Raw genomic sequence first — 66986 nt, 5'->3', positions numbered from 1 at the left:
AAGGGCTGCTGCTGTGGGGAAGAGAAATTAGATCTCTGTTGTTTGGCCTCAGAGGGCAGAAGTAGGAGCTCTGCTGAAACTTGTAGAGAGAAAGATGTCAGCTTGATGTCAAGAAAATCAAATCAGAGACGTCTAAAAGTGGACCAGTCAGCCTCGGGGGAGATAGAGGGAGAGCCCCACTGCCAAACAGTGCTGTCAGGCAGCTTGCAGATAAGACACCTGCTTCATGTAGAGGATGAATGTCCACCTCTTGGAGTCTGTGGCCACAAGTGGAGACGGGGCAGGTAGCAAGTTCTGCCTTCACGGTTCTCATGGGCAGTCTCAGCTGTATTTTGGAATCTTCTGGACGCTGACGTCACTGCTTTCCCCTGCCTGGGCCCAGAGACAACCAGCCACCATTGGGCTGGTAAAACCAATCCTGCTGTCAGCCAGTGGCTGATATCAGGCCCACGCCAGGCAGAGAGAACACAGCTGTAGGGAAGGCAAAGATGTTTTTTTTTAGCCTGTTGTGCTCACTGTGACCACTTCCACCTCATAGTCTGTCAGTCCGTCTCCTATTAGAAGGTAAGGTCATTATGAGTAGGGATTGTTTGGTTCTTACTATTTATATCCCCAGCACCTAGCACAAGGTAGGTCGATTGATTGATTCCCAGGTCAGGTATCAGCCGGTCAAAGATCTCCTGTAAGCAATCATCTGATAGACCTCCCTAAGATTGGAGGCAGCAGCACCCCTAGACAGAGGTCTAAGTTTCTGAGGGAGACTTGTGTAGCCTAGGGGCTGGGGAACTGAGGACTGTGGTGCCTGTGTAGTTGGAGTGAGTTTCCCCAACACCATAGCTACCATCCCTGTGGGTGGATCATGGGCCTATCCAAATAGCAGAAGGGTTGATTTCCCAGCTGAGGAGTGAGTTCTTTATAGAGTCCCAGAATCTCAGAGCTAGAGGAGTCCTCAGAGGACCTCCAAAGTCCCCCGTCCATCTGAAGGAGAGTCCTATCTATAACCTACCCTACAGCATCATCCTGCCTTTGCTCGGAGACCTCTGGTGTGGGAGGACCCACGACCCGCAGATGCAATCCTGATCCATTTGTGGGTAATTCCACTTAGAGGGAACATCTTTCTTACATCAAGCCCAAATCTGCTTCTCAGCGATTTCTACCCATTCTTCCCTGTTCTGCCCCTGGGGCGAGGCAGAACAAATCTTACCTGTTTGTATGTGATAGTTTTTCAAATACTTGAAGACAGCTCTCATGTCCTCCCTAAATCTCCTCCAGACTACACACCTTGGGTTCCTTCAGCTGACCCCTGTATGGCATGATCTCAGGGTCCTTTACCATCCTGCTCGTCATCCACTGGATGTTCTCCAACTTGTTAATGTCCTTCCTGAGATGTGACGTCCAGAAGTGAATGAACACAGTGCCGTCCTGTAGATGGGGTCTGACCTGGGCACAGCACAGAAGGACTCTCCTTTTCCTAGACATCTTTAGCGTTAATGATCACAATAGCACACATGTATAAAGTGCTTTAAGGGTTACAAAGTATTTCACATACATTATCTCCTTTGAACCTCTCAGTAATCCTATATATTATGTACAGTGTAAGTAATTTTATTATCCCCATTTTAGAGATCATATCATGATAAAGAACCTTAATGATCGTCTCATCTGACTCCTTTAATTCACTAAGGAAGACACCAAGGCCCGGAGGGTTTAAGTGACTTGTCTAAGGTCACATGAGGTAATAGATTGTCAGGTAGGGCTCAAAACTAGATCTTTTGAGGCTGTTAGGTGGCATAGTGGCTAGAATGCTGGATATAGAGTCGGGAAAGCCTGAGTTCAGATTGTACCTCAGATACTTACTATCTGTGTGACCCTGAACAAGCCATGTAGCCTCTCTGTGCCTCAGTTTCCTGACCTGCAAAAGGAAGGCGGACTCAACCTCTGAAGTGCCAACTCTAGATCTGAGCCCTTATCATCTAAGTCCAGTGCTTTCTCCTCTACAGTGCACTGACTTGTTAAGAAACTGAGGTTCAAAAGAGGTGACATGATGTGTCAGACCCAGGTTCAACTTCACTCGAGGACACAGGCTGGAGCCTCTCTGTGCCCTGTGCAACTCTCTAAGTTGCAGACCAGGTGCCAGCCTGCCTTGGTGGAAGGGATTTCCTCACTAGGGATTCTGTATCTCAAGGAGCTTAGGATTCAGTTGATGAGACAAGACTGATAATCATGGTTAAAAAGAGTGAACAAGAAAGTTTAGATGGATATAGATAGATGTCTATATCACAGGTTGTGGTTTGTCCTTCATTCTCGAAGAAGACCATGACATCAGGAAGGTGATGCCATGACTTCCAAGTGAATTGGATTTCAGGGAGGCAGGGCTGTGCAGAGTCACCAGCCTCACTCTCTCTTCCAGAGGCATCTGGGTCCAGTGGCCAGATATCAATCAGGCCAACTGGAGGTGGCCCAGGATGCAGTGGGAGACCTTGGCCTTTTTAATCTAAGGTCTTTCTGAGTTCTCACTTTGACTGAGGCAACACCCATTCAGTGATCAGGGTTGTTGAAGAAGTGAGCCAAGGGACGGCCCCTTTAATCCCACCCCCCAATTAAAAAATCAACCTGGGTGGGTTTCTCTTTTTTTTATATCTGTCTATAGATAGAGCTCTATCTAGATAGCTATCGATATCTACATCAATAGATGTAAATCTATCTACCTATAAACTTTCTTGTTCGCTATTTTTTTCATGGTTCTCAGTCTTGCCTCATCAATTAGATCCTAAGCTCCTTGAGGGCAGGGAGTCAGATCCTCAGCACCTCAAAGCTGGAAGAGACCTTTAAAGTTACTTAACCTCTTCTTGCCAGGCCAAGTGTACAAGTATAGATGGATATAGTGGTTTTTAGTCTCATAAATAGCTCTTACAGCTTAATCATTAGCTACCCACAGTTCCCCCACTTCTCCTCTGTCTCCATCTCTGTGTCTCTCTCTCTCTCTGACTTTCTGAGCTCCACTATTGTGTGCAAAGCCCTGTATTGGATATTGGGGGAGGGACAAAGCTTAGCTAAAACATGGTCCCTGCCTTTGTGGAGTTTACAGTCAAATACTGTGCCCTTCTGCCTGGCCAAAAAAGGCAGAATCAGGGTGTTCTGTTGAAGAAAGTTGAAGAAAACCCTACTTTAATTCAGTGGAAGGAAAAAAGTTCCAACATTTAAGTGTGGAACAGGTGGCCACAGGAGATACAAGAGGTACAGTAGGAAAAGTACAGGATTTGGAGTCAGGAGACCAGGTTCAGATCTCAGCTGTGCCATTGACTATCTGTGTATGGCTTTGGCCTTTGGTTTCCTCATCTTCCCCAGCTCTAAATTTATGATTTTAGTATTGCATGATTCTCTGATTTCATCATGGTGGGTAGTCTCTCTACTTAATCATACATCACACATGGCCTCTTCGTTAGTAGATGGTTATTCGTGAGTGGCAGTGACCAAAAATGAATTGTCCCATGATGAGGTGCTTGGTGGTGAGCCTTTACAAACTTAGGCAGGCTAGTTCTCAGATGACATACTCAGTAAGTCTGTTGCTGGGCTTACACCTGAAACCTTTCTTAGCCAGTTGGATCCGCCTAGAGCTTTTGCTCCACTGTCATAGCCTTGTAGAAGCCAAGGTCATTTCCAGGCTGCAGGTGTGTAGATATCAGAGAACAGTCATGGAAGAGGCCTTTGTTCCTGACAGAAGAAAGTGCTAAGTTATGCAAGAGGCACAAAGTGCAAGACACATTGGAGAAGGAAGAACTGAAGTCACTGTGGAAGGCCTCACCATGGATTTGGAACCTGAGCTTGGCCTTGAAGGGAGGATATGATTTAAAGAGGGAAAATGGGCATTTCAGGTTGGGGTTTGGGGTAAATAGGGTTTATGAGTAAGTGCAGGGAAGGAGAATTGAGCCTGTCATAGTTGGGGAACGCTGAGAAAACTGGGCCGCCTAGAGTGAAGGGTCTTTCCGGAGGGCACAGAGAAATAAATATAAGTCTAGACCAGGGGTTCTTAGCCATATTTTCATGCCATAAACCCTTGGACAGTCTGATTAAGCTTATGAACCCCTTCTTAGAATGTTTTAAAATACAAGAAATAAGTAGGATTATGAAGAAAACCAAATGTGTTGAAATTGTTCTCAAAGTGCTTAAAAACAACTTACTAGCTGTGTGATTCGGGGCAAGTCACTTAACCCCATTGCCTAGCCAAAAAAACAAACCAAAAAAATGCTTAAAAACATTTCACAGACCTGAGGTTAAGAACCTCCGACTGCAATTAAAAGTAGGTTTTTTTGTTTTGTTTTTCACAATAGTTGGGAGTTGAAGGGCCCTTTAGGGATTACCTAGCCCAACCCCATAATTTTACATGAGGAAACAGGCCCAAGGCCACATGGATTTAAGGAGCAGGGTCGGGATTCAAACCTCTGCTTCTAAATCTGATGTTCTTCATCAACATGCTGTGTCCGAGGAGCTTGGCAAGGTAGTGTGTTATTGGGGAACATACCAGATTGGGGACCTGGTTTTTGTCTGCCTCACAGGGCTGTGGGAAAGAAAGTGCTTTGTAAAGTTTAAACAAAGTTGGGAGGAGTTTGTCACCGTTTCATGGGAGATTTGTTCTTGGGTCTTCAGGTGAGGTGGGCCAGGCCGTCCTGGGAGAGTGCTTCTCAGTTCCCAGGTCAAGGGATATTTGGCATCTTCCTCAGATGGCAGGCTCTTTTGGGAGCAGGGCAAGGAGGAAGAGAAAGAGAGCTGAGGAGGTGCCAGAGCTGCCTGCCTTGTTCTATACACCAGGACAGCCTCTGGAGGCTTGACACCAAGGACAAAATTAGGGCATTTGGTGGTAGCAGGGCTACAGTTTGGGTCCAAATGAGAGTTTTGGGTGCAGGCCAACCATAAGATAGGGCTCTTGGCAAAATGAACTACTGGACTCAATTTCCCTTGGTGTTGCATGGGATACTGGTCACGCTTCTGGGCATCCTCTTATTTTCTGCTTTGTTTCAGTTCTCAATTCAGTTAAAAATATTAGCCAGCTACTACATGCCCTAACCCTTCATTTCCCAACTGCAAGTTTTCTGAATTCTTGCATCTCTCAGTCCCCCCTCACCTCTTTGTTGCCTCTCTAGCTCTCTCATTGTCTTTTCTCTCTTTATCTTTCTGTCTCTGTCGCCCGGATTCCTTTTTCTTTTGGGGGGGGGTGGTGGTGGAGGTGGACTTCTCTTTTGTAGATCCCTATTCTGTAGCCTGACCTTGTGTTTCTCCCTTAGGGCCTGGGCTCAACAACTCTCTGCTTCAATGAACATTTTCCAAATCTTCCCAAGGCCATTATGGAAAGGAACCAAACCAAATGCCTTCTGCACCTGATGAGGAGGAAATGGAATCAATTTTCTTCTGCCTCCAACTTTGAACGTTGAAAAGCAAACGCAGAAGGCAGATCCGACAGGGGTCTGACTGTGTGAGAAGCTCAACAGTGTTGTATTTCAGGAGCTTCTGCTGAGATGGAATTGCTTCGTAATTTTAAATTCTTACAAGGTGCAGATAAATGCATCTGTTGTGAGCTGAGGGGCTGACCTGTTATGCCCTGTGGAGAGAATCAGTGTGTGCAAAGAGGAAGTAGGAGAGTCTTCATTGCTCCCTCTGCCTCCTGCTCTTGGAGCTATGGGGCATGCCATTGGAAGGCTCTGAATGTTAATGGCTAAGGAGGCTGCCTTAGAGCTCCAGGGTTCCAGGGTTCTTTCCTTTCAACATCGTCACTGGTATTAGAGAACCCACTCTGTTGGCCCTGCTTTAAATACAACCAATACCTTATTCTGGGAGCTGAAAAAAATAAATAAATAAACCAAACCCCAAACACACGTGCTCTGAGGGCACTGAGCTGTTGAAAGGGGAGGTTGATTTATTAGGGAAAGTGGTTTATCCACTGTCAGAATGGTGCCTGTTAAACAGGTTGGGTTTTTTTTCTTTCCTGTCGAATGCATTTTCTTACGTTTTCCCCGGGCCTTCTGTTGCTAGCAGATCAATACCCTGCAGACTGCTCAAATGAATTTCTGTCTCCATCCACTCATGCTTCTCTGTTGTGCTTGTTGGAGCATCCAGACCTGACATCCAGTGCTTCGCAGCCTATGGTTTGTGGTGGGTCGAAAGTACAGCCTCCTCCTGTCTGCTAGAGTCTCATTACTGGGAGAGCACCTCTCAGCTGTCCACATCTTTATCCGCATGGCCTGTTTCCTGTTTTAAACACACACATACACACACTTGTTGAGTTGAAATTCCGCTCTGGCCCTGGAGTCAGGAAGACCTGAGTTCAAATCCGATCTCACACCAGGTACTTGATACTAGCTAGCTGTGTGACCCGCGGCAAGTCACTTAATCTTAATTGCCTCACTCCCCCCAAAAAAAATTAAAAATGAAATTCTGCCTATCATAAGTGCTGCCTCCTTCATGACCCTTTCCACGATTTTCTTTTCATACCCCACCTGCCACAGCACTCGCATTGCATGTTGTACCTCTCACACCCTTCACATCCTACACTGTCCTGCATTACATAGCAGTCTGGTGAGATCTCCATCACTAGGAGGAATACCCTTACTCAGGAGATCAAAGGTGCACTGGTATGTTGGAGAATATATTTATTTTATGCCCTTCTTATAGCCAACACTTATGTCACAATTTCCATCCATTTATCTCATCCGATCCTCCTAACAACCCTGTGAAGCTAGTAATATAGGTATTATTATCTTGACTTTATCGATGAGGAAGCTGGCTAAGAGGTGATGTGACTTGCTCAAGGTCACACATCTAGGAAAGGGCAGAATTGGGATTTGATGCCTCTCTGGACTCCCAGTCCAGTACTCTTTGCATTATGTCATGCTGTGGTGTAGAGGTGAGTAGATTTTCTAAAAGGCTGTGTCATTAGTCCTGGAGGCGATTGACAGCCACTGAGGACTTTGGAGCCAGGGAGTGGCTTCATGAAAGTGGTGTTTAAGAATATTAATCTGGCTCTTTGCCAGTAGAATTCTCCTCTGATTCCTCTGGTGTGGAGGTGACCCTGGGTTCTTGAAGATGCTGCCAAGACTCTGCTTTGGCAGATCTTACCGGGCTGAAAAGGCTTCTAAGATAAGAACTGGTAATAAACTGGGCAACATTTTTCTTCCTCCTCTATACATTTGTGCAGGCTGTCCTCCGTGCCTGAAATAACCCGTCTCTGGAGAAATCCTTTTCCTTGAAGGCTCAGCTAAGGTTCTGTCTCCACCATGAAGCCTACCCTGAATCTACCACCATACCACCAAGCTGAAAATCCTCTCTCCCTCCTCTCATTTTCCAGGAACATTCTGTCTGAGTTCCTCCTTTGCCCTAGTTGAGCTCTGTTTACCCTTGTTCGGGTCACGTCCCTGAAAGCTCTGCAAGGTCAGAGGCTGTCATTTTTCATCCTTACATCCCCAGAGTGCTAACACAAGGTCAGTACACCTATAGGCACCTAAACCTGGCTGTTGACCAGCCTCATCACTAAAAGGTTGGCTATCCAAGTTTATTTTTGCCACAGCATCTAATGAAAGATGTTTGCTAAGGGGCAGACAGACTGGGAGCTGGCCTGGTGGATGGAGTCCTGTACGGATGAAATTGTGCGCTTTGGAAGTACTTTAGTAAATAAAAAATTGTAAACTCACATTTTTCTAGCAATTTCCAAAGTGCCGCTGTGTTTTGTGTGTAATCTTGTACACCTCTGAGAGGGCAGGGACTTTTCCTTGATTATTTCTGTATGACCCTGAGTGCCTAGTGCGGTCATTTATCCATGGGGGATGCTTTAATAGCTGCTGGTCGGTCAGTGAATGGCTCCCGGCACCTGCCCCTGCCCCTGCCCCAGTGACCCTCCATCCTATCTCACTTTGACAAGCTGCTTTCTATTTGAAAGCCTGACCTTTCTTCAGGCAGGATGCTTTGGGACTCAGCGTTCTTAATGAGCAGCACTACCAAGTCTGGTATTGAAGATGCAATAAAGTTGTTTTTTTGTTTTGTTTTGTTTTGCTTAAAGAACGAATTGTCTCCGTGGCCATTTCTGCAGAGCAATGCAGGCTGAGAATCTGGCCGTCGATAGCAACATCTTTTCTCACAGAGAAATCAATAGCAGCAAGGAGGTGGTGGAGTCCACTGAGATGGGTGACCTGTCAAGATGTCTCATGACATCCCATCACCACAAACAGTGTATTTGTCTCCCTGGATTGGTGGTGTTGGCCTCGATGCTTTCCCCATAAGGGTTCTCGGCCATACTTTTAGCACATTTTTAACTGCCCTGAACTTGGGTAAGTTCCCTTGACATGTCCAAGTCATCTCAGTAGACCCCACCAGCGAGGTGGGACTGAGTATAAGGCTAATGTACAGAGAACGGAAAGGTCCCAAATGTAATGGCAGGAGCGTTTGGAATTTAGATCTTGGGCTTAGAATCACAGGGCCTGGATTCAAATCTTCACGTCACAATTTACAACCTGTGTGACTTTCCCTCAGCCTCAGTTTCTCCATCAGTAAACCCAGGCATCGGATTAGAACAATGATTCTCAACTTAAGAACCAGAAAGTTTGGATCTCTATCTGCCTATCTCTGATTTGTGATTTCATCAATGTGGGGAATGCCCTAGTGTGGAATGTAGATCATTTGCAGCTAATTTATATAATATTATATAATATTATAATTTGCAGAATTTATAGAGTTCGCTGGAGCTTGAATGACCTGGCCATGCAACCACAGCTGAGGGAGCAATTCCATGTATGCCAAATGAATGTTTCAACCACATGATGGTTTATCATCATTTTTCAAATGTATGTAGGTGGTGGTGTGATTAACAAAGCATACTTTCACTTACTGCATTGATGTATTCATAATAGCATTTTGTTGTCATCTAATGCCTGTTCTGGCTATCCATCCCAAGATGCTATGATCTGGGTACTCCAGGCAAACCTGGTTGGATGTTATGTGGGTTCCACAGACAGATACTTTGCAGAAGTGAGCCTGGTCACGCTGCTGCCCCTTATTAACCTTGCTAAATACATCTGGCAGTCTAGAGCAGAGATTCTTCATCCCCTCCACTACAGCGGTCTGGTGAATGCATAAAATAAAAAATCTAGGGTTATAAAGGAATTATATTGAAATAGTTATCAAAATATGAAAAAAAAACCAAACCAAGTTTGCAGATTCAGAATAAGAACTGGTCCAGAGCCACCTCCTACTATATAACCACATTCTGCCCAGCTTAAGTTTTAATGACTCAGAGAGCATCTATACTGGTAGAGATGACAGAAGGGCCTGGATTCACCAGGTATCTGGGTCTTGGTGAGGTTGCTCCCAGGCTAGCTCCGAAAAGTAGATGTGAGGCAGCTGGCTGGATAGCATGGGCCTGAAGTCAGGAAGATTTGAGTTCAAATCTCGTACTAGCTGTGTGATCCTGGGCAAGTCACTTAACCTTTGCCTCAGTTTCCTCAACTGTAAAATGGGGATAACAACAGCACCCACCTCGCATGGTTGTTGTGAGGATCAAATGAGATAATATTTGTAAAGCGCTCAGCACAATACCTGGCACATAGATGGTACTATAGAAAAACTTGTTCCCTTCCCATTCCCTGCACAGGGTGGGTGCAGTGGAAGACACCATGATGTGAATTCCTCAAAGGCAAATTGCATCCCCAGCACCAGTCTCAGGACCCTGCACTTAGTAGATATTTTATAATACATATTTACTGAATTGAATGACTGTGTCAGCCTTTTCTTATCCTACTCTCCTTCAGATAAACTGGATGATCCTATGAAATCAGATGGTTCTCCAAGAGGACTTTGTACACAATAACAGCCACGTTATGCAATGACTAAGATTGTTAAACTGAACCCTTCTCAGCGTTACAAGAATCTAAGACATCTCCAGAGGCCTCAGGATGGAAAATGCTGTCCACATCCAAAGGAAGAACTATGGAAGTCGAATCGCTATCACCTATTTTTACCTTCTGTTGAGTTTTGTTTCATCTTTCTGATGGTTCCTCCTATTGGTTTTAATTTTTACTTACAACTTCACTGATGTGAAAATATGTTTAATGGGTATGTAAATGTAAAGCCTATATCAGATTGTGTGCCGTCTTGGGGAGGGTGGGGGGGAAGAAGGGGGAGAAAAATTTTCAACTCAAAAGCATATGGAAGTGATTGTTGATAAATCAAAATGAATTAATAAAAAAAAGAAAAAGAAAAAGAAATCAGATGGTTCTCCATCCCTTGTTCTTATCCTGCCCTCTTTCCTAGAAAAGACTTCACTATTTTACTCCAGCCCTTCATCATTAACTGAAATCCTTTCCCTTGTGGCCTAGCTCAAGTGGCTGCCTGACTCCAGCTGAAAACAACTGCATGTCTCAAAATTCATTTTATTCTCCCTGTACCATAGATATCTGTGCAGGTGTCATGTTCTTCCTATTAGATTGTAAGTTTCCAAAGGACAAAGTCTGTATCGTATCTCGTATGCCCTGCTTGTACACAAGAAATGCCTAATAAATGGGTTTTTTGGCTTCCATTGAACTTTGAGTTTCTTTTCTGTGCCCTGCTAATGCTTCCTCATGATGACAAAATACTGTAGAACATCAAGACTGAAAGAGTCCTCAGAGGTCGTCTTCATTTTACTGATGCGGAATCATGCCCAAGAGAGGTGAATTGGCCTGGATACGGAGTGATGGAATGTGCTGTTCAGTATTTTTATCCATTTTGTATATCTAAAGGTATAACTTATAAAATTTATGGGCAGTTAGGTGGTGTAGCTCTGGGCTTGGAATCAGGAAGATTCATTTTCATAAGTCATAATCCAACCTCAGACAGTTCTAGATGTGTGACCCTAGGCAAGTCACTTAACCCTGTTTGCCTCAGTTTCCTCATCTGTAAAATGAGCTGGAGAAGGAAGTGGCAAGCCACTCCAGTATCTTTGCCAAGAAAACCCCAAATGGGGTCACACAGAGTTGGACATGACTGAAAAGACTGAACAACAAGAGAAAATTGGTAGATGACGTTTATCTGCAAGAGATAGCTAACACAGTTGGTTGACAAGAATCAAAAAGATCTCAAGAAGCTAAAACAAAGGGCCAGCTCTACTGTGATATCGTGTGATAATAAGTGTTGGGTTCAAACAGTAAACTTGACCAATGTGCAATGGGGAAAGGATGTCTAGATGGCAGTTTGTATGAAAAAAATGTAGGAGTTTTAGAAGACAGCAAGTTCAGCAAGAAAATGAAGTGATACCTAAAACTGTGATCTATGTTGCATTAAAAAGTACAACCAGAAGGAAGGCAGAGATAGAGTTCCACTGTATTCTGCCCTAGTCAGACCATATGTAATGTATTCATTCCTAGGAGTCACATTTGAGGAAGGACATTGACCAGGTAGTGGGCATCGTAGGAGGCTGATTTGAATAGTGAAGAACCCTGTGTCATGAGAAGCTCTTTTGTTTTTTGAAAATTTACAGAAGCTCATTTAATTGTGAAACATCAGATTCATTTCAAAAGTTGGCTTCACATTGCATACCATTTAAAAAAAATATTTCCCTCAGTTATACGTAGAAAACGTTTTTAGCATTCATTTAAAATTTTTTGAGTTTCAAATTTTCTCTCTCCTTCCCTCACCTCCCCGATAAGCAATTTGATATAGGATATACATATTCAATCATGCAAAACATATTTCCATATTAGCCATGTTGTGAAAGAAGACACAGACCCAAAGGGGGAAAAGCTAAAAAAAAAATACAGAAAGTGAAAAATATGCTTTGATCTTCATTCAGATTCCATCAGTTCTTTCTCTGGAGGTGGATAGCATTTTTCATTATGATTCCTTTGGAATTATCTTGGATCATTGTATTGCTGAGAATAGCTAAGTCATTCACAGTTGATCATCATAACACTGTTGCTGTTGCTGTGGACAGTGTTCTTCTGGTTCTGCTCACTTCACTTTGTATCAGTTCAGATGAGTCTTCCCAGGTTTTTATAAGAGGTTCATTTGAAGAAACAACCTGATGAAGAAAAGGTTCAAGGTGGATAGAATCACTGTCTTCAAGTACTTGAAGATCATATGGAAGATGTCTTCTCCTTGGGTCTCTAAGTGAATATAACAATAGTTAATATTCATAAGGAGAGTGCAGCTAAGCAGCACAGTAGATTGAGTGCCAGGTCTGGAGTCAGGAGTCTGGCCTCAGACACTAGCTGTGTGACCATGGGCAAGTCACTCAACCCTGTTTGTCTCAGTTCCTCATCGGTAAAATGAGCTGGAGAAGGAAATGACAAACCACTTCAGTATCTCCACCAAGAAAACTCCAAAATGGAGTCACAGAGAGTCAGACACGACTGAACAACACAACTTTTATAGATCGATTTAAGGTTTGCAAAGCACTTTACAAATATTTTGTCCCCCAAACCCTGGGAGGTAGATGCTATTATTATCCTCAGTTTACAAATGAGGAAACTAAGGTAGATTAAACAACTTGCCCCAAGTTCCACAGTTAGTAAGAGTATGAGGTCAAATCTGAACTGAGGTCTTCCTGACTTCAGGTCCAGTACCTCTAAAGAAGCAGATTTATAAAACTTACTAACAATTTAAGAACTATCAAAGAACAGCATTCGAGGTCTGGGAGGTAAATTCCCTTCACCAGAAGTGTTCAAACAGAGACACTAGATGACCATTTGTCAAGTGTGTAGTAGAGGCACCTAGGTAGCGTAATGGATGGTTTGCGGACTGGGACTTGGGGAAATGACCTGAATTCAAATCTTGTTTCAGATTTTAGCTGCATGACCCTGGGTAAGACCCTTAACTCCTTGTTTCCCCATCTGTAAAACGGGGACAATCCTATCACCTACCCCAAAGGGTCGTTGTGCTGGTCAAATAAAGTGATATATGTATGTGTGTGTGTGTATGCAAACTATAAAAGTGCTATGTAAATGTTATCTATTATTGGAGATCCCTTTGTGAAGTGACCTTGCAAAGCAAAGATTCTGGTATGTGAGCTGAAGGGACTTAGATCTGGTCCCATTCCTTCATTTTACGAAGTAAGGGAAGAGACTTGGTTGGGGTCACATAGGTGGTAAGCAGCAGTCAGGACTGGAACCTTAATCTGATTGCGAATCTGGAGCACTTGATTCCAAATTCAGTTAGGCATTTTGTAATCCTTAAAGCTCTATAGGATTGAGAATCCTTTCTGTTGGCATTATTTTTTTTTCAATTACACCTCCTTATCAAAAGTATTAAATTTTGGCAGAGGCAGAAGCCTCTGGCTCCTGCTTTGCTAAGTTCCTCCTCCTCCTCCTCTTGTCCCGCTTTGCTGAGGACCGTCCTCCCTTCTTTTCCCCCACCCCACAGGTGACTCCTCTCTTTCTGTACCCCCCAGGTGGCTCCTCCCCATTTTATCTTTCCCCAGTTCCACAGATTGTTCCTCCCCTACTTGTCCCCCCCAACCCAAAAGGTGATTTTCCCCAATACTGTCCCCCTCTATCAAATCCTTAGCCCTTAACCCTATAAACTCCCTTATCCCCAGCTGTCACCGCTCAGCCCCACGCTGCCCCCCGTTCCCAGCTTGCCCGGGGCTCCAGTTCACGTGCTTCCTGACTCCCCTCGGGTCTGGGGAGGGGGCTGCACAGCTAGGGAAGGGAGGGGCGGTTCCTCGAAGGCACGAGGGGAGGGAGAGGGGAGGGGGCGGGGCTGCAGAGAGTCCGTTGGGCGCTGGCCGAAGGAGAGGTGCGGTAAGGGATCGCTCCGCAAGTAAGGGGCACGGCAGGGGATCCTGGTGCTTGGGTGGGGTCGGCGCTGGTGGGTCCTCGCTCCTGCAGAGAGGGTGTGGCTGGTCAGTGACTCCGAGGAGAGAAGGTGGGGCTGATGAGCGGAGAGAGCGTGTGGCTAGTCAGTTACTTAGCGAGAGAAGATGTGACTGTTCTGCAGAAGAAGGTGTGATTGATCAGCAGGAAGAGGGCGTGACTGGTCAGCAGAGGGAAGGTGTGACTGACTGGTCAGTTACTTAAAGAGGGTATGGGTGACTGATCACTTAGCAAAGAGAGGGTATAATTGGTCAGTCAGCAGTGAAAAAACGTGACCGATCAGTTATCAGATGATGTGACTGGGGTGGTTAGCTTGTGGGTTTGCCAGGTAAGGGACTTGGTTCTTACTGATCCACTGGGCCCCCTAGTGGAGAGAGGCTGGTACTGGGCAGCCCAAGGTTGGTTTTCTAGGGTAGACAGTGCCATCAGAAGAGGTCAGCACCGGGTCCTTTCAGGGGAGAGGGACATCACTGGCTAGTGCTGAGCATGCCTGGGCCAGGATTGTTGGAGGAAAGAGATAGACATATTACTGGTTGGGTTATGGTTCCATATGGGGCCTGATAATGTCACATCTAGTGTTGGGATGTAGCAATGTAAAAAGTCTGGCTCCAGAATCAGTCACAGAGGTGACATGCACAGTATGCAGTTCATGGATGGTTCTGGATTTGGGAGTCAAGAAGATGGACCATAAGCAAGTCATTTCATCTCGGTGTGCCTCATTTTCCTTCTCTGTAAAATAAGGGAGTTGGACTCAATGCCCTCTGAGGGCACTTCCAGTTCTAGCTCTGGGGTCCTGGGATCCTGTGTCTATGTCGGTATACAGTAGCAGTCCCTCAGTAGGGACCTCAGAGATCTAGGTTTTTCCCAGGAAATTCTTTCTAGGACTGGTTTGGTGCCATTAAGTTGATAATATCTCTCTTTATCTCCCTTGGCAGCTCTCCCTTCATGTTCATGGTCTCCCTGGATCCTGGCTGACTGGCCGACAGGCATGTCAAGAGATGGAGAAGGAGAAGATGCCTTTTTTCCCAAGGATGTCCTCCTCTATTCCCCTGACAGTGGTCCTTTTATGGAGGAGACAGAGGTGGGCAGCTCCGTGCTGAGTTGGACTTGGGAACAGAGGACAGCCTCCTCTCAGTGGAGCCTGGAGTCTGAAGCCAGCAGGAGTGCTCCCCTTGCGATGGCCTGTCAGGATGACAGCAACCTGGCTGGGAAAGCCCTTCAAGATTCACAGACAGTGCGTGGGGGTACAGGTCCTGAGGCCTGTGTTCCGGGCCCAGACCGACAGGCTCAGGAGGAAGGCAAGGATGCCCTGCTGTTCCCAGATCTTCATGTCCAGCCTCCTCTTGCGCCAATGGAGAGGAAAGCACAGTTCTTAAAAAAGCTTCACGTGGCTTTACATGACATCTTAGCAGAAAACTGGGGTAAGAAACTCAGCCAAGTGGCCCAAAGCAGCGGGCCCACAGGAAAGGGAGAGAGATTGCTGGGAGTTGAGAGCTGTCCTGCCCTCCAGGAGATCCCTGGAGAGGGACTGCCTGGGGAGAGGGGTCCTCCAGGAGCTGACCAAAGACACCCCAACAACCATGTGGAGAACTCCTCTGAAATGAAATGGCTCACCCCGCTGGCCTTTCCTGAGTGCCTCTCTGAGGTGTGCGAACAGGGCATCTTCTCTCGCTTGGCCCTAGGACAGGAGAACTGTGTGGACTGTCCTCTGGATGCTTGTGAGGTGGCAGAAGAAGGAGAACAGGTGAAGAGACAACAGCCTGATGCCTCCCCTCTTTCCCCTAGCTGGGTCCTGGAGAGGGCAAACAAGAACAACAGGCTGTGGACCAACTTCAGAGAGGTGAGGAAGAGGAGGAAGCCCAGGAAAAAGAATCCTGGAGGAGAGACGAAAGAGGCCGAGACTACCGGGGCCCTGCACAGAGCGCAGGTAGGGCAGACCCAAAGACTCCAGGAAACCCCTTTCTGAACAGCAGTCGGGAGGCTTGTGGAGAAATGGGAGGTGTTGCTGGGACCTCCCTAATGGCTAAAACAGAGCCTAAGCTAATGGGGAAGACCCAGCAACGGACCTGCCAGCAGAAAGCCCTCCCCACATATCCTGCCTCCTCTTCTCTATGTGGCCCCACCGATCCTCTCTTGCTCAAGAGGACTGGAAGCAGGAAGGCTTCTGGCTGTGCCCCCACTGGGTGTCAGAGAGGCACAGTGACTGCTACTTCAGCTGCGGAGGCCTTGGGTCCTCCTGGGAGGCCAGCCATACCCAGTGTAATGCCAGTCTCTAAGACTTCCTGGAAAAGTCCTGACCAGTGCCCCCCAGCTGCCCCCTGCGATCCCCTGACTTTGACTTCGTTCTCTAGATTATCAGGAGAAATCTCTACAGAACACGAAGATCTTGGTTTTGCTATGGTGCCCAAGGCCGTCACTGAGGATGATGGTACTTACCTCTCAGACAGTGCTGAGGAACTGGAATCTGCTGTTGGCAAAGGTGTTGTGGGTGCCTCTGATGCCAACAGGCAAGTGATGCTAGGATTGCCTGCGAGGCCCCAAGGGTTCTGTACCACGAGTCAACCCCGTGGTCAGGCTGGCCTGGGTTTCCCATTAGCCAAGTCTTCCTCAAAGGGACTTGTGGCCAGTGGAACCAGTCGGGACCCTGAAGTAGCTGAGACATCTAGGAGACCCTCTAGACATCGTCAGAATAGATCCAGAGCTGGAGAGAAGCCAAGGAGAGGGGCATTATCCTCTGCCCAGCAACGGGGCAGGAATGGAGGATCCAGAACAAGGAATGTGGGAGATCGGGAACCAGCCAGAGGAAGCAGAAGCAGAGAGGTATGTTTGCTCTTAGCATCTATGAGCCATTACAAATGGCATAGACCCAGCCTAGGTGAGGATGATGATAAAAATCATCGTAGCTTATGTTTCTGTTATGTTTTAAGACTGATAAAACACTTGTCTCCCCAAAGCCCTACGAGGCAGATATTGTGGGGATGCTTCTGCTCATATGACAGATGAGGAATGGGCTCAGAGGTGCAGTCACCTGCCTGCGGTCATACAGCTGAGAGATGAACCTGGCTCCTGGGGCCCCCGTTGCTACCGCATGAGGCTGGGTAGAATGCTGTTCTCCCCAGACATTTGGAGAGCACTTGATGGTTGCAAAGTATCAGAGTCAGGATTCAAAGCTGGGTCTACTCCCTTCAGATCCAGGGTCCACTCCATGACAGGGCCCGGGCCTCGTGCTCTTCCTCCTCTCCTGTGCCAGACCTCCATTTTCACTTTCTGTTCTTTGTCAGGCTTTTCCTTTTCTCTGGAAGGAGAGAATCCTGACCAGGACACTTCCCACATGCTCTCCTGAGTTAGATGGAACCCTTGGAGTGCCCCACCCTACCTCCACCCACTGGGGACCAGAGGGCCATGCCAGGATTTAGAGTCCACAGGTCTTGGGTTAAACCCTGGCTCTTCTGCTTGGCTACCTGGTTGACCTTGGCCAAGTCAATTATCCCCTCTGTAAAACTAAGGGCTTGGATTTGACCTTGACTGTCCTTGTCTCCCTTCTTTTCCTGGGGGAGCTTTTTGTTGCTGGCCTGCCAGCGATTTGGCAGACAGGATACCCGGGGTGCTCGCCTGTGGCTGCTCGATCCTCCCTCCCCAACACGCACCTCGACAGCCACAGCCACCTCCCAAACTACAGAGATCCAGCTCCCCCGGAGCGGCTGGCCTGAGGCGGGACGTGTTGTCGGGGGAGGGAGATAGAAGTCTTCTGAGGAAGCTGTGCAAAGGCCAAAGTTGAGTGTCTGGCAGGTTTAACCAGGAGGCCCAGCTGTTTTGGGGTCTCTACCACGGAGAGGATGGTGGGTGGTCACAGTCCACACCATTGGAGTGAGGGTGGGGTGAGGAGCAGGCCTGACTCGGAATAGGCGGAGGAATTGGCCTGGGGGCCTGAGGGTGCAGTGGGCGTGTGGGCGGTTCTGAGTGCAGCCTTAGCTGAGGGGCAGGGCCCGCAGAGGGGCCCTGAAGATCAGTGCTCCCTGTCACAGAACTGGGTAAGAAATAGCCCCCCGGCTCCTCAGGCTGCAGAGCTCTCTCTGTGGCTGTGTACAGAGGAGGAAGGAGAGGCAGCAGGGGGAGCAGAGGGCTGTTCTGCCCGTCTGGGCTTAGAGTGTGGCCTCCTGGCTCTGTAAAAAGCTCTGGACTTGTAGTTAGGAGGGAACTGGGCTCAAATCCTGACTTACTTCTTATTAGCTTTGTGACCTGGGCAAGTGATTTTCCCACTCGGAGCCTCAACACCCCAACAAAGTATATTTCAAGAGGCATAGGGCATGCCTGAGGCAGGGCTCCCACTCCTGGTCATTCTGCGGATTGAGCCTTGGTCAGAATAAACAACAGCTGGCCTCAGGGCTCCGCATGACCTCTTCTCCACATCTTATAAGTCAGAGCTACAGTATGCCCTCTGTCACCATTATGGGGGGGGGGGCAGGAGAGGCTTCACTGCAGCGTGGAGAGAGCCCTGGGCTTCAAGTTAGGAAGAACCTGAGTTCAAATTCCGACTGCAGCACTAATAGCTGTGTGAACTTGGCCAAGTGGCTTTGTTGCTGCAGACCTCAGTTTTCCCTTCTGTAAAATGAGGGCAAATAATGTTTGCACTGCCTACCTCCCTGAATGGTTGTGAGGCATGTGCCTTGTGCCTCTTAAAGTGCCGGAGGGGTGGCAGACGTGACTTGTTTTTATCTGCCTTTATTGGACTGTGAACAAACATGGTGCCTGCTCCTGCCAGACATGGGAGTGGGGAGGGGGAGTGGCCCAGGAGCTTCAGCATCAGCTGAAATCTGCCAGCAGCCAGCTCTGTCCTTGACAACAGAAAAGCAGGATGGCTTCTCCCAAACAATCCGTTCCCATGGCAGCGGAGGCTTGGGGCCCCTGCATGAAACTGAAGCAGGGCCTGGGGCACGATGGATGAGTGGGAGCACATCATCCTGGGGGTAGCAGCACAAGAGGCCAGGCCTGGTTGGGGGGGGGGTTAATGAGGGTAAACACCACTTCTGAGTTCACATCAGAAATTCCTCCCAAGCCTTAGCCAAGCTCTGCTTGCTGGGGCTTTAGCTCCCATTCAGTAGTAGGTGGGAGACACTGGGAGCAGGCCTTTTGGGGGTGGCCTTCCCTCCCTGCTGGCCTCTCCACCCATCACTGTTGTACAGATCCTTATCCATCATACACTCCAGGTCCTAGGGACAAAGGCCCATGCGATGTGTGGGGGCTCCAATAGAAAAAGTCTGAGGAAGGACCCTGCTCTGTCTGGGATAAGGGGTACATTCTATACCTGACAGATGTGGAGAGAAGGGGAGCCCCAGGCCAGTGTTGGTGGAGGAAGGCTGTCTCCAGCGTGGGGGGCCAGCCATTTCTATACTCCAGCTTGGTGTATGGGGGAAAAACTGCTCGTCCTAATGGGATCAGCCATGTCCCTATACTTCCCAAGTTGTGGTGGGAAAGGGTTTTAGGCTAGGAGAGGCACAGTCAACACCATGCTGATTGGGTTCACATGGCTGCTCAGAGCCCAGCTTCTCCATTTGGGAAAAACTTATTGTTCTGACCTGCTTAATTGTTGGACTCTCCTTTGGCGTTTGCTAACATGCTGGTTACCCCTTTCCTGCACTTGTGTGCCCCTGCCTCAGTTTCCCAAATCTCTTCTTTCCTTTTCAGTTCCCTCCCATCTCTTTCCCCTTACTGCTGTCATCTGCTGCACAAGGGAGGGAAAACAGCCCCAGGCTAGCTAGCACTCAGAGGGGCAGAATTTTCAATGGGCTCTGCTTTGAAACAGGGGATAGCCAGGGGACCTTCAGCAAGGCCATTAGAACACGACCATCAAAGGTAGCACCCTTCATCAGGCCAGTGGTTTAAGCAGGCCATGATTCTGTCTTAGAAACCACAAAAGGCATTGTGGGACAGTGTGCCTGTTTCCTATGATCTCAGAGGCAGAGGAGCGCATGCCACATATCTCTGGTTTCCCTTAAAACTCCTCAGTGCATGGACCATTGCTACATCTCCTAATTGAGCTTCTTGCTTCCAAGCTTCTCTGACTTCAATTCATTTGCAAATTTCCTGAATAATCTTCTCAATGCCATTCTAGTCATGTCACCTCCCCTCCAAATAAAACCTGCATTGGCTTCTTTTTGCCTACTGAATAAAGTATCAATACGTCTTTCTGGTGTTTCACAATCTGGCTTGAGCCTGACACCTCTCTGCTGCCATGAAACAAGTCTTTACCATCCCTTGTTCTGTTCGTCCATATCCAGGTGTTTGTTCTCATCCCCATCCCCTCCTCCCATGCCTGGAATGTTCTCCCTTCTTTGCCCGCTGAAGACCTTTCCCTCAAGGCCCCCTCCCATGACCCCTCCTCCATGGAGTCTTCTCTGCCCATTGGATGAAAGGGATCTTTTCCTTTTCACATTTTTCATAGCATCATCACATATGTATATACATGTCAGAGTCACCCACATGATTGGAAGTTTTTTGATATCAGGATCTATGAAATAGCCATCTTGATATCCCCAGCACAGAGCAAAGGATCCTTCTGGCATTGTGGTAGGCATTTAATAAATGTGTTGAATTGAATCGTGGTTCTGCCCTCGTGAGGTTATGTGAACCCTCTTTAGATGGCTTTAGACTCAAGGGTTCCAAGGATCCCTTCTAACCTGAAGAGTCTCTGAGCCTGTGATTGATTTTTAACTTGTACTTGGTAGAGGTTATCTGCCCTGGACATACATATAAGAGTAGTCCTGTCTATTTACTATCTTCTGTGTGAAGGTAGATCTTCATTTGGAGGGAAAAAAAACATTTGCGTGAAAATCAGTGCAGGGAGAAACAGACGTGATTTTGTCATGGGAATACATTATAGGCCCCCTGGACAGGAGGTGGAGTTAGATACATTTGGCAGACAAACCTGGAAGCAGGGGAAAGAGGGAATATGGTGGTGATGGTAGACTTCAGATTTCTTGGTTTTTGCGTGAAGGACTTTCTCTGCCCACAACAGAGAAGTTAGTGCATTCCTGGCTTGTTGTCTTGATAAGTTCATCCTTTAAAAGCTGCAGGAAATGCCAAGAGAAGCTGAAAATTGGAATCTGATTCTAAGCATAATGTATATTGCTGATCCACAAGAAAGACTGGTTGCTGAAGTTAAAATGATAGGAACTATGAGGAGACGTGAGAGAGGAAAGGAGAAGCAAGGATGGGCTTGCTTTGGGGAGAACAGCTTTCAGAGGCTTCAGAGGAAGGAACAGAGCCCACAACTTGTCCTTTTACAGAGGAAGGCAGCCCAGTAGGGCTGGGAAATACTCAAGAATGACATTCTGGAGCTACAAACTGAAATAATTTTAAAGAGGAAAATGGCCAAAGAGGCCAACTTGGATGTGCAGGGAGCTCATTGGGTAACTTGAATTCTAAAAAAAATCTTTTTAAAAAGTGTCTGGTAGATGTAAAAAGGGCAGCTGACTGACTAAAGGTGAATACCAAGGTGTTAGGCAATTTCATACCAGGAATGAGCTGAGACTGCCGATGCAAGCTGAGGACAGCCCACAAAAAGGGCTTTTTAGCTATGCTGGGGAAAAGAGGGGATCCCAAAACAGAAAAGCTCCCTATTCAGGATGGATGGGATGGTAGCAATGGGCAGTAGAGAGAAGGAAGGACCACTCAACTCTTGCTTCTGTTTCCGCTGCCAAGAGGAATTATCACCGGATTGGAAAGGAAAGAACAGACTATCGAGGTGGGGAACCTGAGCCTCAAGGCCACATATAGCAGGTTCCCCATCCCTGGGTTAGGAGATAAAGAACACCAAGCTCCTCTTGGTGAGGTCAAGTCACCTAGCAAATAGACTAAATCCCAACATACTAAGAGAACTGCCAGACATGATGATTGAATCATTGGTGGAGATCTTGGAAAGACTGGAGAACAGGACAATTCCTACAGGATTGGAGAAGCACAAATGTCCCAATTTTCACTATAGGGGAAGTGAGTGGGCTTTTCCAGCTGCAGGGAAGTGAGTTTGACTTTGATTCCTGGATAAGTTCTAGAATATGTGATTAAAAGGATGGTTTGTGAACATTTTGAATGAACACTAATAGTCAGCATGGTTCCATGAAGAGTAGGTCATGCAGGACTAACCCCATTACCCAGAAAGCTACAGACTTCAGTTTACCTAGATTACCTTAAAGCATTTTTCAGAATCTCTCATGCTATCCTAGTGGAAAAGATATGACAATGTGGCTAGCACACTTGGCTGGGTTCAGAACTGCTTGAAGTACTAGGCCCAAAGAGTTGTCATTAATGGTTCCATGTCAGTTTGAAAGGAGTTCTCCAATAGGACCTGGGCTTGGCTCTGTGCCATTCACCATTTTTATCAATGACTTAGATGAAGCCATAGATAGCATGCTTGTCAAATGTGTAGATGACACAGAATTGGAAAGGACGCCCAAGATATTAAGTAATAAAGTTGGGATCCATAAGAATCTTGGCAGGCTGGATTGAATAGGATGAAATGTAATAGGGATAAATGTAAAGTCTTGGGTGTGGATTCAAAAAATCAATTTCATAAGCACAAGATTGGGCAAATGTGGCCAGATGGTAGCATTAGAAAGATTTAGGTCTGGGGAACTTTACTAGACCTCAACCTCAAAAGCAGAACATGGTGCAAAAGTGTAATCTTTGGCCGGGTTAAGTGAAGGATGGCTTCCAGAACAGGAAATGGTCACTATGTGTTCTTTGCTCAGATCACATCTGTAGCGTCGTATTTACTTTGGAGTGCCACCGTTTTAGGAATCGACCAATTGGAGGGCAACCAGAGGAAGACGGGGGAGTTGACAGGTGTACATGAAATAATTAGAAAGTCTACAAGCCAACCTAAAATGAACTATTATACTGTATCAGGATTAGCGTTGGAATTAGGGTTAGGGGGAGGGAAACCGAACTGCAGCCTCAACTAAGAACTCCCATTTCTATAGTGCTTTAAGGCTTGCAGAACTTTCCTTACTATTATCCCTTGGAGGTTGGAAGTGCAGGCTTTTTAAAATCTCCATTTTATAAATGAGAAGCCAAGACTTAAATTACCCAAGGTCACACAGCTAATAAGGGTCAGAGAAGGGATCTAGACCCAGGTCTTCCTTGATCTCCAAATCTGTTCCTTTCTTCTCTCTTTAAAAAAAAAGTCTGGATGTGTTTACAATACACTCATTTTTTATCTACATGCTTCCTCCCTAATAACCCCCCCACCCCAAAAAAAATCTTCTTTTGGAACAAAAAGATGTTGAGCTAAAGCAACTGTGTCTATCTGCTCTATGTCTCTCTGCATGGATCACGTTCAGCATCCATAGCTGCCTGGCCCTTGGATTCAGGATCGGTCATTGCATTCGTTTCAAGTTCAGTTACATTTTCAGATTGTTTCCATTTGTACCTTATGCATGTTGCTCTTTTAGAGTTGCTTCTCATCAAACTCTCATCAGTTTATGTGAGTTTTCCCAAGCTTCTCTGCATTCCTCATAGTCACCATTTCTTATGGTACAATAATAGTCCACTATGTTTATGCACCGTGACTTTTTCAACCATTCCCCAACTGACGGCTGCCGACTTTGTTTGTAGTTATTCTCAATGACAAAAGTTGCCCCCTCTTCCCAATCCAAGCCCCAGGCAGAGGTTCCAGAGGGATTCTAGTGTTCTTTCCACCATTCTGTACCTTCATGGATGACATGGGACTTAAATAATCAGTCCATCAACCAGCATTCCCTTAGTGCCCGCAGGTCGTCGAGGTTTGGCTGGGGAAAGCATTCCAGCCTGAGGAACAGTGTAGCCCTATACTACTGGGCACAGAGGCGGGTAGTAAGCAGAGGTGGTTTTGTTGGCCAGGGAGATGTGAATAGATGGAATGTGTGAATGTCCTGGGCCCCTTTGGTAGTCTAGTGAAGCCTATGGACCTCTTCGCAGAAAAACGTCTCTAAATGCAGAAAATAAAATAGAAAAAAGGAAATTAATCATATTGCAATACAATTATCAAAATTTTTTTGAAAGTTCATAGGCTTCACATTAAGAAGTCTGGAGTAGGTAGTGAGGAGTCTGTCCTTTTTTTTAAGATTAATTAATTTATTTTTAGTTTTCAACATTCACTTTTATAAGATTTTGAGTTCTAAAGTTTTCCCCTCCCTCACCCCACCTCCCCAAGATGGCATGCAATTTGATATGAGGAGTCTGTCTTGGTGGGAATGGAAGATTGTGTGTGTGTGTGTGTGTGTAGTGACAAGTAGAGTCCAGTAAGTATGGTACAGTGGAAAGAGTGCTTGCACTGATGTAATAATAATAATAAATAATAATAATATTTATACAGTGCCTACTATGTGCCAGGGACTCTGCTAAGTGCTTTACAATTATCTGCTTTGATCCTTGCAAACCCTTGGGAGGTGGGTGCTATTATAGGGCCTGGGTTCAGATCTTACCTCTGATACTTATTCCACGTGTGCCTTTGGGCAAGACACTTAACTTCTCTGAACCTCAGTTTCTTCATCTTTAAAATGGGAATAATAATCTTTGCCCTTCCTACTTTGCCTCTCCTGCAGAATTGTGGAGAAGGTACTGAGTAAAACTGAAGTACTGTAGAAACAGTAGCTCCACGATCTCATTCTCATCAAGCCCTCTCCCATAGCGCTGTCCTTGGATACCTTACTGGGTATGGAGGTGGCACCTTGGCCTCTGGAAGGTCGTACCAGCAGAACAGACGTCATGGTGTCCCTAAGAAGCTAGGGAAAGGCCCTGGCCCAGCCACTGCCTGTCTGCCTTCTGAGGGCTAAGCTGGCTGAATTAGAAAAGACCCGTGGCCTGGCTGAATTTTCCAGCCCCAGCCACGCTCAGCTCAATCTGTAAGCTTTTGCAGATGCTTCCCATGTGCCAGGGTCAAAGCCAAGGGCTGAAGATACAAAGAAAGACAAAAATAGCGTCTGCCCTAAGGAAATAACATTTTGGTGGGGGAGACACCGTGTCCATAACCAGGTACAAGATAATATACAGTAGATGGAGGTAATCTGAGAGGGGGAGGCATGAGTTGTTGGGGATACTAGGAAGGACCCCCCCATAGAAGGTGGCTTTTGAGCTGAGTCTTGCAGGAAGGCAGAGAGAAGGAGGGAGCAAGTTCTAGGCTTGCTTGGGGGTGATAGCCGGCGTGAGGGCATGTCCCACGCTTGGAAGGGGCTGTGATCTGCACTGGCGTGCCCCCATACCAAGGGAACCACAGACTTTCACAGTATTCTGAGCTCCTCCTCTGGTCTGGAATAATCTGAGATGGAAACAGAAAGAAAAGAGAGAGTAGAGGCCAGGCTCTTCCTCTTCCTCTTCCTCTGATGGGAGAAAAGCAATGTAAACTGGTCATCAAAGGCAGCTGGTCTCTCAACCCTGGCATTCAGATGCAGGGACTTAGAGGGGGAGGCTTAAAGGCCTTGAGTTGTGGGTTAGAGGTCGTCGAATCCTGAGTGGTGGAAGTCCTCCAGCCCAAAGCAGAGATAGGGCCAGGGCTGCCGGTGGCTGACAGGTCTCGGCCTGGCTCTCTCCCACTGCAGGTCAGGGAATGCGGTCAGGAAGTCAAGCTACAAGAAGCGGGGGGGGGGGGGGGGGGGGGGGGGAAGGGGAAAGGAATTCTAGCTTGAAAGAATAACCCGTGCGAGTGAAGGCACAGACACAGTGGTATCTGGCTGATGAGGAAGCAGACTATATAGGAGTCGGGGATTAACGAGATAGGAGATTGCCTAGGGCCGGGATGGTGAGGAGAGAGGGGAGTCCTTGATGGAGGGCCGTGAATGTCAGACTAAGGAATTTAGGTTTGTTGTGATTGGTAGGAGGAGGCCAGGGGAGGTTTTTAAATGGTGGCAGATTATGATGAACGTGAAATAGGAGAAAGATTATTTGGGCAGCAGTGATCAGGATTGACTAGAGCGAGAGAGGTTAGACACAGGGAGACCATTCATCTATGAGGTTTCTCATCAGCAGGCTCTGATAAGAGCAGCTGGCACTCTCCTCTCCATTGTCCTCCCTTCCCTGGGCCGGTCCTCCCTGGCCCCCTACCCTCGCCCCGCGCACCTAGAGCTTGGGAGAGCTCTTGACCTGCCCTCAGTCTCATCTTCCTTAGGGCCTGTGGGCGGAAGCATGGGGGAGTAGAAAAGACCGCTGGCCTGGGAGTCCAAAGACGGTTCTGGTGCCGGGCCTGTTTCCAACGTGTTCTGTGGCTTTGATTAGTCATACTCCTTCTGAGATTCAATTTTTCCTTTGTGAAATGACAGGATGAGGCTAGCTGATCTCTCATGTTCCTTGTAACTCTGACATTCGGTGTTGCAGGTCCCTTCCAGCTGCGACGTTTAGTGTTCCAATGCCCTCCCACCTCTGACATTCTGTGTTCCATCTCTGACATTTTGTGTTCTAATGCCCTCCTATCTCTGACATTCTGTGTCCAGCTGTGATATTCCATGTTCTAATGCCCTCTCATCACTGATATTCTATGTTCCAGCTGTGATATTCCATGTTCTAATGCCCTCCCATCTCTGACATTGTGTGTTCCAGCTGTGATATTCCATGTTCTAATGCCCTCTCATCACTGATATTCTATGTTCCAGCTGTGATATTCCATGTTCTAATGCCCTCCCATCTCTGACATTGTGTGTTCCAGCTGTGATATTCCATGTTCTAATGCCCTCCCATCTCTGACATTCTATGTTCTAATGTCTTCCCACCTCTGAAATTCTTGTGTTCTGGCTCTGACATTTCATGTTCTAATGCCCCCCCATCCCTGACATTTAATGTTCTCAGGTCTCTTCCAGCTTTGATGTTCCAATGTTCTGTTTCCTTCTTGTGGACCGGACCTGTGGTTTCATAGGCCTAGAGACCTCTAAGTGAGGAAGCCCCTCCCTCACTGCCCTGCATCTGCTTGTCTGGGTTGTGACTTGCCCACTGTCATCGGGCCCTGGCTGGGTCAGAGATTGGACTCCGTGGCTCTTGGGCAGCTTTCTGTCCAATCCTGTCTGCTGCCTCTTCACAGGACATTTTCCCGTTCTAATATTCTGTGTGCTAATATTCAGTGTTGTGTGCTCTGACAGTTTATGTTAGGTTGGCTCTCCTAGAGCTAACATTTTGCCAGTTTGTGAGCAGTCGTGAATTCAGGCAGCAGGAAGGGCAGGGGACTAGGATGAGATTAGCCTGTCTTGTGGCTTTTTCCCTCACCAGAGGCTGATACATTTTTTGGTATGGAATGAACAACGTTCATACATCTTTCTAAGCTGATTTATCTGTGAGAGGTCTTCTTATCAATGGCAAGATCCTTGTCATCCCTACAGAGGAAAGCTGTTTGCTGCCACAAAGGAGTGATGGGGTGTTTGGCGGGCAGCATGGACGGCAGGAAGAAGTCACTTAAGTTGGGGAGCGTTGGCGAGCCCCTCCGTGGGAGCTGCTGCGGGGAAGGCGCCGCACATCCTCTGTCCTCTGCCAGGCGGCAGAGCTGAGCTTGGGACTGGGCATTCTCTGGGAGGGTGGGGGGTAGGTGCCAGGCCGAGGCGGGCGCAGAGCCACTCTCTTTGCCCTGGGCGTCAGTGGGTAGGGAGGACTTATGCATTCAGGAGGAGCCCTGCTTGTTTGTCCTCACATTTTAGCAGCAACAACAGATGCAGTAACACACTCGATGAGATGATGAGGAAACTGCCTGAAAAGTGGAGAAATTTGGCTTGTAACAGCTCATTACAAAATTTTCTCCTCCCACAAGCTCCTTCAGTGGATTCTGAAGGAAGATAAATGGGCTTGGAGGGAAAGAAAAATGCAGTCACTTGTCGGTTCTCTCTTGGTGGATTATCCTCTTTAGCTGCTGGAGCTGTTAAGATTCTCCTGCACCACCCGCCCCCCCCCCAAATTTAGAGTCGGAACCTGGGTTTGGATCCTGGCTCCATTTTATTCCCTGTATCACTTTGGTCAAGTCATTTAACCTCTCTGGGCCTCAGTTTCCTCCTCTGTAAAGTCTCTAAATCCCGTAACGCTGTATATGTGTCACTTATCACACTTGTCTGTCGGGATTTTCCTTGTTCCCGGGCTTTCTTCCCACTGTGCCCCAGCACACAGTGGCATCTCCCTTGGTGCTAGCCACTGATGCCCAGTGCTGCATCAACTTTTAGGAGTGACCCTGGGCTCCCACAGGCTGAGGGCCCCCAGGGGTCATGTGAGCTTTAGAAAGTCCTGCCCTATTAGAAAGATCTCAGATATGGGCCTGATGCCGCCACACAGTCTGTCATCTGAGAACCACAGGGCAGAAGGGGAGAGGACAAAGGAGGAAGGGCCGAAGGAGGAGGAAGAGGAGAAGGAAGCTGGCCAAGCCACAAGGAGCTCTTCAGGGCAACACCAGCAAGAGTGACCAAGGGCAGAAGATCTGGAGGGCAGGAGGAGACATCCTATGACCTGGGAAGAGTGCCGTGTTTGTATTTCTGCCAGAGCTAGGTGAGCCTGGCTCTCCTTTAAGTTCAGGCCGGCCTCCCTGCTTGGGGCTCAAGGAACATATCACCATACCCTAAGTTCTCAAGGAGAATGAAGCATTCTTTGAAAAATGGGTTTCCATAACACAATAAGGAATAAAAGCAGTCTGAAAAGGCAGAGAAGTCTCGGAGTGGAAGAGTGTAGCAGAGAAAGACAAGACAAGAAGCCTCAGATAAAACTCATCAGCTGGGTCGTAGAGGGGATTCTGGGTCAGGGAGGGCTTGGACTAGATCAGCAACAGCAAGCATGTATTAATCACCGGCTGCATGCCAGACACTGGGCTAAGCCCAGGGGATACAGAGACAAAACTGAGAATCTCTCCTTTTAAGGAACTGATGTTCTTCTAGGAGAGACAGTCTGTACAGAGATGTCTACGGAGGACAAATACATGCAGAATCAATACGAGATGGGTTGGGAAGAAAGCCCAGACTCGCGACTGGGAGGACCAGCTTCCTGTAGAAGTTGTAGCATGAATCGGATCTTGAAAGAAGTGTGGGGACAACAAAGCACATTCTGGACGTGAGGGATGGCTAGTGCAAAGGCCCAGAGATGGGAGAGGAGGAGGGTGTGCCTGAAGCTGTAGAAGGCAGGAGGCTGGAAAGTGAGGCTACCTGTGGCACCTAGATTTGATCCTGGAGGCCCTAGGAGTCACCAGAATTTATTGATTAGGGGAATGACATGTCAGATCTGCACTAAAGGAAAATCACGGGGATGATTGTGTGGAGGATGGATTGGAGGGGCCAGAGCTTGAGGCAGGGAGACCTATTAGGAGCAGTCTGTAGCCTGGGAGAGAGGTGATGAGGACCTGCCTCTCTGAGGGGAGAGAAGACAGAGGCAAGTGATGTGGAGGGAGAAGAGTAAAGACAAACATTGTTAGGAACCTGGGAGTCCAGAAGAATGGTGATGCCCTTGATGGAAACAGGGAAGGGCAAGACGGGGTTGGACTTTGGGGGAAAGATCTGTCTTGGATGTGTTAAGCTTGAGATGTGTGGGAACATCCAGTTAGAAAGGTCAAATAGAGAGTTGGTGATTCAGGACTGGAGCTCAGGGGAGCTACTGGCACCAGTCCATAGACCGGTGAGTCGTCTCCCTGGAGATGATCATTAAAGGCCTGGGAGCTGGTGGGGTCGTGGAGGGAGTGTAGAGAGAAGAGGTCCTAGCGCAGAGTGCTGGGGAGCACCCTCCACTAGTGCATATGACCCGGAAGAGCACCCAGCCAATGAGGCAGAGAAGGACAGCCTCGACTGGGAGACCGGGAGACAGTGGTGCAGGGCGACACTGGGAGATGTCTAGCAACTGGTTCTCTTAAAAAAAAGAGAGTGTGAATGACACACTTTTAAATTTAATCCGCTTAAATCTAGGCAATCAACAAAACGGTAAATCAAGCCCTGATTCGATTCGTAGCATTTGCTAATTTCTAAGGGCTCACCCTGAAAATTGAACCATTGGCCCCGGGCAATGGGCCCTGGCTCCAGCTTGGCCCTGGAGGAGAGTCACAGAGAAAGCAAGGGAGGAGAAAGTGCCCAGAGAGCTCGAGAAGCAGACTGGAAAGACCAGTGGATCACTGCGACCTTTGGGCCTCAGGGGGCCTCAGAGGCCCCTTCCAGTTTGGGAGAGGCTCGCACAGTGAGTAGAGGGGCCCCCCAGTTTGGCCACCAGGTAAATTAGGGTTTTGGCTGCGACTCATGAAACTGTCGACCAGGACGTGGAGAGGGGATCCGTGGGGCCTGTGGGGCCTCAGGAGTATTTTATTGACCCCACAAGGACCTGAGAGTTTATCTACTCCATCCTCCCCCATATTTTCCAAATGAGGAAATTGATCCCCAGAGACATAGAGTGATTTTCGCCAGGTTGCGCAGAGAGCAAAGCAGGGGCTTTAGGATTTGATCTCAGGACCTCTGGCTCCAGATCTGGTGCCTCTGATCTGCCCGAGGATGTGCCCACACTTCTGACATCACAGACATTGTGAAGCATTGAAATGTCAGTATCAACCGAGTGTGTGTGTGTGTGTGTGTGCACGCGCGCGTGCGCGCGCGCATGGACGCATGCATTTATATGCCTATATGTGTATGCATGGATGTGGTTGTGGAGAATCATATAGTATGTTAAACCGGATAGAGACGATGCTTGGCTCGTTTGCTGCTTGGGCATTATCTCCTCTGTTAGTACAGGAAATAAGAGAACAGGCTGTTTGTGAAAAGCTTTGAAATGAACATCCTGAAAGCCCAGGGACCTCAGGTAGTGGGGCACTGTGTTGGTAGTCAGGTCTAAACAAGGGATCAGAGCAGAGGAAAGCAGAGGCCCGAGGACCCTGGAGCACAGACACTGCAGAGGAGTGAGAAGGGACGTGGGTGACCCTGTTGAGCCACTCAACCTTTCTGAGCCTCACTTTTCTCTCCTGTGAAATGGGGATGATTGTTGTGCTGGCTACCTCACTGGTCTGTTTGGAAACCATTTTGTCAAAGACTATAGAAATGTGAATAATTTGAATGTTCTTAAATCCCCTTTAAAGTCCAACTTGTGTTGCTTCCCACAGCCTCCTCTGACCACCTCCCCCTTCCCATTTTTTCTCCTGTCCCCTTTACTTCTTCTTTCCTGCCCCTCACCTCTTCTCCCCTCCTCCCTCTCCCATGAGCCTTTCCTCAAAGCACCGTTTGTCTGTCTCTGAGGTCTGTTTCATGTACGGGTATATCATCGTCTGATACGTATCTGTACTGGGACCCACCCTCCTGCTGGACTCTGAACTCCAGGAGGGCATGGACCGTGTCTTTGGAATTTTGTGCGATCTCCAGTGCCAAGGACTGGGCCCTGCACTCCTTTGCATAATGGGATAGGGAGCTAACAGAGACCTTTAGCTGGATCTTAGTTAGAAGGAAACTGAGTCCCAGAGATGGACAATGACTAGCCATGGACAAAGGGCCGACAGAACTGGGATGCCCCAGGGCCTCTGACTCTGAATCTAGGGCTCTGTGCACCCATCCCCCCTCGCCCTCCATCCCCCCACTCCCAGCTGCCTCTTCACAGAGTAGTTGAATGTCTCAGCTGAAGTGAATAGATTTCTCATCCAACAGTGCTCGGAAAATTGGAGTCATTGCCATGTGCCATGCTTTGAGGTGAAGAAGGACTCTCTGAAGTGTAGGAAGATGAATACCACCCCTTCCTGATCAGGAATTCTTGGGTTATTGAGCAAGGGAAGGCTGAGCAGGCCAAGGGGCAGGGGGAGGGGTAGTGGTGGTGGGGTCCGGCCCCCAGCTCCCAATCCTCCTCACGTTCCCCTCCCTTGGAAATGGAAAATCTGGCTTCTGCTCTGCCACTCGCAGAGGCAGACTCAATGATTATGGTCAGAATACCAGTAGACCTTTATCACCTGGGACTGTGGGAAAAGGAATTGTTCTATAGACATGAATTTTCTAGAAACTGTGCTGTAAAGAATGGAGCTGTCTTGGAAATTTGAGGGTGAGTTGGGTGTGGGGCGCAGTGACTCTGATTGTTCTACCTCCTGGTATGTCTGCTTTGTTACATGGTGGGGACACATGCAGTTAGATCCCTTGTTAGACCTGAAGCCCTGGGGTTGGAGCAGTGCAAGCCCACCAGGGATCAGAGCCTGCTAATTGGCTGAGCATGAGTCTGGGCTCAGTGGAATGCAGGGGTGAATTAGAACTGGGTCCATTGTACCACCAGGCCCACTATGGACATCCTTTAGATAAATTACATGTAGTGGCTTGCTAGAAACTCTACAGTTTGACCGTAAGGATCCTTTAAGGAAAAGTGGATCTGGCCCAGGGTCTCCTTGTCTGGACAAGGAAGAGAGATGGAAGAAATGGGGAGAGAGTCCTGGACTGAAGTGAGAATCCTTGCTCTGCCATGTGTTCCCTGTGTGACCTTAGCTAAGTCACTTTGTGTCTCTGTGCCTCACTTTCCCCCTGTGTAACATGAGGGGGATGCATCAGATATTTCTGAGGTCCTTTCCAGCCCCTTCCAGACCCCAGGATCCAAAGGTAAGGCTCCTTGTGCTGGTTTCAAGCAGATGAGAGGGAGCCCAGGAAGCTAACTGTGGGATAGTGAGGCTTGAAGACTCTGGCCTGGATCCAGGCATCCTTCAAGCACCAAGTATTCTTTTTAATTTTAATCATGTTTGATGGAAATCTTTCTAATTGAATGTTATATACGCCTCTGCCCTCTTAGCTAAATAGGGTACCAAATGCTTTCTTGTGCTGTTCTCTAATTGTTTCCTGTGTCTGAGCCTAGCCTCAGCAAGGCTGGAACAGGTAGCAGAAAGAGCACTTCCTTTGAGCCCCTGCTCTGGTGCCCAGGTGACCTTGGGCACATTACTTCAGTTTCCTCCTGTGTGAATAGAGATACTACTGCTTGTACTCCCTCTCAAAGCTGTTGTAGGAATAGTTCTGAGGCAGACCATGAGGGACCTCGGGCATGGGAGAAATGTCATGTGCATCCTCCCCACCCCAGCAACATCTGACGTGGGGCATATTGTAGGAAAGGGATAAATACCCGTTAATTGATTGATTGAATATAAAATCAGGCTCAGAAAAAAATCTGAGTCTGTATATAGAAGCAAAAATCTGTCAAACAGATTGAACAGTGACAGCATGGGTGAAAGCTAAGCAGCTTACACTGGGAAGGAAGATAGATTGTTCAGTGAGACTGATGGGCTTCCTGTGACTGGGGATGGGCTAGGGATGGTGGTTGTCTCTAAAACCAATAATGAGATAATAGCAGATTCATCCAAGCTGGCACAGACTTTGGCTCCTCAGTGAGTCTGTGATCTCCTTGGGGGTCCCCCTGCCACCAGGGCAGATCACGTGCCTTCTCATCCTGCTGGATGCTCGTCCCTGGCTTCCTACCAGTTCTCCATGAAGGAGGATTTGTCCTATAGGTGGATGCTCTCCTCTGGTTCTTTGAATATTTCATGGCTTCTGCGCAGCCCTCGGGATGTCCATCTATCCTCCCTCACTGGTAGTAAATGACTCTCCCACCTCCCCATTTGGCCATGCATGTTCTTGAAGGTGTCTTCTGTTCATTTTCGCATACAAGTAGTTTTGGTAACATGTTACATATGAGACTCATTGCCTGAAGTCCTCTGTCATGCCCACTTCCAATTCTAGTTAGAGCTAAGGTAGATTTATTTAAGTACCTACTATATAGAAGGTATATCAGATATCTCCTTTTGGCCTTATACCTTTTTGTGAAAAATAGGGATTCATATTGGACTAAGGACTCCCCTATTCAACAAAAACCGCTGTAAAAACTGGATAGCAGTCTGGCAGAAACTAGGTTTAGAGTGGTATCTCACATCTTATACCGCGTCAAGCTCCCAGTGGAGACATGACCTAAATATAAAAGATCATATCATAAACAATTAGAGGAGAAGGGAAGGAGATGACTGTCACAACTATGATGGGGTGAGGGTTCTTGAACAACCAAAGAATGAAAAGACATACAGGTAAAGATAAGGAAAACTGAGCCAGAGGGGGTAATGATCTTCCCAGGTTCAAACAGCACCACAAAGACTCCCAAACATGAAGTGAAGGAGGAGAGGGAATCTGATTCCCCCAAAGCAGAAGCAGTGTGGTAAGAGCCCCGGCTCATATTCAAACCTAAGTGGCTTTGGGAAAATCCTTTCCCTTCACTTCACCTCCTTGGGCCTCAATTTGCTTATCTGTAGAAAGGGCTCTTTCCAACTATTTTAACCTAATGACTGCTTTTTCCAAAGTAGGAAAACCAATTCCAATTTCTGTGATGATTTTAAGCTTATAAAGTGATTTCTTCATGACCATTTTGTGGGGGAGGTAGTGTGAGCATTATTGTCCCCATTTTATGGATGAGAAAATTGGGTCTAAAGGATATGAAGTAACCTGTCTTTGGTCACCCAGCTAGTTAGGCCTGGAGCTGGAGGCTGACTCCCTGAGACGATGTGGTAGCTTCTTCTCTCTCTCCTGTATTGAAGCGGGTGCAGCCGACAGCTCTCCCCTAGGGTTCTGCCGTGCTGGCCAGCCTGTTCCCCGGTGGCCGCTGCATTAGGCTCTAGCAAGGGCTGTGTCCTGTCCAGGAAGGCCATCGGACTGCTTTGTAATCTCTGTGTTTGTTCTCTTTCTCTCCAAGGAGGAAGAGCGGATATTGCCTCGCCTGCCACGTGGCGTGAAACTTGTGTGTTACGTAGGTTTCCCGTTTTCATCGATTTCCCACTTTGGTCCATTCTCCGAGCACTGTCTGCAGTCTGGGGCACAGCGGCTAGGGCTCCTGGGGAACCTGGCTTGTTTGGCTGCATGCCTTCTTAGATCTTCCTGGGTCTTGTCCCCTGGTTGGCACCCGATACCTTTGGGACTCCGAACCTTTTTATCTTCCCCTTCCCTCTGCCTGAGCTCTGCTTTTCTCTTCTCCATCCTCTACCCCAAGAATGGCTGCCTTCCTAAGCCCTTCCTCTCTCTCTCCAGCTCCTCTTTCATCCCACCATCCCCTCTACCCTCCCAGCACTTACTTCTGCCCCCAAACTAATGGAAGATTTTTGTTGGGTCATTGCCAGGCCTCAGGTTGGGAAACCAGAGGTAAGAACCCTTGGCCACCCCTGTGGAGGGTGTGCTGAAATGCCTCCTCAAGTTTGCCCACTGGGGAGGAGGGCGGGGAGAGGTAGGGAGCAGCAGCTGGGTTTGCTTTGTGCCCTGGTGAGCTAGGAGGGTTCTGCACCCTGCTGGAAGCTGGCCTGGCTCTGGGGGCTGGCTCTTCATCCCCCGCCCTCTTCAGGCTGGGCTTGGGTGGGCCCAGGAGATAGCACCTCGCAGCTCATGCGGGGTAGTGTGGAGGCGGAGAGAGCAGAAATACAGGAGTCAGAAGTGGGTGCTTTATTCTGGGGCCACGTCACTTAAAAAATGCCAACTCTGCTTGCCCCAGATTTCCCCAAATACTCCATACAGACACAGCTCAAACAAAGTCTGAAGGTTCTCTGGGAGGCCCTTCAGAAAGCTGTCAGGGACTGCAGGAAATGTAGTACAGCAGAAACAACAGCCAGCCGGAGTGACAGGCTCCGGAGCTGGAGGAAAGCCAGACAGGCTCGTCTTTGTATGTTATAGATGAGGACACCACCCTCCTGAGAGAAGGGATCTGTCCAGTCACCCCGCTTATTCGTGGCAGGACCGGGATCTGAACCCCTGGCTCCCGGCTCCAGATCCAGTGCTTTGCCAGAGGCCCAGGGTTCAGATGCCAGCTCTGCTGTTTCCAGACTGTGTGACCTTAGCCAAGTCCCTTTACCTTGCTGGGTCTTAGTTTCACCATCTGTAAAATGTAGGGGTTGGATTGGGTGGCCTCCAAGGTCTAAATCCTGGTGGTTCTGTCACTGGAATCTGATTTGTGCTAATCAGGAAAGACTGAGGGTTCCTCCCTCAGTAAGACTGACCCAGCATGGGTCCTGTAGGTGGGACAGGACTGGTTTGACTGAGGGAGTCTGAAGGCCCCAGAGAAGCCCAGCCTCAGGCTAGTTTCAGGGTTTAGCAATAGGACACACACTGCAGTTCAGTAATCCAATCCATCAGATCCACAATAAGGAACAGAGAAGTCTTTGTTCTGAAGGGGCTCCGAGCCTGATGAAGGGTAGAGAAGTCAGCCTAAGAGAATTACAAGGATTTTCTCAGGGCCAGGGGCCATGGCCTTTGATGCCTGCGGCTAAGTAGGTTAAGGAACCTGCCTGTGATCACACAGCCAGTAGGGGTCAAAGGAAAGGTCTGAGCCCAGATCTTCCTGACCCTGGTGCTGGCTCTCTCTCCCCTGTGCCAGGGAAGAACAGGCCACGGTTTGATAGTGTGGATGGAGAAGAGTGAATGGGACTGTCTGACAGCTTAGGGGAGACCTCTCAGTATTTGGGTTTAGTGGCTTTCCTTTGCCCTCCCCAAGTTCGTGGTTGGTGTGTGTGGTAATACCTAGAGCTTTTGATTGCTTTTAATTCTTCAGTGTTTGGTATTTGGTAGTAATCTAGCAAAGGGGAGAAGAGAGGAGACTGAGATTTGGGCTGGTGCGACCCAAGACCCCTCTCCCCTGGAAAGGGGCAGATCCTTGGAAGTCTGTCTTCCCCACATATCTTTTTCTTCTTTCAGTTAGGATCTGGGTCATCAGTCAGACTCCTGGGGGCTGTCAGCCAAGCATGGGAAGCCACCAAGCCACCACAATTGGAAGAACTGGAGGACCTCTCAGAAGCCGGCTCAGAGGCACCTTCCCAGAGATCCCAGCTTCCCTCCTGTTGGGCCAAGGGTCCACAACAGGCAAGAGGGGTAAGGTAGCCCTGCTTCAGTGTGCATGGAGGGGGCTTGTCCCTCACAGTGTTTAGGGCTCAGGGAGAAGCAGTTCCGATAGGATCCACTACACTTAGTGTCAGTTGGCTGGCTTCTCCTGTGATCTAATATCAAGTCCTTTCTTCCTCCCACTCACAGTTCAGTTCGATTCAAGAAACATTTAGTAAATGCCTATTGTGTACAGAGCACTATGCTAGATTCTGTGGGAGAGGCAAAGTTCAGATGAGGCACAGTCCTTATTCCCAGAGTGCTCACAGTCTAGTAAGGGGTTAAGAAATACACAGAGATAACTAGAATGCATAATATCACATATATAATATCATGTGATACATACTACGTAACATTACATGATAAGACAAAGGGATATTTGAGGTCTGGGAGGGAAGGTTAGAACTGCCTGGAGGGAATCTGGAAAGGCATCCTGGAGGAGGTGTCATTTGAGCTAGTCTTTTAAGGAATGGCCTGAGCAAAGGGGACTGAGGCAGGAATATGGGGTGGGGAGGTGGGGGTGGTTGGGGAAATCGGTAGCCGCTTGTTACACTTAGCTCTAGACCACAGAAGTGCGTAACACCAGACAAGACTGGAGAGGAAGGTGGGCACTAGATTATTTGGGGTCTTGAATGCCAGGAAATTCTAAGAATTTCAATTTTTGTTGAGTTTTAAAGTTCCCAGAGCACGTGCCTCCCCACAACCTTGTGAGAACAAGCCCTTTCCCATTTGTTTGCTCATCTGTTTATCCTAGAACAGACTGCTACAGGTTATAGTCACTGTGGGTTTTGTGTGTGTACCTTTCCTTTTTTCTTTATCAATAGCTGAAGACATTTGCCTTATTAATTGCTTTCTTGGCTAATGAATATTGCTAACATAATTGCTTTCCTGGCTAATGAATGTGACCAGGGTTGTAATTAATATGGAGCAACAGGTTTCAAGGTCCTTTTCCTCTCCTCCAAATTGACGGTTTCTGCCAATGGGCTGGGCCTGCTTCTCCGAGGCAGAGCCAGGGGGAGGGAGCGGCTCCACCTTCAGGCCCAGGCTCCATGATAGGCAGGACTCTCCCTCCGGGAACATCATGGGGTGGGCAGCCAAAGGGACTTGGGAGCTACAGTTGGCAACACTTGAGTTCAAATCTCAACACTGCAGTTTACCAGCTTTGTGGCTTGGGGCAAGGCCTTAACTTCTCTGGACCTCAGTGTCCTCAATGTCCTATCTCTCTGTGAGATTATCTTGAAGGTTCCTACTAGTTCTGAATCCTGCGGTCCACTTTAGGATAGAGGGAAGAGTATTGGATTTGGAATCAAAGGACCTGGGTTCAGATCCTGACTATCTCTGTGACCTTGGCCAAGTCACTTACCCTTCTGGGCCTCAGTGTTATCATCTGTACAAGTGAGGAGTCTGGACCAGATGCCCTCTGTGGGCTCTTCTAGCTCTAAATCTAGGCTGCTACGTCCCTGCCCTCCCTCTTTCCCTTTGAGTGGGAGTACCAGAGAATTGCTGTCCTCCCCAGGCCCCGCACTTTGGATCCAGCTGGCTCCCTGTCTGACCCCTACCAAGTCATTTTGGGGCGTGAGGAGCAGCAGCCAGCCATGGTCTGAGCCCAGGCTCCTGCCTTCCCTCACTCGGGCCCGGCCTCCAGCTAACAAATGCCTCCTCGTGACCTCGCCAGGGTGGACCCCCTCCCCCGCCAATACTTGATTTGTGGTAACTACCTGGCGTTGTTGCTCATCAGGAGCTGTCTGCCCTTTTCTCCAGAACAGCTCTCCTGGGCTCTTTGTTATCCTCACAAATATTGCTTTGGGCATCTGTCATATCCTCGTGTCTGTTTCCTCTTGTGTTGGAGGAGGGGGATGCAGTGGGGAGGGAGGCAGGCATGGAGGGAGGAGGCGGCGCAGAGCAGAGGGAGGGATGGAGGGATGGATGAAGGGAGGGAGGAGACTACAGCAGCCATTCAGTGGGATAAAGAGCTTAGAAGAATCAAAATCACGGAACCCCGGGCGCCTCTCATCCCAATAAGACCTGACTGGGGAGTGTACGTTGGATTGGGTTTTTTCTGTTTTGTTTTTGTTTATTGTTTTCGGCTGTCCATCCATGTGGGATCATAGGATTCAGAGACAGAAAGGACCTTAATGATTACGTTGTACAGCCCCCTTGTCCTCTGGGAAAACTGAGGCTCAGAGAGGGGAAGGGTCTTGCTCAAGGTCACGTGGCTTATAAGTTAGGCTTGTAAGCCGTGCTCTCGCTATGGGGCCACACTGCCACCCGTGCATTGGTTCATCAGCAAGACATTCAGCTGCTTCTAGCTCCCGGAGCAGGGCATCTGTCGGGCAGAGAAAGGCCAGGGCTAGGTGCCCGTGGCCTGCTGTCCATCTATAAAGCTGCGTGAAACAGCCATAAGTAGATCTTGCTATTATACTGAACCTTTGCTTTCCCCCCTTTCCCAAAGATATGGCTTGCATGTCCTTCTTCCTCCTCGCCCTCCTATGCTGTTTGTCTCAGGGAAGCACCAGGCTCTGGACTGCCAGAGCAGCCTTCTCAGCACCCACTGATGGGCTTGCCCTTTGACCCAACTGGGCCAACTAGCCCCCAAGCTCCCCAGGCCCCAGCCCTGCCCACTGCCTTGAAATGCCAGGGAGGGAGTCAGTCCCATGCAATGCTTCAACACAGGGGCAATTCTTCTGAGTCTCACCTCATCCCCCACCCCCTTTTTTTTAAAAAAAAGATCGGACTGAACTGCCTGGCGTCTGATGGCTGATAATGGCTCTTTGACCCTGTGCCCCCAAGGCTTGGGATGCTCCTGGTTCTTGGCAGGAAGGGGCTATAGCAGCTCACCTGACTGACATACTCTAAGTCTTCTTCCCTCCTTCCCTTCCCCCCTTCCCCTGTTTATCCCTTTTCCTTTCTCTTTCTCCCTCTCTTCTTTCTTCTTTCTCCCTTCCCATATTTATCAAGTAACGACTGTATAGCCCTGTGCAAGGAAATATATAAAACTTAGAAAAGGCATGGGCCCTGCCCTCATGGAGCTCCCAACCTGTTAGGGAAATGAGCCAAACGCACCTGACTAAAATGAGATCTGATAGAATGATCCCGGTGGGGGCTCAGGACAAGCTTTAGGAAGAGGCGGTATTTCTGCTGGACTTTAGAGAGTGGGTAGACATTCAATAGGCAAAGGAAGGTGGGAGGAAAGGAGGAACCTCGCTAGCCAGGCTCTTTCTTTGGCTCAGTAGGTAGAAGCCTCCCTTGTCTGACAAAGAGAGGCATTAATGATAGGCCGGCCTGCCACACACCTCCTGGCTCCTGGCCCCATTGGGAGACTGAGGAAGGCAAGCCTTTGAGGTGGAGCCCGGCAGAGGGAGGAACAGGGGTGGAGAATCCTGCCACTAGAAAGTTAACTTCAGCCTCTCAGATCTGGAACCATGCAAGGAGGAGGTCTGCCCAGCGGAGTTAGGAGATGGCCTTGCTGGACAGGGGCAGGATTGAGCTTAATAAGCAGCAACAACAGACACATCAGAGGTGGTTTCCCCTCTTGGGGAAACTGAGAGAAGGAAAAACCCTCCAGAACAGCACATTTGATAACAACTGCTCACAGCAGCCCTGGGAGGTGGCCATTCCAAATATTGCCATCCCAGGGAAAGTGACTCATCCAAGGCCACAGAGCTGATAAGGGACAGAGCAAGGTTCCCCACTACATCTCACTGCAGTTACAGGAGGATGCTGTCCCCTGAACTGCTGGCAACATCTATCCCTACACGGCCAGGTGGCGGAGCAGGCGCATGGGGATGAAGGCTGCTCCAGGCAGCTTGTTCTTGGGGAAGGCCAGACTGCCGGGTAGGGAACAGTGGGGAGGCAGAGAAAGCACCTACTATGTGCCAGTCAGCTGTACAGATATCTTAGTTGTTCCCAGGTTCTGTGGAGCCACTGCTTTTTTTGGAAATGTCCCTCAGGCTTTGTGGAACTTTGCCTGGGGTCAGTACTTTACACTAGAACCAGAACAAAAATGTCTCCACCTGGGGCATAAACATTTGGGGGAAATAGTAGCACAGAGCAGAGGGAGCAGGAAAGGGGGCCACCCTTATGGGGATGGGGGAAAGGTCGGCTCCAGGAGAAGGGGACCACAGCGGCAGAACCTGATAGGGAGGTTGGACTACAGAGTAGAGAGGAAGAACCCTCTCCCCCATTTTGGTCCCTTAGGGCAAAGCCCCACCTTTCCCACCCTTGTTAATGACCTGCCTTACACAGAGACAGCAATAAATGTTTATTGAATTGAACTGGGAAGAGAGGATTTAACTGAGCCCAAGCCCCTTAGTCTTCCCTCTGCCCATTTGGTCCCTGGAGGTTTCTGTTCTGGGTCAGGTGGCAGGGTTCAAGGTGCATTCCTTGGAGGTAGCTGCAAGGTACCGGTTGTGGACATGTCCAGAGCCAGAGATCAGTTTACTTGTATCTGTGATGCCCAGGAGGCCAGTGGTTTTCTCCATCAGGGGAGCTGGGAAGGAGACTCTGGGTTCAGCTCTCACTGAGCTGCAGGGGCATGCCTGACTGATCAGCAAGCCAATTTCAAGTCTGTCTACTGGCCCGCATCAGGGACGGATTTGCAGTTGCCAGAGCCTCCCATTGGAGCTGCCCCCAAGGATGGCCTTTCCCTCTGCTTTGACTTGTCAAGTCATGGAAGGTAGACAGTGAGGCATCAGGGACCCAAGACCACTGGAGGGGAGCAAGGGAGGCAGAAAGCCTAGCACAATCCTTGCTTAGCTCAGAATTGTATTGCTTTCGACCTAGCGCCAGATAAGGTCTCCATAGTGCAAGGCATGTGATAAATGCTGGTTGATTGATCTGATGCTTGAATACTTTTTCTTGGGCTCATTCATTCATTCATTCATTCATTCATTCATTCATTCATTCTCTCATTCACAGAACAAAGCTAACCACAATGAGATCTTTTTAAAAATTTTAATGTATTTTTTTCAGTGAACAAAAATTTACTTCTCCCATTCACCTCCCCCCTTAAATTTTCTTTTGACAATGAGATCTTTAAAATAAATTATGCAAATAACAACAGAACAAAATTAGAATGAGTGTCTGAGTGGAAGAAGAGGTCATATTTTGGGGCTGATTTCACAGAAAGGAGTCATCAGATGAGCACAGGGAAAGGGCAGCACAGGCTGGTGACAAGAGCTCTCAGAAGAGCTGGGAGACAGAGGCTCCACTCCCACCTCTCACACACAGTTGCTGTATGACCCTGGGCAAGTTACCAGACTTCTCTGAGTCCTGGTCTTCCCATAGAGTCCCATGGGGGAGAGAGCCAGCTGGCTTTGGAGTCAGGAGGCTCTGCGTTCAAGTCCTGACCCTTGGCAAGTCCCTTAGCTTCTCAGCGCCTCAGGCAGGTCTCCCTAACTCTTACTTGGCAGCACTGGTGCTGATCTATGTTGGTAGAGACAGGCCTCCTAGGTTGCTCCCTGGGCTGATAGAATCATTGGTCCAGTAAGAGAACGTTTGCTTGTCTGTAAAATGGAAATGATGAGACTTGGGATGCCTCTGCTATTAGTGAGGTGAACACAGGCTCCAGTGAGGCTGGCAGCCTGGGTAGGCTTTCAACATTTGTGTGTATGTGTGACCTGTTGACCATCCAGGAAACAAGTGAGATAAGATATGGTGGAGAGGAGGGTGGGAGGGGAGTGTTGGGCTACTGAGGCAGCGAGAGGGAGCCTTCATTGCTGAAGTAAGTGCCCATCCCAGAGGTGGTTGTGGTGAAAGTGTGTTGTAAACTGTGCAGCATCCTTGAAAGGGGAGTTATTTACAGCATCTCTGACTTAGAAGGGACTCAGTGGCCATCCCCCAAGTTCACCTAGTACCTTGGCAAGCTTGAAGACCTGCACGCAATGAGAGATGGACCACCGTGCTCTCCAGGAGCCCATCCCACTTTGGGAGACTTCCAGTCATCAGAAGTGTTTCTTGACATCAGTATGCCTCTTTGTAAATAGAGTGTAAGTTCTTTGAGGGAAAAGACGTTCCCATTTTTGTCTCTAATCGAGGCATGTGGCACAGTGGATGGAGCACTGGGCCTGGAGTCAGGAAGACTCATCTTCCTGAGTTCAAATCCAGCCTCAGGCACTAGCTGCGAGATCCCAGGCAAGTGACTTAACCCTGTTTGCCTCAGTTTCCTCATCTATAAAACAAGCTGCAGAAGGAAATGGCAAACCGCTCTAGGATCTTTGCCAAGAAAACCCCAAATGGAGTCAGGAAGGGTTGGACACAACTGAAAAAAACGACCAAACAACAAGAAGTGTCTGGCACCATGCCTGCCGCGTAGACGCAATGGTGACTTGGGAGGGCTCTGATTCAGTTAATGGTTCACAGGGAGGAGTCCTCTTGAGCTCTGCCCTGGACAGACAGTGTCTGGAGAATTAGGTTAGTCTCTGAACTCCATGTTCTAGGAAGGATAGTGACAAAGGAGAGACATTCAAAAGAAGGTAGCCAAGATGACGACCATGCCACATGGAGGGAGCTGGAGTAATGGGTAGAGTCTTGGACCTGGAGTGAGGAAGACTTGAGGTCAAATCCAGCCTTAGGGACTTAGCAACTGTATGACTTTGGCCAAGTCACTTAACCTCTGTCTGCATCACTTTCTTCATCTGTAACATGGGGATAATAATGGCACCCACCTCCCAGGGTGGGTGTGAGGCTCAAGTGAGATAATATTTGTAAAGCACTAGCCCGGTGCCTGGCACATAGTAGGTCCCATATCCAGATGAGGAGAAAAGGCTCAGAAGGGATAGAACCACAGTATTTTAAGTGTCTAAAAGTTCTCATGTGGAAGGAAGATTAGGTGTGTTCTCCTTGGCCCAGAAGGCAGAACCAGGAGCAGTAAGGTGAAGAGGCCGAGAGGCACCTTTTGGCTTCGTGGGAGGGAAGGTTTCCTAGCTATTGGGGTCTGTCCAAGAGTAAAATTGGGTTCTGTGGAAGATAGTGAGCCTCCTGTCCCAGGAGATGTCAGGAATTTTGTGGAAGAGTGGTTCCTGGTCAGGCACATTGGATTCAATGGTCTCCGAGGTGCCTTTCCACTCAGACTCTTTAAAAAAAAGGATATGCATATTTTCAGTTTTCAACATTCACTTCCATAAGATTTTGAGTTCTAAATTGTCTCTGCCTCCCTCCCCTCCCCCTCCCCAAGACAGTGTGCAATCTGATATAGGCTCTACATACATTCACACTGAACCTATTTTCACATTAGTTATGTTGTGAAGAAGAATTAGAACTAATAAGAGGAACCATGAGAAAGAAGAAACAACAAAAAAGAGAGCAAATAGTATGCTCCATCTGCATTCCGACTCCAGAGTCCTTTCTCTGGCTGGGGAGAGCATTTTCCATCATGTGACTTTTGGAGATGTCTTAGATCCTTGCATTGCTGAGAAGGGCTAAGTCTATCAGGGTCAGTCATCGCACAGCGTGGCTGTTACTGTGTATGGTGTTCTCCTGGTTCTGCTCATTTCACTCAGCATCAGTTAGTGTCTTTCTAGCTTTTTCTGAAGTCAGCCTGCTCATCATTTTTTATAGAACATATACCACAGCTTATTCAACCAGTTCCCAATTGCTGGGCATCCCCTCAATTTCCAGTTCTCAGCCACCACAAAAAGAGCTGCTGTGAATATTTTTGTACGTGGAGGTCCTTTTCCCATTTTTCTGACCTCTTTGGGATACAGCCCTCGAAGTAGTATTGCGGATCAAAGGGTATGCAGAGTTTTATAGCCCAAATTGCTCTCCAGAATGGTCGGATCAGTTCACAAGTCCACCAACAATGCATTCTATCAGACTTTCTGTGCGCGATCAATCAGCAAGCATTTATCAAAGGCCTATAGTGGCAAGCAGCGTGCTAGGCACTAGACGTCAAAAGAGTCCCTACTCTCAAGGAGCTTACATTCTACTAGAGGGATGCAGCCTGTTCACAGATAATTAAACGTAGGATTGGCACAAAATAAATGCATTTCAGAGTGATTGGGGGATGAGGAGACAAGGAGAAAAGAAGCCTTGACAAGTGGTGATGTCAGGAAAGTAGGAGGCAACCTTGGAAGTGAGCCTTGAAGGGAGCTGGGGCTTCTGAGGGGCAAAGGGAAGGAAGGAGGGCTTTCCAGGGAGGTGGACAGCTGGTGCAAAGGCTGTGTGCAGGAAGCGCTGAGCTGGCCAATTTGGCTCTTGCTTTGGAATGCCTGAGGGGGAGAAATGTGCACTCAGCCTCGGGAGGTGGGCAGGAGCCAGATTGTGAAGGACTTTACATAAGAAACTCGGCAGCCTGTATTTGATCCTAAAGGCAATGGGAAGCTTGGGAAGCTTCTGAAAGTGGGAGTGACTCAGAACTGTGCTGGAGGGACAGCGCTTTGGGGGAGAGGTCCAATGTTATTGCGATAGACCAGCAGAAACGGAGCTCCTCTAGGCCTCCCCGCCAGCACTACCCCCAGCTAATCCTGTCTGTCTGTCCTCTCCCCCACTAGCCTGGGAGCTTCGTCCTTTCTTTGCATCCCCAGCACCTAGCACAGGGCCTGGCATGGAGGGTAACGACTGCTCGCTGATTGGCTAATCGGTAGAGGGTGGTTGTCCTCCAAGTAGCGAGGACGGGATGGATGTGAAAGACGTTTTAAAGAGAGAATCAGGGGGTGTTGGAGAAGAGGGAAATGTCAAGGACAATTCCAAGGTTATGACCCTGCGTGACTAGAACAGCAGGACTCTTGTCAGGAGCAGAGGGAAGGCTGTGAGTTCTGCTTCAGATGAAGGTTGTGAGACAGATGGCTCATCTGAGTGGAGATGTCCAGTAGGAGGTTGGAGACACAGGACTGGAACTTGGATGAGGCCTGGATACGTCGATCTGGGAGGCAGTTACCTCGAGGTGGCAGTTAAATCAGTGGGAGCTAGTGAGATTCCCAAGAGGGAGGGCAGAGTGAGAGAAGAGAACAGAGCCTTGCAGGTACACCTACACATCGGGGGCAGGAAATGTTTGATGAACCTATAAAGAAGACTGAGAGAGTCCAGTGTCCTTGGGGGGTTGAGGAGGAAGAGAATCAGGACAGCACGGTGTCATGAGACCCCCAGAGGCGGTGTCCATGTTGCCAAAAGTTCAAGAAGGGCATGGGTTGAGAAAAGGCCATTGCATTTATCAGCAAAGAGATCCTTGGTGGCCTTGGAGATGACAGTTTCAGTCCAATGGTGGGGAAGGAAGACAGATTGCAAGGGGCTAACAAGGGAGTAGGAGGTAAGAAAGTAGACGTAATGAGTGTAGACAGTCTTTTTTTAGGAGTTGGGCTTGTGAAATGGAGGCGAGGATAGAGCAGTAGCTTCAGGGGGTAGTGAGGGCAAGTGCAGGGTTTTACAGGAAGAGTGGTCAGGACAAGGAGAAGTGTCAAGTTAGGTCAGGAGAGAAGACTCAATGGGCCATGCCCCCAGAAGAGATGGCGGAGGATGGTTTCAAGGGTACAAGTAGGGGGATTGGCCTGGGCAAGGAAGAAGGCATCATTCTGTGAGACTGGAGCAAAGGAGGGGAAGGTATGCGATGGTACATACTGAAAGCAGAAAGCAGAGGGAGCTTTCCAAGTTGACCATGCCTCCATTCACTGAGGGAAGCCTGAGGGAGAGGAGTGGGGAGGTAATGGTGTAGTCGGCTGGAGCAGACGCTGTATGGGGAATGCCGTGGTGTCAGTCAGGGTAGGAGAAAAGGGCTGGGGTGAAGCAGCAAGGGCCCGGGTGAAGTCTGCAGTGGAGCGGCTCGGCTCTGATTCTTTTGTCTTCGGCAAGAGGGAAGATGGTGGTTGGTGGGAGAGCTGGCAGGACTGAGGTGGGGAAGGAGATGAGCAGCCCTGACCTCACCAGCATCCAGCTGAGGCCTCTTCCAGGGCAATAGAAAAACTCTCCTCAATTGTGTGGCCTTGGTGTGCTCCCGCTCCTGGGTGGCTACAGGGCTTTACAATGCAGGGTGTGCTGGAGTCACCAGCAAAGAGCTGTGCCCAGAAAGGCAGGAGGACAGGTCGGAGCCCTGGCATGACCACTGAGTCTCCGGGTGGCGTGGGCGAGTCTAAAAGGTGGAAGCTGAACTAGGGAGTTTTTAAGGGTGCTTCTTGGGAATCTCTCCTGCCTCCCACTGTGACTGACAGGACCTGGAACTGTGGGAGGCGACCAAGAGAAAGAAGGATCCAAGAGTCTAGAGGGGCTGAAAGGGCTAGGAGAAAGAAGGGCGCAGAAGGCAAAGCTGGGCGTGGCTCTGACGCTGATACTTGAGCTCCGTTATCCTCGTGCTCTTTCTTGCAATATGCTTTCAAGCTAGGCCCCCTTCTACGGCACAGGAGAGTTACCACTGAGCTCCCCTAGTCAGGGCTCGAGGGGCTTCCCTATGACCTTTAAGGGTTCTGCATCCCTCCTGTACCAGTCATCAGACAGAAGTCCGCGGGTAGTATTTGGTGAGGTGGGAGGAGTCTTGCCTTTGGAGTCAGACCACTTGCCACTTTCATATTGTTGGGGAGGAGGCTGAGCAGTAGGTGGCAGCTGAAAGCACTTTGGAAACTAAGGAAAGGACAGTGGAATGTTGTAGGGATAAATGCAAAGTCCTACACTTGGATTCACAAAGTCAACTGCACAAGAACAGGATGGACAAAAAAAAAGGATATGCAGTCCATGTGAAAAAGATCTGGGGCTCTAAGTGGACCACATGTTCCCTAGTGTGACCTGGCAGTCTAAAATCTCATTAGCTTTTTGTATTAGAAGCAGGTAATTCAGAAGAGGGAGGTGATGAGTGTCACTCCATACAGGTCTGGTCAAATCTGGAACATCTTCTCCAGTTCTGGGACTCTATTTTTAAAAGGGCATTGATAAAAAGGAGGAAACCCAAAGGAGAATGTTCAGGGGACTACAGGCTATGCTTCAGAAGAATAAGTTGAGGAAAGCGGGAATGTTTTAGCATAGAGAAGACTCAGGAGAAGGATAGAATAACTTTTTTCCAAGTATTTAAGGGGTTATCATTTGAAAAAGGGATTAAGCACCTGTTCTGCTTGGCCCTGGGGGCAGTGGGTGGAAATATGAAGAGAAGTTACAAAGGTTCTGTGTAAGGAGATATTTCCTAACAATTGTGGGAAGTGGAATGGGCTGCCTCAGGGAGGAGTGGGGGTACTTCTTAGGTCCTCGGAGGAGATGCCTGCCCAGGTAAGGCTTGGGTAGACGGCCTCTTCTAGCTCTTTGGCTCTGTGCTTCCGTGAGTGGATGGACTGCAGCCTTCTGGAGGGTGCATGAGCTTTGTGAGGGCGGGGATGAGATTTTTGCTAAACTAACTGTCTCTCTCCAGTGCCTGCACACAGTAGGCATTTGATAAGTGTTCATTGAGTGAGTGGATGAATGTGAGGAAGGAGAATGGAGTCGTTTGGGGTAACAGGCAGTGAAGCCCCTTCCCCTGGCCTCAGCCCCTTTTCTTTGGCTTCCTCGCGTTCTCTCCGGGATGTGTCTATGCTCACTGAATCCTTCTCCCTTTTCCACTCATCTCTGCTCTGATGGCTGGCTCTAAGGCAAGGAAAGATGTCTTCAGTGAAGGGGAGAAGAAGCCGCTCTCCCAGCTGGGCAGAGCCTCTGTGCCCATGCCCGCAGAGAAGCCACTGAACCCAGGTGAGCATGTGTGCCCAGGCCCTGACACTGGGGAATGGCCTGCCTGAAGGAAAGAGGGGGAGCAGTAGCGTGGTGCAAAGAACCCAGGGGTGGTAGGGAGAAGTCTGGGATTCAGATCTACCACCTGCTGGCAATGAGACCTTGGACAAATCACTTCGTAGGGTTAGAACTGGAGAGAGACTATCTGACTGGCTAGGTATCGCAGTAGACAGAGCGCTCAAATCCTGCCTCAGACACTGACTAGCTGTGTGACTCTGGGCAAAGCACTCAACCTCTCTCAGCCTCAATTTCCTTATCTGTAAAGTGGGGATAATAATAGCACCTCTCTCACAGGGTGGTTGTGACAATCAAATGCGATCATATTTGTAAAGTGCTTTGCAAACCTTAAAGTGCTAAGTAAATGCACGCTGTTATCATTGGTCTAAGCCTCTTCATTTTTCAGATGAGGAGACTGACATCAGAGTGGATGAATGATTTCCTTACAGTCTCACAGCAGCAGCAGCAGCAGAACTCTTGTTCCAAATGTAGCACCCTATAGTAACCCACTATGCCATGTGGTTTCCCTCTCTTCTCCTTTCAGGGCCTCAGTTTCCCCATCTGTAAAATGAACAGGTTGGGCTAGATGGTCCCTTCTGGCTGGCACAGTCTGTGTGGTGGGGAGGGGGCAGGCCTCCCTGCCATGCTTGGTCCAAGCTCTGCTGTCCAGACTCAAGGAGTGAGGAGGGAAGGACTGTTAATGCTGTCACCCACCCCCTCCTTCGGGCAGTGTCCACTGGGAAGCTGAGCATTCTGCACTCAGGGAGGCTGGAGGAACAGGCCTCTCATCCCTCCCGGATTTGCTGAGCAGGTAGCAGAGAGGAGGCTCCCAGCCCCTCCCTCCTTCCCCGAGAGCAGGGGCAGAGTAGTGGGCCACGCCTCCGAATATGGAAGACCTAATCAGGTGTGTTGAAAGCCAGTGGGCCTCTCCTGTGCCAGCAGCCACTGAAGCCCTGCCGTGGGGGGTGAGGACTCCCAGCAGAGTGGCACCAGATGCCAAAGCACGAGTAATAGTAACTCCTGTTTGAAAGAGGCAAGGTGAGGCAGTAGCAAGAGCCCAGCATCTGGAATCAGAAGATCTGGGTTCAAATTGTGACTATTAGTCATATGAGCTTGAGCAAGTCACTTATCTTCTCCCAGACTCAGTTTACACATCTGTAAAATATGTAGATTGGACTAATTTCCAAGGTCCCTTTCAGCACTCAGTCCTACATGGTGCTTTAACTTTTGCAAAGCACTTTTGTCGCAGCTCTGTGCAGGATATAGTACAAATACAAACACACCCATTTTAGAGAGGAAGAAACTGAGGACCCAAGACTTGTTTAAGGTGACCCAGCCGGGATGGGAGATAGTGAGCCTAGGTCCTCTGATGTGCAGTCAGGGCTCTTACGCACTTCATCAAGTGTGGTCTTCGTTGGTTCTCCATAGAGCCTGTGCCCCTGGCCCTCCCCTGAATGCCCACGGCCAGGAGTTCACTCAGGCCCAAGGGCTGAGCCCTTCTCTTCAACTTTCAGCCGAGCCCAAGGTGAGGGAGCAAAAGAGACGTCTGCCCAAGGAGAAGCCGCCGTCTGCACCGGGCCCTTCCCTGCAGCTCTCGGGGGAGCAGGTGCGAAGTGCTGTGGCAGAGTCCCTGAGGGAGGTGCTCTTAAAACGGTGAGGCCCCTTTGGATCTCCCTGGGAGACCCCAACAATCTGAGGTGGCCTCAGTTTCCCTGCTAGCCTGGCTGCATGTTCTGGTTAGAGGCCTATGGAACCTTAGAGATCATCTCGTCCAATCCCTCACTTTAGAGAGGGGGAACCAGGGACCTTCCTGGGCATTTATGAAATGATGAAGTGGGGGCAGACAAGCCCGGTGCTTTGGTGACTCGCTGGGTGAGAAGGGGGCCACAGGCACACATGAACAAGGCACTTAATAAGAGAGTACAGAGACAAGCAGCTAAGGGCATATGGAGGCAGATGGTATAATGAAGGGACCCAGGGGATGGGATGGCGGAGGGGGCAGAGGAGGGGAAGGGGGAGACGCAGAGACCATCGCTCTGGTGACCGTGGGTTAGAGCTGGGAGCACAGGGCTGCATGGATGCAATGGAGAAGGAAGAGGGCTCCGGAGACAGCAGCTTGGGACCTCATTTTCATAGGGTTTTTTTTGGGGAGGGGAAACAGACCAACTCCTAGGTGTGCCACCTTGGAGTTACTTCATTGACATGCCCAAATTGTCTCAGAGTTATCTGTAAAATTTCAAAGTTAACGTGTCCACATCATCTCAAAATTATCAGTAACATTTGGTATTCTTCCAGTCCCACTGCAAAGGTCTGCAACTTGTCCACATTTTTTAAATGACTGGGATTATCCCGTCTTGGGGAACATCTGCTGTTTCAGAACCCATTAGTAAAGACACTGGGCAAAGGTACAGCTTTGGCTTGGGGCTTGGTGTTTGAAGTGAGCTCTGACAGTGCGTGCCCTGCACGCCGGGCTCCTCTCTACAGGGGCCAGAAGGCCTGGCAGAGAGAGGGCTCAGTTCTCCTACTCACTGTCTGTGTGACCTTGGGCAAAGCACTCCCTTCCCCAGACCTCAGTCTCCCCATTTATAAAATGAGGGGCTTGGACTGGGTGGTCTCTAGCATCTAGTTCAGGAAGGATTCCCTGAGCCTGGGGTCGGGGAGCCAAACAAAATCAAAACTGAAAAAAAAATTGATAAAATATGATAAAATACCAGCCCACTCCCCAAACACTGGGCAATTGGCAACCAGAGGCCTATGACACCCCCTCCCCCAAGTGCTGGGGACCTGCCCTGGTCCCTTCCCACCTGTGGCTTCCTCCTCTCCCAGGCTGCAGGAGCCTGCCGACCTGGCTGTGGGCGAGGAGGCTGTGAGGGGCATCGCTGCCAACATCGAGGCTGCCATCTTTGAACTTATGCAGTGCACTGACTACCGCTACAAGACCAAATACCGAAGCCTGGTGTTCAACCTGAGAGATCCCAGGAACAAGGTGAGCCGGGGCGGGAGGGAAGGAGGCGGGGAGGAGGAGCTGAAGAAAGTACTCCCCTCCAAGTATCCAGCCCCAGCCTTCCCCGTCTGAAGTTTTGTGATTCTTCGGGGCGGGGGGGGGGGGGAGAATACTGTGCTGAGAGGACAGTGGGTGCCTGGGGGCAGGTAAGCCCATTGCACACGTTGGTGCTGCAGGACCTGTTCCTTCAGGTGATCCGTGGAGACATCACCCCACAGGGCCTGGTTCGCATGAGTGCCACAGAGCTGGCTTCCCAGGAGCTGGCGGAGTGGCGGGACCGGGAGGTGAAGCATGTGAGTGACTGGGCTGGCCCCACAGGTGGGGGCAGGGAGAGGGAGGCAGCAGGGGATAGAGGAGGGATGAAGTGATGGAGAGCTGGGTGGCTGAGGGCTGAGAAAGGTATCACGCTCTTTGTTTCGGCCTGTATCTGGGGGAGGAGCCCAGACACAGTGGGTGGGAGCAGCATCTTCCTACCTTTGAGTGGAGAGTTATCAGGCTCTGCAGTCACAAGGGCCCTAGAGGCCCTGGCGGCATTTGAGTGAGCCCAAAATAAATTAGGCTGTAGGCAAAGAAACTGGGAGACAGAGAACCACAGGGAGAGCATGCAGCCCCCATGTCCTTGGCCCTGGCCCTGCTCTGGCTCTGTGCCTGCCAGCCCTGCTCCACTGGGGAATGGGGGGAAACCGAGGGGTCAAATCTGGCCCCACTCTGACATCTACTTTGGGGGGAAGGCTCTTTATAAATCTTCAAGTGCTACGGAAATGCCGGTGGTTATTGTAATCGGGCAATTAATTTGATTCCTGGAACCAGGGGCCGAAGCCAGGGTCCCACTCCTAAGAGGCCCAGTCCTCACATCTAGGCTTGTCCCTGTGCATGCCCCCAGGGCCTCCCAAGTACTGGACACCTAATGGTTGACTGTTGTCGGAGCAAAATGACATCACTATGCTAGAGCAAGGTTTCAGTGTGTCCGACTGCGGCTTATCAGACTAATAGGAGCTTGGGATGTTCTACCACGCGTCGGACATGAGTAGTTCACGTGAACTTTTGGGGTGGATTCTCTGAGCACGTGTCTCGAGTTTCCTTTGAGCTACTTCAATTCTGCTTTGCTCACAGAGCACAGCACCTTCTCTGATGAGGGCATGCCATGCTGGGTGGTCCTGTACCAGTGTCTCCCATGTCACACAATCAGTTCCAAAGGTCTTCAGAGAGACCTTGCATTGTTGATAAAGGTCATCATCACTGAGCTTTGAGATCTCCCTGGAGAGGACAGGCAGCCAGAGAGCACCTACCTGAATCGATACAATGGCTTCCCCCAGGGAGACCGGTCAGCTAGGTCACTAAGATTGTTAAGATATTTATTCATTTATAAAATCCTAGAATCTGACTTGGAAAAGATCCAGTCTATACCTGAGCGGGACTCCCTTGTGCAACATTTCCAGTGAATGGTCATTTAACACTTTCTTGGACACCTCTGGTGACAGGGAACTCACTCCCTCAAAAAACAATCCATTCCATTTTTAGACAGTACTAGTTGTTAGGAAGTCGTTCCTTCCATCAAGGTGGCGTCCTGCTCTCTGGGGCCAAGCGGGACAAGTCTCATCCTATTGCCTCACAGCAGCCCTTCAGATACTTGAAGACTTTGAGCTCTTTGGGACCCCTCCCCCCAAGTCTTCATTCCTCTCCCGCTGATCCTTGCTTGGCGTGCTGTCCGGCCCCCTCCCCATCATGGCTCTGGCAGAATACTGAGTGCCTACACTCTACTATCTCCTGCCAGCCCCCCGCCCACTCTTGCTTTGGATAGATTGAATTGGAGCTTTGCTGCCCACACTTCAAATTCAATATGTTTAAAACTGAATTCGTCATCGTCCCCCCCAAACCTACCCCCATTCCTTAGTTCCCCGTGTTTGTTGGTGGTACCATTTCCCTCCCACTCCCCCAGATCTGAGAGCTCAGTTGTTCAGTCCTCCCCCCTCTCCTCCACATCCCCGCCCAGCCCCAGCCAGGTGCCAATTTTCCCACACTCCAAAACGTGTCTCAAATGTATTCCCTCCTCTCCAATTCCCCTGCCCCCAGCCTAGCCCAGCCCCCTACCCCATCTCTTCTCAGGAGGCCAACCCCCTCATTTTATAGTTGAGGAAACTGAGGCCGATAGAGGTAAGTGACTTGTTCAGGGTCACACAGCAGCTCAGTGTCTGAGGCAGGATTTAAACTCGGGTGTTCTGAGCCCAGGTTCAGCACCCTCTGCATTGAGCCGCCTGGCTGTTCTCATCTCCCTGAATCCGTCCTTGACACTACAGTGTGCTTCCATAATCTCTCTTTGGCTCAGCTTTGATCATGTCCCTCTTCTGCATGGCACCTTTCATTGCCTACTGAAAGAAGTGGCATTCTCATAGGGTGGCATTCAAGGCCCACTTTCCAGCCTTTGGCCCCCACCCACCTTTTCCAGTTAGCAGTGTGTACATCTGTCCAGCCTTGTGCCTCTTTTCTCCCTGCCCCCCATCCCACCACCAAGAATCCGTGTTGAAATGCTTTGCTTCCAAGGCCTAACTCAGGTTCCCCCTCCTCCATGAAGCTTTCCCTGCCCACTGCCCAGTGGTTCTTCCCTCCTTCCACCTTGATTCTCTCTGACCTTTGCTGTGGGAGTGGGTGATTTTCCACCTTGTTTTCTATTAACAAGCTGTGCCAGCCTGTGAGCTGCCTGTGTCGTACGTCCAGGCCCATGGGTCAGGCTTCTCTCTAGATACAGAAGGGACAGAAGGCCCAGACGAGGGCCCGGTTACCTGAGCCAGGTCCCCTCTCTGGTGCTCAGACCTGTTCAGGCGGCTCCTCCTCTTTGTGGGGATAGTAGCCCTCCTCTTCCTCCTCATCACCCTCTTCTGAGAAGATGGTCTTCCTGGGCTCATGTGGCTGAGAAACCTCGTCCCCTAGAGACACCCCAACTCTGGAGATCTGCCTTTGTAGGCGGGAGGTGTCAGGAGCCCCGCTGTCCATCACTGGGCCTCTGAGCCTTGTCAGCTTGTCAGGAGCTTGGGTTCTCACAAATGGCTTTGAGCACATCAGGGTCACTCTGGTACCCCCATGTAGCAGCTGGGTGGGGGGGACTGGTACATGGAGGGCTGGCAGCGATGGCACCCCCCATTTCTGTAGTCCTTTGAGGCTTAGGAAGCATTTCCCTCTGATGGTCCCATTTAATAGATGAGGAATGTGAAATGGTTCTAGGAGAAATGGTCCCCCTGAAGTCAGACAGCTAGGCTGCCTAAGAAATGGGAGTACAGGGCTCTTCCTATTATGCCCTGCTGCCTCCTCCTCCTTTCCCCAGTCGTCAGGTCCTACTGAGTCCATCAGTCCACAGCTCTGTAGCAAGTGCTTAGCTGATGTGCCTGGTACAGGGTGAGATGCTGCATAGAGAGAGGAGGAGTTGTATGTGGCAGACAGTATCAGAGAAGCGATGAGACACCCACAGCTGAGACCAGCAGAGGCTGACATCTGATAGACTGAATGAGGGCCACAGGCAGTCAGAGTGAGGAAAGCAGCCTATGTAGAGGGAAAGGTCAAGGAGTCTTTCTGGAGGAGTGGAGCATAAGCTGGGCTTCCATAGGCTAAGAGGAGGCATGAGTGCCTGCCATCCTAGCGGGAGAGGGGGAGCAGAGGTGTAGCCATGGAGCTGATACCAGGGAGGTAGAGGAGGCCAGCAGGCTGGTCCCTCCAGCAAGACCTCCTCAGGCCTGGGCCTTCTCTCCTGCTCCAGGGCTTGGAGATCATTGAGAAGCAGCAGCGAGAGGCTCCACGCTGTCGGGTCACCAAAGTGACCCACAAAGGGGAGATTGAAATACATCCAGATGTGGACCAGACTCTCACATTGGAGGACTTGACTGTGAGTGGGCCGTGCCCCCCATACCACTCTTGCCCTCCAGGCTCTCTGTTCTGTTTTTAAAACTTTGGGTTCCAAATCTTCTCCCTTCCTCCCTCCTCACCCACCCATTGAGAAGGCGAGCAACTCGATACAGGTTATACGTGTGTAGTCATGCAGAACACTTCCATAGTAGTCATGTTGTGAAAAACTAAGTATTTTTCCCTTAATCCTATCCCGCCCCCCTCCATTCTATTCTGTCTTTTGACCCTGTCCCTCCTCAGAAGTGTTTGCTTCTGATTACCCCCTCTCCCAATCTGCCTTCCCCTCTATCATCCCCCTGCTCTCTTGCTCCCTCCCCCCCTATTTTCCTATAGGGTAAGATAGATTTCCATACCCAATTGCAGGCTCTTCATTCTGCTGTTGGCCTCCCATACCTGCCCCCTCGGGTCTGGGCCAAGAAGAGCATCAGTGGGGGTATGCTGGCCACTGTAGGTAACATTGGTTTAATGACTAAAAGTGTCAATGAGCAGTTTCCAGCCCTGGCACCAGATGGACAGTCAGAAGTTCTGGGTTCTAGTTCTGTCACCTACTTGCTGTGTAATCTCTAGGCCTCAGTTTCCCTCTCTGATCAATGAAGGTATTGTACAAGACAGTATTTAAGTCCTAGAAGAGGATAATGGGAAGCCACTGAGAGCAGAAGCAGACTGGGGCTATGGAAGGGGCTGAGCAAGAGAATGAAATGATGTTTCAGAAATGTTCTCCTTTGCTGGGACCGTGGACATTATTCCTGACCTCCCAGCCCTTCCCTCCTTTATCTTCCCTCTGTCAGGAGCCAGCCTCCCGTCTGGACCTAAGCCTTCGCCCTCAGCCTGGGGCAGCTGAATCCCAGTCTGGGCGGGACACCACGGAGCAGCATGAGAGCCATTTCCTGGACCCTGACTGCCGAGTCTGCATGGGTGGGAGCAGGGCCTGTGGAGGGGGGAGTGGAGTGTGGACGTGGCTCAGGCCACGAGGGAGGAGGATGGGAGTGGGGGGAGCTTGGGCATGAATGGGCGTGAGGGGCTTTTGACTTGGCCATGGAGGGGGAGAAAAAGGACAGGAAGAGAGGCTGAGGATGGGAGGAGGACAGAAGATGGAAGAAGGGGCAGAAAGAGGAGAGGATCTGGGGTGACAGAAGAATGGAAGAACAGGTTGGAAAGTGGGGATAGAAGAGGGCAAAGGGGAAGTGGAGGGGGCAGAGGAGGGCTGGGGTGGCAAGGGGCTGGAAGGAGGCGAGCAGGGCACAGTGTCCAGGGAGGAGCTGGGGGGCCCTTGGGTTAGGGAGCGAGCTGTTGCTTGAGTCTTCTGGGGTCTTTGGAAGGTGATGCTCCTCGCTGGGCCCTGAGAATGGCTGCCCTTCTAACCACCCCCCCACCACTGTTGTCACATTAACTGGGGGGAGCCTGTGAGCACAGCTGCAGACCCTGTTCAGTGGTGCAGGAGAGGCAGGTGGGAACGGCCTTGGCATTCTCTCCTTTCCTCCTCCAGAGCGGCCTCGGCTCTTCGGTCCACATCCCAACCCCTCTGTCTGCACTTCACAGGCTGGGAGGCCCCTCGAGGGGGAAGAGGCTTCAATGCACCCAGGAGCACCCCACTCTCCAGGAGCAGAGTCACCAGCAACCCACAGAAACTTCCTAGCCCTGCTTCCTTGCCTCGAGTAGACACCTCACTGCCGGGGATGTCCAAAAGCAGAACTGGCACTCAGACCCAGCCCCAGGACAGGTCTGGGGTGGGGGTGGAAATAGGGAAGGGGGGAAGGGTTTGGGAAGTTCAGCAGAAGGGAAGTAGGGGTGCTTTGAGATGCTCAGATGGAGGCAGAGGGCCGCACAAGCATTCGTTCAGGACCAGAGAGGCCAGTTCGGAAGGAGGGTCATGGAAGCGGGTCAGCCCACCAGATTCTCTTCTGCTCTGTCCATGCCAGGCCTGAGTTGGCCTCCTGCCTGAGGCAGGTTCTGAAGCCGAAGGCTTTGCAGGGCCAGCCGTTGTGGGAAGGTGCCCTGGAAATGTTCTCCATCAAGCGATTCACCACTAAAGCCTTTCTGGTTCATGGCTACAGTAGCCAACTTATCCAGGTAACCTCCAAAACTTCCTTCCCTTCCCCCCATTCATTTCCTCCCTTCTCCCCCCTGTCTTTTGCCTTTCTCCTTCCCTCGCTTCTTTCTTCTGCCCATCCTCACCTTTCCTTTGCTCTCCCCTGCTTCCTCACTGCTCCTCCCTTCTCCCTGTGGAGGTCTGGGTGTACCCCGACTGGTCTACACCATGGGATTGGTTCCAGGTCTCTGGGAACAGCCATGTGGATCCGACCATAAGATCCTCTTTGCTTGCTTTTCCTCAGTCTTACTCCCTGGGAGCTGGTAACCACCCCCACACCACAAGCTAACCCATTTACCCACCCGTTGCAGGCTTTGCCCAAGGTGATCTACTCGGCAGGCTGCGTGCTCCCTGAAGCCGTCTGGGATTACTTGGACAGCATCTGGCCATCGGAAGCCAAGGTACTGGGAAGCTAAGGCTAGCCCATCTCCTCAGCCTATCTCTGAGTGCACCCAAGGCTGCCCTAACCCCACCTGCGGGCATGCCCAGAGCAGGCCGGCTTATCCAGGCTTATTACCCCCCCTTCCTCATCCATCAGACATCATTCAGTGCTTGCCCGTGTGCTCAGGCCTGGCAGAAAAGACAGAAGGACTTGGGATGCAGGGGACAGTGAAATAGGAGGGAATGAGCAGTCCAGGCAACCTGCTGGGAGCCACTGGGGGAGGGAGAATTCCTTTTCACCTGGTAGGGGTGCGGGGGACGTTCCTGGGGAGGCTGTGGGGATAAGGGAGCCCTGGACCGAAGCCTTAAGAGAGGGAAGGACTCGAGCAGACAGGGATTTGGGTTACAATCCATTCTGGGCATGGGAGCTGGCTTCCCTGATGGAAGAGCCCAGATGGGAGACAGGGCAGGGAGAGAGTGTGGGATAGAGAGTGCTGGGACGCAGAGGTCAGCGGTGCAAGATGGAGCTGGGACAGTGAGCAGGAGCCAGATTGTGGTGGGCCTTGAATGCCAAGATCTGGAGTTTATCCTGTGTTGGGTAGACAATAGAAGGTTTTAGAGTTGCACGGCGACAGGCTCAGTGCTATTCATTAAGAGGATTACTCAAGCAGCCCGTGAAAAGATGAATTGGAGAAGAGAGAGTCGGGAGGGGGAGATGAGCCGGGAGGCTCCTGCCTTTCCTCCCCTGCCCTTCCCCCCCCCACTCATCCGTGTTCTCCTGCTTCCTGCTGCCTCCCCTAGGACGTCAGCGTGGTCCGCCTGTGCCCTCGGGGGGCCCGGGATGCCCAGAATTACAACATGCTCTACTCCTACCTCAACAACAAGCAGCGCTATGGCATGGTGGCCAGTGAGCACCTGGACATGTTCCTGGTGCCCCTGCCAGCTTTCCAGCCTGTGCCCCCCAAGCTCCGCCCTCTGGGAGGCCCAGGTATGGAGGGCCAGTGAATGCGCGGTCAGACAAGGTGCCTGCCCAAGGTCAGGGCAAGGGAGGCCTGAAGGGAGAGCAACTGCAGTGAAGAAGAGGCAGCCTGGCCTTCGGTGGCATCAATGATGGCATTGTGGTCAGAGTGAGGGTGTTGGTGGTCTCCCAGTGTTCTGCCCTGGTCTCTTGGGCTCCATTCTTAGCTCACATTCCGGGGTGGACATTGAACAGCTAGGGTACATGCAGAGGAGAGTGAGGAAGATGGGGAGGAGTCCTGGAGCCATGCCTGCTCACAAAGAAGAGTTGCAGGAACTGGGAATGTTTAGCCTTCAGAAAGGGGAAGATTTTTTGGGGGGGCACAGAAACTGTCTGTGTGTGTCTGCAGGGCTGGATTCTGCTTGGCCCCTGGGAGCAAACCCCGAGCTGTTTGGGGGTGAAGGGGGGCAGCTAGATGGCACAATGGATAAAGCTCCGGCCTTGGATCAGGAGGACTTGAGTTCATATCTGGCCTCAGACACTTGACACTTCCTAGCTGTGTGACCCTGGGCAAGTCACTTAGCCCCAATTGCCTCACCAAAAACGCAAACAAGAAGAGAACTGTTTGGAGGTGAAGGACTTCCTTGGAGGCAGCAGGTTCCCCTTCTCCTGGGGGTCCTCAGACAGAGGCTGGATCAACCTAGGAGGGGCCTCCAAGACTGTCTAGGCCCAACTCTTCATTTATATATGAGGAAATGGAGGCTCAGGGGGCTGTGGGAGCTGTCCAAGGTCACACAGGTAGATGTCCTCCGAGGGGGCAGTTTGCAGCCAGGTCCTCGGACTGACCATGGACTGTATCTGCAGTTCTGTGCCTGGCCTTGTGCTAGGCACGAGGAGGACGGATGTCAAAGTGAGGCAGGCAGTCCCTGCTTTGGGGAGCCCACCTTCTCCTGGGGTACCTCATGTTCATAGGATGTGGGGCCTCTGATTTCTGAGGGCAAAGGGAAGTCAGCCCCTCTCAGAGCAACTTAGAGCCATAGGGAGTGACTGGGGTCAGTCAGTAAGCACTGGGAATCCTAAGAAGGACCCGAGGCAGTCCGTGCCCTCGAGGAGCTCCCAGCTAAGGGGGGCAGAGGAGGCGTGGAGCCCGCATCAGGGATGGGCTGCTGCAGGAGGCGGCCCAGTTTCCCAGAGGGCGACCGAGGGAGAGTGTGTCAGACTGCAAAGGCACTAAGGAGGGTGAGGTCCAGGTCATTGACGGGGGGCTGGCAGCGGGAGGCGGAATGGGGGGTGAGGGGTGATCACCCTAGAAAGGTAAGCTGGGGCCAGGCTGTACCAGTGGCTAAGGTGCTGGATTTGGAGTGAGTGTGACCTGAGAGGCGATCTGAGGTCACGTTAGCTGGGTGACCCTGGGCAAGTCACCCAACATCTGGGTGTCTCATTTCCTTATCTGTAAAATGAGGGAGTTAGATTCAGTGCTCTCCTAAGGCTCCTTCCCGCTGTGTGATCCTATCCTTGGCCTAGAGATAGAAGGCGGTCCCTGGAGCCTCTCTGTTCGTGGTCAGCCCTGCACTTTTGGGCCGGATGAGCTTGTAGAAAGGAGTGCTGTTCCATGGGAGAAAACGGCCTCAGGTGCCTTCCGTTTCTGACATTCTGTGATCTGGGAGCATTATCACTGTTTTTGAATATTTGAACATACTCAGTCCATCTGACCTCAGGGCAAGGCCGTAACTATGTTGAGGCAACTGGGGTTCTGCCAGAGGGCCCCAAACTGTCCATGTAGAAACAAGAGCTTAGCACCTGGTTAACAAGAATTTCTGGCTGCAGCTTTTGCTCCATGAATTCTGCTGGAGTTTTCCAGATGTGGCCTGGGGGGGGCCATCATTTCAGGGTCTCCTCCTTCCCTCACCCTGCATGTCCCCCCCAGGCCTGGAAGTCACTCACTGCAGCCTCGTGCTGGGTCTGATCCTGCCCAAGGTGCCACCGCCAGGTGATTCCCGGCTAAATGGGGCCAGCCCCTTGCAGAAGAAACGCAAGACAGTCACCTTCAAGGAGCCGGTGGAGACAAAGTGCTACTCCCTGGGGTTCAGGAGGCCCCATCGGGTTTCCAAGCCTGGGCCTTCCTGGGCCCCTGAGTCTAGCCTGGAGGGCCCCCCAGCCTGGGAAGGTATCTCAGACGATTTCTTGGAAGAGGTGGCTGGACATGTGGAGCAGGAGCAGCCCGATGGAGGGAGGGGACCCTATGGCCTCTCCTTCTGCTGCCGGCACGAAGCTTCGGGCCCAGGACCCGATGGCTCCTGCCCCCTGGGCAGCCTGGCCCCCCCGGATCCCCTACCCGCCTGGGGTCAGTTTGGCGCCAGTGGAAGGATTCGGGGTCAGCGAGCCCAGCCCTTTGTGGATGGTGTGGGCCCTGGGCTGGTGCCTCTGGGTGCACCGCTACACCCTGAGTGTGGAGGCCTATCTCAGGAGCTGGGGGCCCTGGCCTCCTCCAGCTGGCTGGCTTGTTCCACTTTGGCAGCGCCCCGGCTGTGGCCCTGGCCCCAGTGCCCAACCTGCTCTCCCACCCTCCGGCTGCCGACTGCTACCATGCCTATCCTGACCATGCTGCCACCACCTGTCCCCACACTGCTGCTGTGTGCCCTCCCACTCACACCCCTCTCCTCCCTGCCGGGGAAGCCCTGCCTCTCATCCAGCACCTCGAGGCCCTGGTGAAGATGAATAGTCAGCTGCAGGCCTCCTTGCAGATGTCTGCACCAGACCCCTCCCTTCCTGGGCCTGGGGCTGCAGGGGCCCCGGGACCAGTGGGGCTGGCGGGCCCAGGTGGGGAGGCAGAGAACCATGTGTGCCCACCACCTTCCCTCTTCCTGGCTCCCTTCTGTGGATCTGACCAGCCGCCTCCCCCAGGGAGCCCCTTATGCCCATGAGGTTCAAGGCCCCCACTGTCCTCCTAGGTGTGATGCGCCCAGGCCCCTCGGGGTCCTGTAAGGGATGCAGTCAAGCCCGAGTGGCATCTGGACCTCAGAGGGGGCTGTGCCTTCCCCTATCCCCCAAGTGAGTCTTGAGCCACTTTCTAGGCCAGCGTGCCTGGGGGGTGAGCACCAGTGCCCACATGTTGGCATTTCCTGTTCTGCTTGTTTTTGTTCAGGGTTCAATAAAAAGTATCCGCAAACCTTTCAGTGTCTCCTATCCCATGGGGGTCTCTGTGCACAGGTGGGGGAAAGTGGCCTGGGAGCCGGGCCTATGGGGCCCTGTGTGGGATGGGGACACAAAGGTGATCCAGGTCCTGTCTTCAAGGAGCTTGGACCGGATAGAAAATAACCATGGACAGGGAGGCTTCCCATGGCGTGGGTGGGGTGGCCCTGGAGCAGAGGTGAGAAGGGAGCTACCTGGCATGGGGTGGGGAGGGGCCACAACTAGGGTGCAGGAGCCTCGGGGAGATGGAGTGTCCAGATGGCGAGAGAAGGAGCCTGGGGAGAGACGAAGGGGCCCGCCTGGGAAGGCTTTAAGTGACAGCCGAGGAGCTGATCCAGAGAAGGGTCTGGGCTCAGAGGGTGTTGTGAAGGTGGCCCCCCCAGCCCCAACCTGCCTCCCCCCATCTTGAGTCTGTGCACAGGCATCACTGGGGCTGTCCCTACTCTGGGTTTGGGGGAGGGGCGGGACCCAGACTGGGTGGGGCATGGCGGTGAGAGATGCCCTGCTTCCAGGAAACACAGGGGAGCTGGGTGGGGGCTGTGTAGGAGGATGGGCAGCTGCTCCTGTCCTGCAGCTGGCAGCAGGGGGCGCCCTCAGCCTGGGTATGGATGCCCCTTCCCTAGACTGGAGCCAGAGCCTCTGTGTGTGTGTGTGTGTGTGTGTGTGTGTGTGAGAGAGAGAGAGAGAGAGAGAGAGAGAGAGAGAGAGAGAGAGAGAGATGGGGGAGGATGACCCCAGCCTGGCCCAGGCACATGTCAGGCCCTGGGGGGAGCTGAGTGGGCAGGCGCTCTGGGGCACACGTAGGTGACACGTTTGAGCCAAGCACAAAGAGATGCTGGAGCCAGCATCCTCCCACACCCCATCACGGAGCGATAGAACCTTGTACGTGGGTGAGAGAAAGGCATGGCTTTGCCATAGGGGATCTGTGAGACTATGATGAAGGGGCAAGCCCAGGGCAGTTGAATGGGAAGCCCTGGGTTCGAATCCTGCTGCAGGCGTGTGCCACCTTGAGCAAGTCACTTCTCTGGGTCTCAGTTTCCTCATCTGTAAAATGAGGGGGCTGGACTCAATGACTTCGGAGGGCCCTTGCAATTGAAAAGCTGGGATCCTATGAGCCGATGGCCCTTCCATGACTATCTCTGCAGTCCATGGAGGACACCCAAATGTCTGTGTCTCTGAAGCGGGTGACTGGCCCCAGAGTACTCCCAGCAGGGAGGGGAAGACTGGCCCCAGCTCCAGCCAGGTGTCAGAGAACCGTTACCGGTCCAGGCAATGAGCTTTATTAAGCTCTTACCCATACCGAGAGCTCGGAATGTTTTAATGGTGGAAGACAAGCTGAAGCAGGAAGGGGAGGGGAAGGAGGAGGGGAGAAGAAAGTACATGGGGGTTTGGAGGGGAACCACAGGAGAGTGAAGGCAGCAGCTGATGGTGCAGTGGATAGAGCCCTGGGAGATGATAACTGGGAAGTGCAAGCACTGAGTAAATTATCTAATCATTTCACAGAAGAGGAATACTGAAGTCCAGAGAAGGAAATTGACTTGCCCAAGGTCACACAGCTAGTAAGTGGGCAGAGCTGAAACTTGAACCCAGCTCTTCTGCCTCTAAATCCATCGCTCCTTTCCCTTCTGGGTGCTCCTGTGTATACTGGAAAGTTGGGGGGCAGGGCAGGCAGGATGGGGCCCAGCCTCAGGTCTCTAAGTTGAGCAGATGCTCCTGAGGCCTCCCTGACAAGGCCCTTGATCATCATCATCAGTGCCCTGGGATGTCTGAACATGGGGGCAGCTGACTGGCGTTGGTTCCCGAGGGTGGTGAGGATACCAAACTGACCCCAGAGAGCTGACCCCAGGGCTCCAAGAGTCTGCTTCTCCTTACTGACTGATCTCTACCTAGACAGGCCCTCTAAGGCAGCTTCAGCCTAGGCCCCTGGCACACACCGAACCCCCTAATAGTGCTAGAGCATGGCTGAACGTGGAGGACACTTTGCTAGGCCGCATCATTCCGGAACTAACGGGGTCCCCTCAGGCCATTTTCTGGCCCATTCATTCAGGGCTTCCATCCCACTGATATGGCCCGGCCCAGGGCAATGTCAACTCCCCAGTCTGACACTTATTAGCTATGTGACCTTGGGCAAGTCTCTGAGTCTCAGTTTTCCCATCTGCAGAATAGGGATAATAATAATAATAATAATCCTAGCATTGCCTACTCATAAAGTTGCTGGGAGAAAACCTTAGAAGACTATAGAAATGTATGCTATTGTTATTAAATATCCCCTACTTTCCTCCATGGCAGTGATAGGTTCACAGCTTAGGGATCATTAAATCCAATTGATTAAGCATTTATTAAGCGCCTACTATGAGCCAGGTATTGGGCTATCACTGGAAACCCCAGTACAAAGAATACAACAATCCCCACTCCAAGGGAATTTATATTCCAGTCCAGCTTATGCCTTTGATCATTTCTGGAGGTCTCGTGGAGTTATTAGCTTCTAATTGGCCAATTCTAATTTTTAAAGAGTTATTTTCTGGGGGCAGCTAAGTGGCGCAGTGGATAGAGCACCGGCTCTGAAGTCAGGAGGACCTGAGTTCAAATCCAGCCTCAGACCAAACACTTGACACTTACTAGCCGTGTGACCCTGGGCAAGTCACTTAACCCCAATTGCCTAAAAGCAAAAAAAAAAAGAAGTTATTTTCTTCAACAAGACCTCATGCCTCTTTTTCCAAGTAATTATCTTTTTATATCTTTTTTCTCTAGCTCTTAATTTTTCCTCTATTATTTTCAATTTGTTTCTAAAATAATTTTTTGCCCCCCCCCCCTTTGGTCTCTTGCTTTAATTCTAGGAATTCTTGCTGGGCTTCTGTCCAATCTGCATTGTTCTTTGAGGTTTTGCTCGTACATGTTTTTGAGTAATTGTCTAATTCTGAGTTTGTGGGTTGAGCTTCCCTGTCACCATAGTAACTCATTATGGTTTGCTTATTCTTCCTGCTGGCTCCTTGGCTGTGGACTTTATATTAAGGCTGGGAGATGGGGTGTGGGGGTGGGGGTGTGGATATACGGCTTGAGCTTCTGTCCTTTTGTGTCCTTCTGAGGTTTTCACAGCCCAGTCCAATGAGGTCTACAAGCTCCCAAGTTGGTGTGATCCAGGGGAAGGTCTGTTACCAACCTGTTGGCCTGAACTTTGCAAGTTCCTGACCCAGGGTAGGGTCTGCTGGTCCATCCTTGGAGTTTTGAAGACTGTTTGTGGACTCAGTCACTGTTAGACCACTGAGATGGTTCTGCATGTTCACAGCGACCTAGCTGCCGACTCCCCTTTGGTCTGGGGTGCTTAAATCTGCTCCTGGGGTGAGGGCCGCACAGCTACAGTTTCCTTGTTCAGGATGTGGGGATAGATCTCACAATGGTGACCCAGAACTGGGAGGCGGAGGACAGGGCTTCCAGATGGCTCTCATTCCTGCACCCAGCACTTGCTTGGGCATCCCCTGGGATCTCTTCCTGCCCTGGTGCTCCATCTTGGCCCTCTTTCCCTCCTCGGGTGCTGGAAAGCTTCCCATTGTCACAGCTCCTTCCCTAGAGTCTGCCTGCAGACCTCTCTGTCTGTCTCCCTAACCCACTCTGGGCTAGAAAAATGATTCATTGTGACTTAGTCTTGACTTTCCTGATCGGAATGCAGCCCAGTGCTGCATTCTAGAGCTTTATTGAGTAGGTAGGCTGGGATAACATGCGTTCTCTCCCTCTGTCATCTAGATTCTACCTCTGCCCTATCATTTTACAAGAGAAGGAAACTGAATCCCAAAAGGAAATGAACATGGCTAGGAAGCCTCAGAATCAGAATTCGAACCCAGATTCTCAAAGAATGCCAAACTTGGTGCTGTTTATGTCTCATTGCTTCTGAAGGGGTGGAGATAGGGGGAAAGGGAGCAAACATTTATGAAGCACTTACATGTGCCCAGGCATTGTATTAAGCACTTTACAAATATTATTTGATAAGACAGGTTCACAGGCTTCTTTGCTGAGGCCTGGCTAGTCTCTGGGAACTCCACACGCTCCCGCAAATGCTGACATGAGCTATCACCCACAGACCCCACCTAAGCTACACCTGAAGAAGATACTAGGACTCAACAATCAGGAAGACCTGAGTTCAAATTTTGCTCCAGACCCTTGCTAACAATGTGACCCCGTGCAAGTCATTTAAACCGCTTCTCTGCCTCTATTTCCATCTGAAAAATGGGAATAATGATAATAGCATCTCCCCCACGAGGATGTTGTTAAGATCAAGTGAGATAATACATGAAAAGCGCTTTAAAAACCTTGAGGTGCTATCATTATTATTGGCAGCTTGGTGGCCCAGTGGCTAGAATGCCCTGGATCTGGAGTCGGGAGGACCTGAGTTCAAATCCAGCCTCAGACACTTGGCACTTACTAGCTGTGTGACCCTGGGCAAGTCACTTCACCCTATTTGCCTCAGTTTTCCTCATCTGTAAAATGAGCTGGAGAAGGAAACAGCAGATCACTCCAATATCCTCGTCAAGAAAAACTAAACGGGGTCACGGAAAGTCGGGCAGGACTGAAAGGACTGAACAACAATAATTGTTATTATTATTACCCACAAAACCCCACATCTGTTCCTCGCCTTCCTGACTACCCCCCAACCTTTGGTGGACACTGCAGATCGAAGCTTCCTCCCTCAGCCTTGCCAGCCGCCCAGTCTATTCATCTGGGTTCTAGGCCCACCTTAATACCCTCCTCCGTAGGGCAGTGCCTATCTTTTGCCTGTTTTGGGGGGATTTTGTTTTTGGTCTTTTTCGGTGAGGCAATCAGGGTTAAGTGACTTGCCCAGGGTCACACAGCTAGTAAGTGCCAAGTGTCTGAGGCTGGATCTGAACTCAGGTCCTCCCGACTCCAAGGTGGAACCGTAGTCACCCCGCCACCTAGCTGCCCTTTTTAGTCCTTTTTGTATCCCTAGCACTTAGCACAGTGCCGGGTAGTAGTAGGTGCTTACTAAATGTTTGTTAACTGACCGCCACAGACCAATGAAAGAAACAGAGCCTAGAGATCTCCAGGCACCAGACCAGGACTCCGAGTCCAGTGACTGAAGCAGCTTCTTCTTAACTGCAGCTGCTTGGGCCCTGCAGCTCCCAGGGAAAATATTTGCTCAGCTTGTTAGCTTGAG

General features: G+C 50.2%; 1 protein-coding gene across 1 annotated transcript; it reads left to right on the top strand.

The window, feature by feature from the left end:
• Positions 1-13715: 13715 nt before the first annotated feature.
• Positions 13716-61801, top strand: SPOCD1 (SPOC domain containing 1). The gene is given in 16 exon segments (XM_078146215.1): positions 13716-13776; positions 14765-15790; positions 15793-16649; positions 34467-34520; positions 36449-36622; positions 48169-48265; positions 49816-49954; positions 51128-51287; positions 51482-51598; positions 55054-55179; positions 55988-56114; positions 56586-56919; positions 57119-57269; positions 57600-57689; positions 58471-58657; positions 60555-61801. Coding segments are annotated over 15 exon segments (4371 nt in total). The 5' UTR covers positions 13716-13776; positions 14765-14817; the 3' UTR covers positions 61340-61801.
• Positions 61802-66986: the final 5185 nt, after the last annotated feature.

Source organism: Phascolarctos cinereus, unplaced genomic scaffold, assembly GCF_003287225.1.
Source record: "Phascolarctos cinereus isolate Bilbo 61053 unplaced genomic scaffold, phaCin_HiC Scaffold_726;HRSCAF=1367, whole genome shotgun sequence".
In the NCBI taxonomy this organism is placed as follows: domain Eukaryota; kingdom Metazoa; phylum Chordata; class Mammalia; order Diprotodontia; family Phascolarctidae; genus Phascolarctos; species Phascolarctos cinereus.
The sequence above is the reverse complement of the archived record's forward strand: the minus strand, read 5'-3'. Positions and strand labels throughout refer to the sequence as shown.